Source organism: Pleurodeles waltl, chromosome 5 (assembly GCF_031143425.1).
Source record: "Pleurodeles waltl isolate 20211129_DDA chromosome 5, aPleWal1.hap1.20221129, whole genome shotgun sequence".
Lineage (NCBI taxonomy): Eukaryota > Metazoa > Chordata > Amphibia > Caudata > Salamandridae > Pleurodeles > Pleurodeles waltl.
This window is the reverse complement of record NC_090444.1, coordinates 1,567,775,973-1,567,848,061: the sequence shown is the minus strand read 5'-3', so window position 1 is coordinate 1,567,848,061 and position 72,089 is coordinate 1,567,775,973.

Sequence of the window (72,089 nt, the reverse complement as noted above, 5' to 3'; positions counted from 1 at the left end):
TGAGAATTCCACATCTAAACTACTCCTGTGTTAGCAGAGCTCTTGTTTGACCATCTGTGTGTTGTGCCCTGTATTTGATTTTGGGCTATGTCATTTATTAGCATAAACTATATGTGAGGTATTATAATTGGAAAACGTGGTCAACGTGTGTTCTGGTATTAGTTGTGAGATTACAAACTTAATATTTGACAAGGTGGTAATGCACTAACATGGGAGAAAGACTCCAATGATAGAGTCATTTGTTTTAAATTCTCTACAAGTTCTCACTACAAAATTCCACACAGCAGCTGATTCATGTGCAGTCAGAAATAGTAGAACTTCAATACAATTAAAAAAGTGCCCTCTTTGTGCTACTGGACCTTTCTACCAATTTCAACACCCTCAACCACAGTCACTTAATACACAGACTGTAGAATGCAGAGAAATTGATGAAGACAACAGAGAAATTGATTTGCTCCTTATTGAGGTGCACAAGAGTTTGTATCAGAATATACAATGTCTGGTCTCCATTCAAAATTGTCTGGTTTGGGGTACCCTAGACGTCTTATTTATCTCTCACCCTATTTAACCTCTATTGTCACTCTGTTCAGAAACATTTTCTTACTTCTGAAATCAAGTTTCACAACTATGTCAATTACATCCATCTAATATGCCTAAAATGACAGCAATTCTAAAAGTAATGTGGCAGACAATTTAGGAATTATTCCGGAATGGATGGATGCTAATTTACTAGAATGAAGATGAATCAGTTTCCTAGTAGAGCATTTTAACCATAGGAGGAAATGAAGGACCTGATTAGATGTCAGCAGAGGGATTCTCCATAGGATAGAATAGGAATCCTAATAATTTGGATGGGATAACCGTCATATTTGTGACAGAGTATTCCCCTCCTCCAACTTCTAAATCAGGCCTTAAATCAGGACAACTTTAATAGTTGCACAGGAGGGGAGAGTATTGTCATTCCAAGCAATAAAGGTGAATGCCTGGGTTTCTGCTAGGACAGTCACAATATTTCAGTGGTACAATTTATCAACTTTTATCTGAAATTAATGCTAGACAAATACCACAAATACACTAATGCCTAGGCAATCATCGGTGCCAAACTTGTACATTGTAATGCCGTATAAGTAGTGACATAAATTAAACATTGCAAAACTGAGGACACATACCCTGCAGTTAATGATGATGAAGGTTGCACCCAGGGGGCATGGCGGGGGGTCATTCAGGGTTTTCCACCACCCTCATGAATTTATTATCTGGTAAATAGTTTGGTACAGTCAGGTATGGTTAGGTGTCTGTCTGATTTTACCGCAAATTGTTACTCATACAGAGTCACAGACATACATACTCTCTCCCTATCTCTGTTTCAAAAGTTTTCAAAAAGATTGGTCCAGCATTTAGGGGCATGTTGACAAACCCTTTGGCACAGGGCAGCACAGAAAGTGATCTTGGTGTGCTGTCTCGCACCACAGCGAAAGGACAAAAATGTACCATATTTACAAGATAATGTGCATTTCTGTTTTTCCCACGTGCACTAGAGCACAAATTGCTGCCTAGTGCCAACACAGGCTCCCTTGCACTATGGTGCAAGAGGGTCTACTTTGTCAACAGGATTGTTTTTGTGTCGGAAAGACATCTTACTGCACGAAAACAATCCAGATAGGCAAAATCAGCACACATGGAAAGAGGAAATAACAAGTAGAAATACAAATATTTCTCCTCATTGCACAAGCCGTGGGGAGGCATATAGTTTTGACACATTCCTAGATCTACAGATTCTTGTAAATCTGGGAAAGCATTAAAACCCATGCGCGCTGTGCGGGAACACCCACTTTCTACCCATGGTATGCGTTCCTGGCGCAGTGGAAGGCAACACAGCAACTTGGGTTGGTTTGCCTTACACCATATCTAAAAAGCCATGAAAAGCCATGCAACAAGGCTTTGCGTGGCCTTGTAGATATGGGTTTGAATTATGTGCTGCTGGTAGGTCACAAAAAGGGATACACTGGTGGTGCACGGGCTTGTAAATATGCATCTCAGTACTCCTGCTAATTGGCATTCCTCTTTCTTACCACTATTCCTTAGGTCCCTCTCATGTGCCCTGCTTGAGGTGTATTTTATTTTAAGATTATATGCCAATGTGATTTTTGGAAAATCTTAAGCTGGCACCCTCCCCCAATTTTAGTGATCAAGCTACACCCTTGATTTCTTTCTGAGGCTATGTTTGATTTGCTTGCAGGGAGTTGCAATGGTTGCCAGTGCAAGATAGAAACTAGGTTAAGCCACTCACTATGGTCCATGTTGCAGTTCAGGGCCTTATAAAAGACCATTGGTGTCATCAGAGTACTTTAGCAGCTCTCTATGGGCACCTTAATTTAGCCATAGGTCTGCAGCTTGTCCCCTATAGCCTAGTTGCGACTCATTTTATTCATTTTTATTTTTTGAGCAGAAGCTCTCTTCTGTGGTGATGTCTTCCTCTGCCTACATGAGAGAGGACTCTCACTAGACGAATGGCCCTCCTTGTACTCCTGAACCAAGGTAGGTGGGATGGTGTCTTCCCAGGGATTCTGAAGGGCAGATTAGGGCTAAAACAGCTGTGCTCTAATATAGTACATTAGTGGCATAGGTAGGAATTCCATCACCTAGCATTCTGACACTATGGTGGAACTTTTATTATTTTCACTCTCTTTGTCACTGCATCATTAAAATTATGCTTTATCATACTAATCATTGTAGTACATGCCATTTTATCTAGAACATAATTGATTAAAAAAATATACTGAACCAACCTTGGCTTCTGTTTGTCTTTGTATGTGTGAAACAAATGTAACTGGGAGAAAAGGATGCAATCTGTTCCACCACAATTTCCCCTGGGAAGTCAGAATTCCATGCGCACAGCTGACACAAATCACTGCCATTTCTAGATGCTCTGAAGGAACTGCTAGGCAGCCGAAAGGGTTAAGCCGGATTTACTTGTGTATTTCTGTATCACTACGTCTTAAAGGCACCCCAAAACTACATATTGAGACTTCCATGGTATTGAAGATTTTCTCCTCAGCTAGATAGGTAGTACCAATTATAGACTGAAAGTTGTTCAAGCTTGAACCTTAAAAGGATTAATCCCCAATCGGTGTTCTTATCTCTGAACAGGTATATTTACCATGGCGAAGCACCATCAGGTGGTAATAGCAATAAACATGAGACCGCCCCTAACTAATCATTTATTAGCTAAAGCCTTATGGCCCAGGGGGTGCTGTTACATTTGTGGTTGAGGCTCATCTAGCATATAGAACAGTAATTTTCTACTCTTGGGTCAATTTTCCAACAGTTGATGGGAATACTAATACATTTCATCACTATGCACATGTTAATACACCTCCAAAATACAGAGCATATGCATATATAGAGATACCTCTATCTTTTCAAGACCACCAGAACTGGCTTCATGACACCGTACCTAACAACACTTCATGTTAGGCTGTGTCCTCTGAGTAATGATGGCCCTACCTGTCCTTTATGGCCCACTTACAGACCGCATCCTGATGCAGACACCTTGGTGGTAGCTGAGGTTTGCCGCTTATACATTGAACTTGAGCAATATATAGACTATTAGTACAATTTGTAATGCAAACATCAAATACTATACCAGCACATGCTGCTCCAACACAACTGCATGCAGTCACACCAGGCATCAGCCCTGCAACTATGCATCCGATCATGGGTTCAGACACCCACAAAACATGAAGAAATTCTGTTTAGGTTAGCTCAAAAGCTAAACCTGCTGGAAGCTGTCTTTCTCCATAGGGACCTCAAGATAAACACAGAACACTCACTATGTGCTTACCATTTGGGATGGTACCCACAGTGGATAACTACAACACGTGGGGCATGGTATTTGCCATGCTCTACACTACCGTGCACAGTACACCAACATATGCAAATCTTCCAGAAGTGTACAAATTCAAGATGAATATGGGGCTCCCCTGGATTTGGGGATGCAATTAATGGGCAACTTTGCCACAGTATCCTGAATAATATTAAGTAACCTTAAAGGGGAAACAGTAGCACTAGTAGTGCATATGCGGCTCCAGGATGTTCCTGTACAGGATCAAGAACGCGAGCTGCCAAAATAATTGTGGAAACCTATTCAAGTATAGGTCGAGCACCTGAGTGTTCTGAAAAACAGGGGAACAAACAAAAAGCAATTATTTAAAAAGGAAGAGGAGACTCTCCGCATTCGGAGACCCCTGAGGAACGCTTTAACTTGCAAAATAGGGATAAAATAAAGCACCTGTAAGTAGGGATCTAACAGCATTTAGCGCTTTAGGCACACAAAGAAAATGTCAAGGCTTCCACAGGGGTATAGAAATAGTCCTGGGCTGTTTTAAGCATGTGTAGCATCCATTTTACACACCATTGACCCTTAAGCGTTGTCTTATGATGATGACATCTACTTAATGGATGATGATCTCATTCACCACCTGAAATGGGTGGCCTGCAGTGTAGTGGGATTTGCCGAGTGCAACGACATATTTCATTTTAAGAAAACAAAAATTGCCTTTCTCAGTGTCCTATTTTTGGGATATAATTTATCGGATGAAGGCAAGAGCCTAGCGCCCCACTTTCTAGAAAAGCGTGCAAAATTGCAACCACCAAGCACCATAAAAAATCTCCAGTCTTTATTGGGCTTTTTAAACTTTGGCAGAATTTACATTCCAGATTATGCATTAAACCAATATAAGATTTAATATGCCCGACCTTTCAAGTGAATATCAGAGAGTTCAACTCACACACATTCTCAGAGCATTACAACAAGGCATGCTTACAGCAAAATATTTACACACAGGGACAACAAAACAGATTTAGTCATTAGAGTAATTGCTGATGCCATCAGTATCACCTATATAACATTTAATGAGAGTGATAACGTTCCTTTCGCCTACAAATCACACCTCTACAGCTGAACAATGCTTTGCTCCCACAGAACAAATTCTGACTGCTGTTCAGATGGCAGTCATTAAAGAGAGACCACTGGCTCAGGCAAAACACATTATTGTCGCCTCTCTGATCCCAGCCCTTGGGATTGTCACAAAGGCTAGTGTTCCTAATGCAAAAGCATTACATTCACGTTAGATCTAATGGACAAAGGGCCTCATTACAACCTTGGCAGGCGGCGGTTTAACCGGCCCCATTTTGACTTCCCCGCTGGGCCGACGGGCAGAAACAGAGCCTAGCGGGGATGTCAGCCGCAACATGGGAGCCAGCTCCTAATGGAGCCGGTGGTGTTGCAGCCGTGCGACAGGTGCAGCTGTACCCTTCGCGTGTGGGGCTGTGCCTGGGGGCCCCTGCACTGCCCATGCCAAATGCATGGGCAGTGCAGGGGCCCCCAGGGGCCCTGGGACTCCCCTTCCTGCCAGCCTTTCCATGGCAGTCTCTACCGCCATGGACAGGCTGGCGGGAAAAGGACTCATAATCCCCTGGGCAGCTCTGCAAGCAGCGCTGCCCTTGCGGATTAAAACCCGCTGCGGTCGTAATCTGCAAGATTGTACCGCCAGCCTGTTGGTGGTACAATCTCCAAAACAGCCCTGGCGGTCTTTGACCGCCATGGTTGTATTGAGGGACAAACTCTCTTATGGCCACTGATGTTGTCTACATTTTTTACTCAAATTTACATACTCAAGAATTCATTCAATATGGAATGGAATATCGAATTCCGGCAAAAACATTTCCAATTGATCAATATCAAACAATTATTTACATGATGGTTCAGCCCAACCAGCCATAGGCACAAAACTCCAATACTTCGCCGCTTGTCCGCCTGTGAGAGGCTCCATGAAAGATGGTGAAATCCATCCATAAAATACTTATACGCAGACCTTTGGGGACTGCAGAACTAGCAGAGCTCAAGGGTCTGCTGATGGCGCTGGAACACACCGATCCAGAACAACTAACGTTGATAGTCTGTGATTCACACTACTGTGTACAGTCCTTCAATAAATATTTGCATTATTGGCATCCAAATGGTTTCAGATATTCAAAAGGCAACACCACTAAACACACTTTACTGTTGGGGAATGTAGCAATCTGAAGTAAACACCACCCAATGCCCATGTAGTACATACAGTGGGACATCATCGTTTAGGAGTACAGGTTCTAAGCAGTACCTTCGGCTGATGAGTGGCTAAATCAGCAGTAGCTACAGCTTCTGTTGCGGCAATAACTTGTTCATGAAGGAGGTTGGATGATGAAACACTTGCTGCTGTGAAAGCTCCGGCTGACGGCAAGCCATTACCATAGGCATATCCTGCCAAACACTCCTATGGCATAAGTAGCCTAAACACTGCCTTAGTAACAATACCAGGGGTGGGTGATCATGTGATTACCAACAAAAGTGAAAGCTCTGAGTTCATAAAAGTAGCACATGAAGGAGTTGCTTCTGCCCATGCTGGTGTGGCGGCTGCTATTTCTCTACTCCAAAATTGCTATTGGTGGCCAGGTCTATACAAACAGACAAAATGATGTCCTTTTCTGTGACATCTGCCAGCAAATAAAAGGGTCCACCAATAAATGCCCAGCACAAACACCCCTTCTAATTTCAAACAAACCATTACAAGGTGCGTACCTGGACCATTGTGGTCCTGACAACTGATGGTGCATACAAATACATGTTAGTCACTGTTGACTCATGCTCCACATTTCTATGGGTATGGCCAAAATGATTAACTGATGCTCAAACAGTTAGTAAAAATGTGCATGTCTTTATTGGTACGTATGCAGTTGCAGTTTTCTACTCGGACCAGGGCCCTGCTTTTGCCTCAAGGGCATTCGGGTACACCATGGCTTCATTAGGGGGCCCAACTACATTTCTCTTCTCCCTACCATACTGGAAAAGGAGTTTGGTCCATCATATTGTGCACCAGTTCCAGACCTGGGAAGACAAGGTTCCAGTACAGTTATTCTACCACAGCTGCCTGGATCAAAAGTAAATTGCTCTGTCTCTATTGATAATGTCAAGCTACATCATATGGCTGATCCCCCACAACAGACCTGGTGGACTTCTGGGTAGTTCCTGAATCTGTCTTACTACAAACCAGGAAGTTCCTGTACAGGTTTTGAGCAGCAATGCTGAAACCTCCCCGTGCTTTTGGAGGGTGGAAAATGATCTTTCATTAGTACCACCATCTTCATTTACAACAACAAACAAGAGAAATATTAAAGACTACTACACAAACGCAACTCAAATGGCTGGAATTGTCTACTATGAACCACCAAACGAGACTTCTGTCAGTTCTCCAATGCCTAACACGGCTCCAAGTTTTGCACTAACTGCTTCTGGATATTTTGCTGATCAAGATGATTGCTTTTTTGGCTCATTCACTTCTGCAACACCACCATCAAGAGAACCTAAGCTGATGACTTCACTTAAAAGATAATTATTTCATTTATCCATGGGACTCTGTGTGACTTTTAACAACTGTACTTACGTTTCTTCTTTAGATTCGTTTTGCCTCATTTACCTTCCCGAATGCTCTGCAGTTGAACTGGTGAATGAGGTCTTAAAACCACATTTTTCTTCACACAAGGTCGTTTGAGACTTATCCCTAGAGAACATTTCAGCTAAACCAGTTCCTGATGGCATTGTTTGGGATAAAGTTTCCTTTGATATATTCGGTCTGATGGAAGTGCTTCAAATTCCATATGTTTTCAAATGTTTAAAATATATCATAATACCTGGGGTTGTTTCTGAAGATGGGGATGTAAACATAGTTGATTCTATGCTATCTGAATTAGAATACTGCATTTGAAATTGAATATATTTACCAAACAAAAGTAAGAAAATTATGGTGGCATGTTCTGTTATAATTGTTATCGACATCATTTCATTCATTGAGCAAGTACCTAAAATACAATTTTCAGCTTTACAGAATGGGAGCATTGTCCCACCCCACCAATGGGGAGTTCTAAAACATATATGGATAAGTTTACATATTTTTCTGGGCACAATGTTAAATATGCTTCATCATAATATTATAAATTGCCCATCATGGAAATTCACCATATATTGGCAACTGATACAAAGCTGATTTATTCTGATTCCTTTGTTTCCTGGTTGGCTATAGAAGGCTATGAATATTGGATTAAGTCGATTGACTTGAATAGTATTTGGGGAACTAAACATTGGCAAATACAGTGAATGGAAGCTTTGTTTAGAGCATGCCAGATACCTTTACAAATTATAATATAATTGACACAGTGCAGCTGACAAGTTGTTTAGGTGAAAATTAAAGAATTGATTGCGCCCAGTATTTCCGCTCCTGCAAAATTTTACAAATGACAAAAATATATTAATACAAATAAAGAACAACTCAATGGTCGAGTCAACAATGGAACATTCAACACATTACTTTCTAGTCCTGGTGGGTGGTTATTGTTGCCAGCGGACACATATGGTTGTCATGCATGTTTTGTAAACGTCACCGGGGGTTTAGAGTGAACAGACCGGATCCTCGCTATGTGTCACTAGAACATTAGGGTATTGTGACAACATACATCTTAGGAAAACTATGCCAGTAATGGTTAAAAAGTTCCTCACAAGATGCTGTAAAAGGACACCTAAGCATCCTGTCTAATAACACAGACTTACAAGATGTTCTGTTAGGCCCCAGAAGACAACGCAAAAAGTGCTTCTTACATGCAATTTACAACAAGATTTGAAAACGTTCACAAGAAGCCTCAGCCTGGTTAAGGTGAAAAGGTCAGCAAAAATTACAGAAAGCATTAGTCGTTGTATATAATGGTATTAAGACCTCGTCCAACCGCATTTACAGACTTTGACAAATGGTTGTGTTCCATGACATTACGTCAGGGCCAAGAACCTGTTTGCCACATTTAATTTGATGCAACCACAACAAATAATAGCTTAGAAATAAGTGACATATATCATACGGAACATCAAAAAATTAAAAAAGTTGCCTTCTGCTGTGACAGAAATACCATCTGCAGAATACTTAAGCCATTGGGTTGTTAATCTGCTTCTTTCAACACTCCAATTCACATCCTGCTTGAAACACATTCCTGTGAGCAGATATGATAGACTGAAAGATAGTTACATCCATGTGGCGTGGGAGCTACCCTTTTTGTACAAATGTTTCAATGGCATGAAGAAGGTCTTTCTTAGTGGCAGTGAATGCAAGACGTCTGTGAGCCATTCAATGGTTTGGAAACATTCTTTCCTCACATGAAGCATGTAACACTTCAGCAGCAAATTTAGCATTTTATCTGAAGGGAGTTCCTATCCCCTTGATTCAACCAGTATTCCAGGTGCTCTACAATGGAAGTTATGTAGTTTTAAATAGCAAGAGCTGCTTTGGAATGTGAGCAGGAATTGCCTATGTAGTTTCAGTCTCCCAAATTGTAACTTGCTGCAGTGACGTCCTTTTCCCTCCATGCAACAGACAAAAGTAGCAGACATCTGGCCTCATTTTGCTCCTTCCAATCTACATTTTGACAAGCTCAGCAGATTAAAAGCTCTTCTGTTTCAGAAAAATGTAGTGCTGACATCTGCATGTGCTTCAAGTAGCAAGGTAATCTGCGGAAATACAGCCCCTTTTTTAACAAAAACTTTCCGAGACACTTTGGTGAGCTCTTGGGATAAATATTTAATGCGTCCAATACAGCTGGGATTGTAGACTTCTTTAAGGCTGTTTGTTCTGGGTTTGTCAGCACCTTCCCATCTATATTTGGCATAATACCTTCAGCCATACACTCAATACTTTTAGGTATATTTGGGGGATTCCCAGTTACTTTCACTTTAATCAGTGACATTCTGCTTTTGCTATTTTTCATTTGCAATTGCTGCCCCATCTCAACAAGAAAGACTGATGGCACATCCACCAGCGCAACTGTGTTGTGAAACATGATGCAGTATTTCAAAGCACCACTCCTTGAGGAACTGGAGTGCAACTGGTATTTGTCATTCAGGTCAGTACTGAACTGTGTGCAGCCTGTGTTTCATTGCCTTTGGTGCCTTTTCGATTGTGCACTACAACTGTGTCTTTCCATGCAGCGCTTGCTTTCACTTGATGCTCATCTGTTGATGTTCTTGATGACAGCTCATTAACAGACATGCACGTTGAGGGTACATTTGCTGCGGGAAGCCTCCTATGAGCTTATCATCTGGCACTACACAAAATACTGCTGTGTCAGCTGTAGCTGCGGACTTGGAACACGAGTGCTCTTTGGTTTTCCTCAGAACTGATTTGGTTGCTTTAACACCGACTTTTAAATTTTACGTACAGCTTTTATCTCCAAAATAGTTCTGTTTCAATTGACAGTTTTTAATTTGACCTGCTTCAAGTATGCTTGCTTGTCTCCTTGTACATTTCCACATATACATTAATTCATTTTAATGTATTTTGATTGGGTTTCTCTCTACACTTTGAACTGACAAGGGGAGGGTGTTGTGAGGGTACATTAGCAGCTTTCTATGGGCATGTTATTTTAGACATAAGCCTGCAGATTTTACCCTTTAGCCTAGTTTCAACTCATTTTACTCATTGTCATTTTCTTTTCTTTTCTCTTCAAAAGACACTTTTTTTTGTGGTGATGTTTTATTTTCCTTTATCTTGTATGCTTTTAGCACCAAAACTGTTTTCATTCTTTGAACTCTGACATTCTCCTTCTGTGCTCCACTCAAGGCTGTCTCCAATATGTTGTCCGTACAAAGTGGAAAACTCCAATCTCTGCCATTCACTTTTTCCATTAGGACAGTTTTTTCCTAGAACATTAGCAGTTTTATTATAAAACATCTCTGCACCCTATGCGTTAGAGGAAGAATTTTAGCCAGAAGGTTGCCACCGCATGCTGGCGCTTCATTGGAGCAGTCTGTTGTGACTTGACGTCTTCCTCTGCCTACATGAGAGTGGACTCTCAGTAGACTAACAGCCCTCCCTGCTACTATACAATCCAGGATGGGGGGATTGTGTCCTCTCAGAGATTGTGAAGAGCAGATTACTGCTGTGCTCTAATATAGTATTTTAGTGGCATAGGTAGGAATTCCAACACCTAGAATGCTAACACTATGTTGGGACGTTTCTTATGTTTCACTCTCTTTGTCACTGCATCATTATTATTATTATCCTTTATCATCCTAATCATTGCAGTACGTGCCATTTTATCTAAAATACAATTGATTCAATAAAGTATATTAAACCAACCTTTGCTTCTGTTTGTCTTTGCATGTGTGGGATGAATGTAACTGGGAGAAAAGGATGACATCTGCTCCACCATGATTTCACCTGAGAAGTCGGAATGTCATGCAGATGGCTGCCACCAATCTCCACCACTTCTAAGTGCTAGTGAGGTACTGCTGGCTGGCAGAAAGGGTTAGCGGACACTTGACACACGGTGTGGAATTGGACTAAGTTCCCCACAACCTGGTGCTGCTGCCACCCAAATCCAGCATTTTGATTTGTATATTGAGAACCAACACGTCAATGATAGATATACTATCTAAAAAGAGATCTCAGATCTACTGGTAGTTACGTTTGTAAGAATACAGGAATACAATGAACTCAGGCATGGGAGCAGCAGAAGCTTCACCCAAAGAGGTACTTTTAAATGGACTGAGCTTATAAATGAACCCCTATGTTTGAATCTGCTCTCCTTTAGGACATTTTTGAAAACCTGTTTGTTTTAAGCTCAATGGGCACTACATTTTTTAGTGTTTTGGTTCTCACTGGAAAGTGGCTGCTGTTTAAATATGATCAGGAAGAGGAGGACAAGGAGGAGGAGGAAGAAGAGTATGATGCTGTTAGGCCCTAGGTTTTAGAATATTTCTGTGCCTTTCCCTCTGTAGATGCTGTAAGCTTTGGGTTATGTTGGGGCCATGGTGCTTCCCCTACTTTTGTCCTCAAATATTAGATATATTGCTGCTGTGCACATGATATATCTATGTTTGTTTGACGTGAAGCCTGGAATGGCAGCTTGTAGTTTTACCTGAAAAACATGACTAAAATTGTATGTCACCTTTTCCATCTCTGTTTGTGTTTAGAATCTGGAGTTGTCAGTAGCCTGGGTATATTCATAGAATGTTTTTGGACACTTTGTTTCATTTTACAAAATATGCCTTTAATCAGTGTGCATCCTCTTCCATCTATTTATTGAGCCCCACTTTTCTTCCTATATTTGTTCAGCCAGGCACCCACTTTGAGTATCATTTTTGTGTATCATGGGAGAGTGCTTCTTATTGTCTCCTTGAATTGTTTACTATTATTCCAGCATGTGTGCTAGGCTCTAGGGTATGGGGAGTGACCTGAAACAGACACTAGGGTCCAGTTTCTCAAAGATTTAGTATCAGGTTAGGGTTACGTTTGTAATGGTAACCTGATGCTGCACTTTTTTTAGATTCACAAATAAACATATTGGTATTTGCGTCTGTTTGTGTGGCAAAGTAACACAACCCAATGTGAAATGCAACTTTGCGTTACTTTCCATTACTTTGCATCACAGAGGTGTTACGTGGGTGGCACATGGCTTACCTGTGCTACCACCCATGCTTTGTGCTGCTAAACCCTATTCTGAAACATCAGAAGTAAGGGTTTAGCACCAAACATTAGTGCCACTGAAAAGCAGGCATTAAACTGAGACATATTTTTATTTCTCCCTGTTTTTCCGACCTTGCATGTGTGCTGCACTGTACAGCACACGTACAAAGTAGGAAAATCATTTCCACTTGTCAAGGCATAGTATTTTGTACAGGTAGGGTACCCTTTCAGTACAAAACCTATGTTGACCTCAGGCACACTCTCTAAAACTATGGCGCTAAGGCGTGTGTGCAGTGCAGGGCAGATGAAATCAGGGCCAGCGCTAGGGAGAATGGAGGGGAGTGCCCCTGAATATGGCACTCTCCTACTCTCTCCTAGTTACACAGTGCAGCACAGCATTTTTGGCTGCTGCACTGCTCTGCATGACACCTTTCAGAATCTGGGCCCAAGAGGTTTCTTATTTTTCTGCATTTTCCATAGAATTTGCTAGAGCCCAGACACAATAAGAACCCTGATGTACACATTTGCAATTATATTTTTCTTTTCTGAGATAGGATGCCTCATTATGTAACATGGACCCCTGAGCACAGGCACCAATAAAGACATTGCAACAAAATGTTTCAGAAAAACCTGATAGCTATTGGTGTTGGCAATGCAAATATATATTTGATCATTGGTACAAGCTAGAAAAAGAGAGTGAAAGGCAGACATCATCACGTGACATCCCTATCAGCTCTATTCTTCTCAACCACAGAAAAAGCAGAAATCACAGCAGCTATGTTGTATACCTTTGTTGTGCCTTGTTACAACTGAAACACTCAGGTTTGTCAGCACCAGAAAGAACTCATGCTTGGTTTCTTATTTGTATTACTTTCAGGTTAAACATGTTGACTTCCAGGAAATGGGCATCTCTTGTAAGGCAAACAAGGATGCCCATTAGAAAGCACACTAAAATAAGCTGCAAGTTAATGTGGTTGATGGTCTAGTGTTTCTACCAGTCAACATGCTCCAAGTAGATGATGATGGGAGGCATATACTTCATGTTCATGTTCATATGTGAGGAGGACATCAAGCCCTGCCACTCCTGACATGGACGGATGTGCACAGATACAGGGATGGGATTCCCTAGTCTTTGATAATCACATTCCTTACCTTCATGAAATCACCCATTATTGGGGTACCCTATATTCCACAGAGCAAGAGTAATACATGTAATCATCAATAGGTACCATGAATTACTTAAACGTAATAATATGAGAATGGGAGTCAAATCAAAAAGCGATCAGTCAATGATTAAAAATCTAAATGCTCAGTTTTCAGGTTTAATAGTAGTCAAGTGTATTTTCTTTATATCCAAGAAAATAGTGAGGCTGATTCTGCACCTAAGGTGTTCCAAGGTGATGGTGCAGTGAAAGGTGCATGCCTAACAGTTAATGAATGTGTGTTGCCTCAATCCTATGTCAGTGCAGTGTGTTGGATCCATAGGATTGAGGCAACACATGTTCATTGACTGTTGGACATTAATAACACTAAAGGTTTTTTTTTTTTTTGGTTAGTAACTCAAACCAGTGGCTGCCTCTCTGTACTGTGAATATTGTGTATATTTTTGGAGATTTGTGTGGGCACATCAGTTTTGCACCTTTCACTGTGCTATGGGACATTTTGGAGGGTACTCTTCCTTTACTTCAAACACTTATGTCACAGTACACTTAACATCATGCTATGTGTTTTATCAAGGAATTGTTAACTCGTCCCTCTCTGATAATTTATTTCACATTAGGACTCATTTTAGGCCAATGAATCTTTTGACCCATTTGAGAGACACCATAGGACAAGATAGCTAATCAATATGTCAATCAATACGTCAATAATGTCATCAATATTTATTACCACAATGCATTTTACTTTAGTCAAAGACATTAATCAACTCAAGACACCACCATGACCTTTCAGTTATGAATAACCACACCAGTTTAGTAGAAGTTTATGAGTTTTATTCCCTATTGATTACAATTCTAAAAGCAGGTGTGTCAATTTAAAAAGCAAAGCACTTAATATCATTGTCATAATTTGGCAACTCGAATAAGACTCAACCAAAGCAAGTAATGCAATTATTAGAGCATAACACAGCATCAACATTGATCAACTTTAGCAGAGTGTCATTACCGCGATAGTTCAACAAAGCATAGATTCAGTTGTTTGTCTATTTGCGTCGGTAAAGTGAACCCCTGTCCTAACCACGGATTAGCATTGGCATGTTGGGCTTCATGCAAAACAAATTTAGAACACCAATTTGGAAAACATCTAGCTATGGTCTCTGTCAAAAGTAAGCAGTTGGTACTTAGAAAGGAAAAGCAAACAGACAAATCACAATTTCATTGTCATAGTTACCCTCCAAGGTTTAGGTCAGCACTCAGGTTTAGTCTTCGTCTTCAGGACATCAGTTGAATTGCCTTCAGTCAGAGACTCAGCTCACGGGGAAAACGGGGCACTTCCCTCATAAGGAGGTAAAGCGTAAATGGGCAGACTAAGGACAAGGATGGTTCTAAGTAAAATCAGCAAAGCCACTAGGCAAAGTGACAAAGTCTCTGGATCATCTCAAATCGCATCAGCATCTCCCTAACTAACTCTCCTGGTCTCCTGCTCCCTAATTCTCTAATTTACTTCCTGGTGACAGGGGTTTTTATCCCCTTTCCATTGTACATTCCCCTAAAACTTGATTGCACACATGTTGCACCCCATTATCTTTAGCCAATTAAAAAACAGATTATTCATACATTTTTCACCCCACACTAGTTCTCAGACATTTTATTGGTCCATATGATTGACGTCTTCAGAGGTAGCATGTCCGGTATGATTTCATCCTTCTGTAGTTTCTTTGCACATCTTCGGTCAGTAGCTCCATTGTCTGTACCGGTTTGAACGACCTTGTACATTACACTAATCTACACTGTTGCATTTTAACTATTACATTTCTACAAGCAATATGAATTTCATGAGAACGGATCTACTATAGTTACATTCAACTTCTAGTTTGAAGGAAAAAACAAGAGTTCATGTCCTTTTGCGAGTCAGCACACTGCACGTTTAGAAAACACATTTAATATGAGAGCCAGGCAGCTAGGCCGCAACTCATACTAACTAAGGCCTACAAGATTTATTTTGCATAACTTTAATAACATAATCATTAATAATTAGTACAAAACTATTCTTTAACAAAACATTAGTCATTTTCATTAGTCCCCGTATACAAGGGCGGCCACTTCCCGTGGTCACATTTCAAGTGCACGTTTAACAAAATATATTAATACAATTTCTATGCAGCATTATCACGCATTAGTTCATAAACATTTCATGTTAATATAGATTTTATAAGCTACGCTCTCTCAGTCCCTCCTCTGATGATGTTCGTCATCACACCAACCTTTCCCTTTCAACCTTTAATTTTTAATTTTTCACTTTGCGCATAATGCGCATTTCAACATCTTTCCCTTTGTGTGAACTTTCCCAAATTTCATAAAAACATTTCTCCCTTTCGTTTTCTTCATTTCTTTTATTTCTTTTGGTCCAATTTCTTCTAATTCACTCATTAATTTTTCATGCTCCCCATATGCCTAATAAACAGATCAGGACAATTAATAGACCACCTCATTTTTTTGCAAGCACCCCATTCCAAATATTGCTAAACCAGCTCCCTACTCTAGCAATTCCTTTTCCAACTTTCTCCCAAACTCCAGGTTCCTTCAAATCTTTCAAATCTGCACTATCTCTTGTTAGGTTAGTAAGCATACCTCTAATCTTTTTACTGTTATCAGGAATGAACGAGCAGCAATGGCGCTCGTTAAGCATCTTACAGACTCTGCCGCTCTTTGCTAAAAGAATGTCTAAAGCAAGCCGTTTTTGAAGATTCATAGCTCTTTCCGCAGCAAGTTCAGTATCCATCAGGAGTATAGCCCCTGTAAAAGTTTTCAGCATGTTATCCACAATAGTAGACAACATTCTAATCTTTATGGAGTTTAAAATAACCCCTACTGAAGGAATTATGGCTCCAAATATGTCACCAACGACAGCAGCCGCTGTCTCTCGTTTTTGTCTAGCATGTTGTAATTCAGACATTTTAGGTATTTGCTTTAAGTCATCAATCTGGTAAATCTTTGGAAAAACTATCCCCAAATAACATGTCCCAAACCATCCCTTAGGGAGACGATAATAAGCATTGAGTCCGCAAATATAATAGATCCCAGGGATCGCTGGATCCTGTCCATTTAACATGAATGTCCATTTACTCTGAAACAAAAACACATGCCTGCATTCACTCGTTCCCACAAATAAAGTGTCTTGATCAGATTTCGGCCTATATATACAAAGCCTGTCTATATGCAATGCATCTATGGCTAATTTGCCCTGCGTCTTTATTGCAGTGTAAGCATAATCATTTGCGTATGTATGTTTCTCCAGCCCTTGTTCTAATCTTTCTTTCAGTGCTTTGCGTCTATCATCAGTGTGATCTAAAAAACTTTTCTCTACAGGTGTTAATAAGCAGGTCAGATTGTTGCGGTGCGCATAAGCTGTGCCAAATGTCAATGTCGGCTCAAAGAAACCTCGAAATAATTTTATACTATGCTTTTTAGCTAACTTGTTCAGAAACTCAATCACAGGCACAAAAGAAAACACTACGTCTAGATTTAAATACAAATACTGCACATGTTCCCGGTCATAGAATCTTGTTAGCAGCAAACTACAGCTTATCCTGTATGACAGCGGCAGGCTATGATAAGTGACCCCTTCTTGTACTGATGAAGGAATCTTTGTGCACACATAACAGTTCCCCGCATCCATAGTATCAACATACTCATTCAGCAAGCGATAGAAGACATTAGTAGAGAGATCCCCCTTTGAATTAGTTCCCTCTTGCAAATATTTAGTATCCTGTTCGAACTTCTCCTTTGGTGTTAGTGTAGCTGTCTCAGGTTTTGAAGCATTGTTAGTCACTTTCTTCTCCAACCACGGCATTCCCACAATCACACCCACAATTATTATTGCACACAGAATCAAATCAAATAGCAGAAAATATAAGACAATCAACTTGAGGACAATTAAAAAGCTCTCTTTTTTTTCTTAATGCAAAGTGTCTCTTTTTCTCTCTGTGTTATTTACAGCATTTCACTCACCCCAGGACCCTTTTGTCAAATCAGGTTAGCAGCTTGTCATAATTGGTTTTCAAAGTCAATTCAGGTTTTCAATGTCACATCCAGTAATTGTCAGTCTCTTTTTTTCAGCTTTCAGTTTTTTTAATTTCAATATATTTTTTTTTTTTACCACAGTCTCTTTCTCTATTTGAATTCAGGTACCGAGGAATTGGCCTGGTACTTCTCGATCAAAGCAGAATGCTAAGAATTCTTATTGCTATTCAGATGTTGTTGCATACCCCCATTCGGGACCTGCGTACCTTCTGTTTGTGACTCTTTTTCTTTTCAGTCTGCGTTCGCTTTGCAACTCTCCTTTACTAAGATCCTCCCTTCTGGTCGTATAAACTTCCTCCTCTATTGTCTCACAAGGGACGACCTTTTCTCTTACAGCTTGTTTCTTTGGCCAGTTATCACCTTTATGTGTTTTCTTCCTGCTTGGCCTTTCAGGACGCTGAACAGCACCCTCCTCTTGTGCTATGGTGTTTTCTCTTGACGGACCTGCAATTGGCTCAGGAAGTGTTTGTGTGTTCTGATCTCCTTCTGCTCTCCCCCCCTCATCTTCTGGGTCCGTATCAGGTTCAAGCTCTAACCCGTATCCGTCTACTTCTGGGAAAACCTCTCCTTGTTGCGGTTCTCCTGCTGCCTCTACTGAGATAGGCTCACTGTCACCTCTCTCGAACTCGTTTACTGTTTGAGGGACGAGGCCATCCTCAGTGGGCTCTCCTGCAGTCTCAGTTCCCCTTTGAATACTCTCCGGCCCTGAGACTTCCTTTTCTGGAGTTGCTGTTTCGGGCACTTCAAGTTCCTCATCAGTTGGACATGTCACTTTCTTTGTGTGACTGGCATGTATCCAGTTTGGTACGCCTGCACATTTCACAGCAGTGGTTGTTGTCAGAATTACTTGATATGGCCCCTTCTAGCGCGGCTCCAAACACAACTTCCTCACGTGCTTCTTAACAACCAACCAGTCACCGGCTTGTAGAGTGTGACCTGGATCACTGATTGGTGGCAATGTATTGGCCTCCACCTGGTGGGAAAAAGAGCGGACCACGTCGGCCAAACCCTTGCAGTAGTCCAACACCATGTCATCCGCGATATTCACAAGAGCATTTGCAGGTACTGCGGGCAACCTCATAGCTCTCCCCATCAAGATCTCATAGGGTGATAGTCCTGTCTTCTCATCAAGTGTGTTTCTCACTGATATCAGCACTAAAGGCAATGCATCTGGCCATTTCATATTGGTAGCTGCACACATTTTTGCCATTCTTGACTTCAAAGTGCCATTCATCTGTTCCACTAGTCCTGATGCTTCGGGCGATAGCTACAATGCAGCTTCTGCTCAATGTCTAATGCAGCACACAAGAGCTTTATCACCTCATTGTCGAAGTGTCTGCCCCTAACTGATTCTAAAGAGACCGGGGATCCGAACCTTGGTATTAGCTCTCTAAGCAATAGCTTTGCTACTGTGAGGCTGTCATTCCTACGTGTAGGGTAAGCTTCAATCCAGTGATTGAAATCACACACAATCACCAACACATACCTCAAGCCTCCACACACGGGCATTTCAATGAAATCCATCTGCATCTTGCTAAACGGACCTCCAGCTCTCCATATGTGGCTCAAAGTCACCACAGTCCCTTTTCCTTCATTCATCTGTTAACAGATGATGCACCTGTGACAGGTAACCTCTGCGGCTTGTCTGAATTTTGGGTTCAACCAATCAATTTTTAACAATCTAATTTTTGCGTCTCTCCCAAGATGTGCCTGCCCATGATAAAGCCTTGCAAATTGTGACAAAAGACTGTTTGGCAAAACCAGCTTCCCTTCCTCTGAGACCCATAAGTCCTCAGCTCTCTGCACACATTGCATTCTCTGCCAGGGGCGTTTTTCCTCCCTGTTAGCAAAGCCCTCCAGGGATTTTAGCTCATCTAATGTGTCGACCACTCTTAACGCAAAGTTCAAACATGTTTCATTTTCAGTTTGCGGTAACAATTCCAACTGATCCTTGAACGATTTACAGTTCAATGCGCAAAACCTTGCGACTTGATCTGCACAGCCGTTTCCCATTGACACAAAGGTGGTCATTACAACCCTGGCGGTCGGTGTTAAAGCGGCGGTAAGACCGCCAACAGGCCGGCGGTAAAAAATGTGCAATTACGACCGTTGCGGAAACCGCCATCAAAGTCAGCCACTTTAACACTCCAACCGCCATGGCGGTACAAACAAACAGCGCGGCGGTCACCGCCAACAGACAGGCGGGAGACAATGTACCGCCCACACTATTATGACAGGTCAATCCACCAACTTTTCCTTGGCGGATTCACCGTGGATAAAAAAACGGCGGAAACAGGATCCCGAAGGGAAAACGCTCACCTCTACACACCCCACGAGGCACGAGGACGCCATGGACCCGGAACTCCAAATTCTCCCTGCAATAGTCTTCCTGCTCCTCTACCAGGAGCATGAATGCCGGCGGCAAAGACCACGGTGAGTACTGCACCTACGACACAGGGGAGGGGGGAGGCAAAAAACAGGGACACACACACGCAACACCCCCACCCCCACCCTCACCCACTATAACACACACACTAATGCATATCAATGCATCACAGTTACACCCCTCAAACCCCCCGGAAGAATGCAAAGTCAATAGAAAATGAGTGCAACCATTGTAATATATTAAAAGCAAGTAGGCAGAAATATATGTATACACCATGTACATAATATATACCAAGCATAGTAGTCCAGGTAGTGCACTAAGAAAGTCCGTGGAACACTTGGACCACACGGTATGGGCAAGGCCCACACAAGATCCCCGACCATGATTGAGAGAACACTGCAGGGGCATCAGAGAGCAACTAAACAGGCACCTCAGGGGGAGGGAAAGGGGGGGCACCTGAGCCGATTGAGTGCACGATGCCAAATCCACGAGGGGGCCACATGCCCACTGTTCAATCCTGGGGAGTGCAAAGCCACAGTCTCTCAAGTCTCTACAGTGGGTGGTTTGCCCACTGCCACATCCTGGGGAGTGCAAAGCCACAGTCTCTCAAGTCTCTACAGTGGGTGGTTTGCCCACTGCCATATCCTGGGGAGTGCAAAGCCACAGTCTCTCAAGTCTCTACAGTGGGTGGGTTGCCCACTGCCATATCCTGGGGAGTGCAAAGCCACAGTCTCACAAGTGGATGACAGTCTCCACTGGTTCTGGAGGGGGCTTGGTTCCCAGAGTGCTTCATCCTGCCAAGGATTGGGGTAGTGGATGCTTTTCTCCACTGGTTCTGGAGGGGGCTTGGTGCCCAGAGTGCTTCATCCTGCGAAGGATTGGGGTAGTGGATGCTTTTCTCCACTGGTTCTGGAGGGGGCTTGGTGCCCAGAGTGCATCATTCACCCCATGACGGACTCAATTGCGTCAGTGCCTTTGCCGCTCATGGGCCAGCGGTGCTTGAGACGGCAGTGCCCTGTTCAGCGGTGCTTGAGATGGCGGTGCTCTGTTCAGCGGTGCTTGAGATGGCGGTGCCCTGTGCAGCGGTGCTTGAAACGGCGTGCCCTGTTCAGCGGTGCTTGAGATGGCGGGGCCCTGTGTAGCGGTGCTTGAGATGGTGGTCTCCATTGCAGGGTCTCAGCTGCTGGCGGTCCTTCATGGCTCACTGGTGGTCCTTCATGGACCAGCGGGGCTTTTGCTGGTGATACTTCAAGGCCCAGCGGGGCTAGTGCTGGCGGCGGACTCCTGGGCAGGTGGGCTGGCGATGGCCTCCTGGGCAGCTGGGCTGGTGCTGGCAGTGGCCTCCTGGGCAACTGTGCTGGCGGTGGCCTCCTGGGCAGCTGTGCTGGTGCTGGCGGTGGCCTCCTGGGCAGCTGGGCTGGTGCTGGCAGGGGGCCTCCTGGGCAGCTGGGCTGGTGCTGGCGGGGGCCTCCTGGGCAGCTGTGCTGGTGCTGGCGGTGGCATCCTGGGCAGCTGGGCTGGTGCTGGCGGGGTGCTCCTGGGCAGCTGGGCTGGTGCTGGCGGTGGCCTCCTGGGCAGCTAGGATTGTGCTGACGGTCCTGTCCTGGGCAGCTGGGATTGTGTTAGAGGTGGGCTCCTGGGCATCGGGGATGATGGCGGTGTTCTCCGCCGTGCTGCTCTTCCCAGACTTGCCAGGTTTCTTGTGGCCCTTCCCCCCTTTGAAGGTGTCTCAGCTGACTCCACACTCCCACCGGGACCCCCGGGAGCGGCTTTGGTGGCTGGTTTTCCCCCTCTCCCACCGGGCACTGGCCAACCTCTGATGCTTCACACGTGGGGGACTGCCTGTGCTGTGGCTCCGTGCCACACTGGCTGCCCTGGTGGCTGGTGCACTCCAGATTCCGGTGCCTACAGGCACCACTGTTCTTGGAGATGTTGTGGCTGAGGTGCTAGTTCGGGACCTATGAGACGGACGGGGTGGGGGAGGTGTGGGAAAGAGGTCAAGGTTGGACAGGAAAAGTTTTTTGGACACACTGGGACGAGTAGCTGGAGGGGGTTTGGGAGTGGAGGAAGAGGTGGTGGTTGTAGGAGGTGTAACTTTTGTGGATTTGGGTGCAGGTGCATGGGCTGGAGGCTGTCGTGAGGTGGATGGCTGTTGGGTGGGTGTGTGCCTGCGTTTGTGTATCTTCGGAGGTGGCGTCACAGACACACTGGGAGAGGACACAGGGGACGTGGAAATGGTAGTGGACGTGGTGAGTGCACGTGAGCGGGGTGTGGTGGTGGGTGTGCTGGTGAGGGACGTAGTGGCTGTAGTGGTAGTGCATGCAGGTGTGAGTGTAGACAAGACTGGGAGGGAGGAGGGAGACGACGAGGAGGGGGACACAATGGAGGCAGTGGATGTTGGTGTGTCTGTATGTGTGTGATGCTTGCGTGAGTGCCTGTGGGATGTGTGGTGCTTATGTTTGCCTGAACTTCCCTTGTGTGGTGAGGTGTGTGCATGTTGGTCTGTAGGTGTGCTTGGGATAGGCTGAGGTACAGGGGATTGGGTCTGGGTGGAGGAAGTTGGAGGGGGGAGGCTAGAGACAGGGACAATGGCTGCCATCAGTGCTGAGGCCAGAGTCTGAAAAGCTCGCTGAAGGGCTGCCTGACCAGAATGAATGCCCTCCAGGAATGCATTGGTTTGTGGCAATTGCCTTTCTACACTCTGGATGGCATTCAAAATGGTAGACTGCCTCAACAGTGAGGGACCTGAGGAGGTCAATGGCCTCCTCACTGAGGGCAGCAGGGGTGACTGGGGCAGGGCCTGAGGTGCCTGGGGCGAAGGTGATGCCCACCCCCTTGTGGCTTCTGTGATGCCCTCAAGCGCCCATCAAACTTCGGGTAGGCCACCGCCAGGATCCTGAACATCAGGGGGGTCATGGTGCGACAGGCACCTCTCCCACGTTGGGAGGCCATCCCCAGCTGAGCCTCCGCCGTCTTCTTGCCCCAGCGGCGAATGTTCTCCTGTAGTGAATCCTAGTTTGTTTGAATGGGATAACAGGAGTTAGCTTAGCCGTAGGCTTGTAAACTCGTGCCCCCGTCGCCCAGTGACTTTTAACCTACTTAGCTTGCTCTGTCTTAGTCCATTTAATTATTTATTTCCGTTAAGATGGCGGCCTTGTTTATAGTTAGGCCACTTGTTATGGGTTCTATTATCAGTGTCACTGCGCCAAGGCGTCAAGATCAAGCACGAAAGACAAACATACAGTAGGCATTCACACTTAGGGAATGACCGCCTTAGTCACCTACAAACGAAAGTACTGTCATCCTGAGACCAGCAGTCCTGCTCAGAGCAAGAATCCAAACTACGACACTCCCATCTTTTCCGGCAGTGGGTGCTCCGTCTGTGGTAGACCCCCAGGGTCCGGACGTCCTTGGCGATGGCACGCCAACTATCTTTTTTCTGGTCGGCACTGACCTACATGAAATGTACAGGGGAAAAAGAGAAGTTATTACCAGCTGCACCGTCAAAGTGATTGGCCCCCATCCCTACCCTTGCCATGTGGCACACGCATTCACCGTCTTTCATGCACGCAGCACTCTCCCCCCTTCCTTCTTACATCCAGCCCTCTCCACACAGGCATCGCTTCCTGTGTACTTACCTGTTTGTCTGGAGGACCGTAGAGTAGTGTGTACTGGGGAGGACCCCATCCACGAGCTTCTCCAACTCCTCCGATGTGAAGGCTGGGGCCCTTTCCCCAGACACTCGAGCCATTGTCTCTTCCAGACCGAGGTCACAGCAGCCCTTGCAGTGTAGGTCCTCTCCTGTCGAAGATTAGGTATTGAGTGATTGAACAGATAGAAAATGGCAGTCACGTCTGCGGCGGTGCGTACCGTCACCGCAGGCGTACATCGTCATTGGCTCCTGGGACCCATAGGGTCCAATGTTAACCAATGCAGCATTGCGCCGCGGTCTTCGACCGCCTACCGCGACGGTGTAGAACGCCAGCGCAGTTACCTCACATCCCCATGTCCCATTTTAGAGGTCAGGCAGCCGCCGTTTCAGGGGCCCACATGGCTTCATTTCCAACTGCGTCACTCATACCTAGGCCTAGAATCAACACACATACAGGCCACCTTTTGTGTATGATTGGTGTTCTGGGTAAACTGTGGGTACGTACCTATGAGTTGTTTCACTCTGTGCTCGCTGTTGTCCTTCATAGGCACTGTCCGCTGGGACATGTGAGGAGATGGCGGCATCCTCCGGTGTACCGATCGTTGGTGGACCTGTCGACAATGGTGGAGCGACATGTGATTATCACATACAGGCTTGACCGTGCCACAATCCAGGAACTGTGTACCCAGTTGGAGCCAGACCTGTTGTCAGCAATCCGCCATCCCACAGGAATCCCCCCTCAAGTGCAGGTGCTGTCAGTGCTCCATTTCCTTGCAAGTGGGTCATTTCAAACAATAGTGGCCATAGCATCAGGGATGTCCCAGCCTATGTTTTCCAACGTATTGTCCAGAATGTTGTCTGCCCTTCTGAAACACGTGCGGAGCTACATTGTTTTCCCTCAGGTGGAGGATTTGCCTACAGTGAAAGGTGATTTCTATGCCCTGGGACACATCCCCAACATCATAGGTGCCATTGATGGGACCCATGTGGCTTTGGTCCCCCCCACAGGAGTGAACAGGTGTACAGAAACCGGAAGAGTTATCATTCTATGAATGTACAGATGGTATGTTTGGCAGACCAGTACATCTCCCATGTGAGTGCCAAATTCCCTGGCTCAGTTCATGACGCCTACATCCTGCGGAATAGCAGCATCCCTTATGTGATGGGGAAACTCCAGAGGCACCGTGTGTGGCTATTAGGTGAGCACCTGGAGGCAAGTCAGTGGGAGGTTGACTGGGTCTGGGGATATCCCTCCAGGTTAGTGCGTGTCTAACAGTTGTCCCTCACCATTTGCAGGTGACTCTGGTTACCCCAACCTGTCATGGCTACTGACCCCAGTGAGGAATCCCAGGACAAGGGCAGAGGAACGCTACAAATGAGGCCCATGAGTGAACTAGGAGGGTGATCGAGCGGACCTTCGGCCTCCTGAAGGCCAGGTTCAGGTGCCGCCATATGACAGGTGCATCCCTATTCTACTCACCAAAGAAGGTGTGTCAGATCATCGTGGCCTGCTGTATGCTTCACAACTTGGCTTTGCGACGACAGGTGCCTTTTCTGCAGGAAGATGATCCAGATGGCAGTGTTGTTGCAGCTGTGGAGCCTGTGGACAGTGAAGACGAGGAAGCAGAGGAAGAAGACATGAACAACAGGAACTCAGTGATCCAGCAATATTTCCAGTGAGGCACAGGTAAGAGTACAGACCTGCCTACTACATGTACTTTAACACTACTACCTCTCTACTGTCTGTCGTTTTCACCCAGTGTAAGGTCACTGAGTTGTCACTTTCCCTTACGATTTCACAGATGTGGGTCATCAAAGTCATCATGGCCAGAGATATACACATTTGGATTTCCTTTAATATCTCAAAGACTGCTGAACTGATTTACACCAAATAAGTGAAAGCATAATCAGTGTACCGGAAGCTAGCTTTCAGCCAAATTTGGTGTAATTCTGCCCTGTGGTTCGATCTGTAGCATCGCTCAAAGGGTCTATGAGAATTAACATAGGAAACACAACTTTTTTTACCCCCACTTTCTCTTGGCCTCCGCTTGACGTATCCTCCAAGACTTTCCGTGTGCAACAAGTATCACTTGGGCCCTTTTTTGGAAAAAACATTGTTAAGATTTGTCAAATGATGCGAAAGACATAGGTACGCCAAAAAAACGCTTTTTCTATGGAAACATGGTCCTAACTATAACTTCTTACTGGTGACGGCCACTAGGTAATATTTATGTATATATATGTATTCACTGAAAACAAAAAGGTTACAGGGATGTTATAGTTAGGTTCTGAATTTACTCAAGGACACTTAAACATCCATAGAAACTAAAATCCATACAGTCTTCCAGGATGTGAACTTCCTTCCTGCTGATCGTCGTAAACTGACTGACTGAGTGGAAGAAACTGAGTCATCCCTAGATGCCTTGAGACCTACCATCCATAAACTTCAAGCCCAGATAAAGCTCCTGAGGTGGTAACGCTGCACTGAAGAGCGGAAGATGCAGAGGGCCGATCCAGATCCAACAGACAAAACAGTACTCACTTCCTGAGCTTCCCTGAGCATGTGCACAGCCCAAGCATGGAACTCTTCATTGAGGAATGGCTGATGGACACTGTTTTGGTGTGCAAGGTGCTGAAATTCTTTTCAAATAAACAGGCACACATGATACTGGACAGGCTACCTCCACCGGGTACTCCACTGAGACTAATTATCACCGCCTATTAAATTACCTGAATTGTGACCTAATCCTTTCAAGCACAGGGGCCCTGGAAATCAGAAAATGCCTCCATCACTGCAGACCCCAATTTCACAGGAGAGGTGCAATGACAGTAGAACTCTTATACCAAAGTTAAACAACACCTGTGCATATGCACTTTTGTTCCCTGCGCAGCTCAGGGTCATCAATGATCGGAAGACCCACATATTTGCCTCCCCGTGGGATGTCTGGAAGTGACAGCCTGCCAAAGGTTTGGCTCATCCTCTACTGGAGGAGAGGGCGGATGACAACTGGCGCACTCCTCACCCCGTTGATGACAGAGTGCATTGTCCAGGGACAAATCCACCAAAACCCAGATGGTAGAGGGGCATCCGGGGCAATATGGAAGGGCACCCAATACACTATAAACTCCTTCACAATACTCAGGGAGAAGCATCTCTTGGATTCTGCCTTGATGCAAGTAGCTCCCACTCCTCATCCGAAGATACCAACAAAGGACCGGCGATCACCCCGTGCACAGCTGACGACCTATGAAGGGGACACACAACCTACTTTACCTTAACTCCCTGGATCGTAACTGGATCCATGCTCTCAGAAAGGTACTTTTCAGCCAGGCTGTTTGAGCGAGACTGGCTCATGCCTTGCCGGTGCACTGACAGCAAGATTCTGTTTAAAGACTCTGAGGACCCCGCAACCACATTCCATTGCACCACACAAAGGCATCCGGTGCTGTAGCTGGGTGCATGAGCAGCTGGACATTGGGAGACACTCACTCGCAGTGCGATTATGCTTTCCAACAAAAGGTCTGGATGTGGTGCTATTTATACCGGGCCAACACTGCGAAGTAATATGCATCCTCATATCCCACACCTCACAAAAAGACTTCCACTACTGTGTTAACGGGTCTGGTGAGTGGTAGGTAGCACCCCCTGGGTTCCCTACACAGAGGAGCGATACAATGCTGATATGGGGCAGGTATGTGGTGTTAGAGGGTCAACCGGACAGCGCACCCTTGTCATTGGTGGGAATATATGCCCTTAACTACAATCCCAATGAAATTCTAGACATACTCACAGTAGCCATATTTCACGACCCAAGGGCCCCATGTGCATGTGGGAAGACTTCAAATGCATTGTGGATGTTGGCCTTGACCGATCTTGTTCGCCACTGCCTGGGGCATCAAGTATGAGGATGTCCATGGCTTTGGCACATGGTTCATGAACAGGGTGCTTCACGATATGTGGTGCATCGGTCACCCATTGGAGCCTGAATACTTATTTTACTCCCTGTTCCATGACCTCCACACTAGGAAAGACATGATCTTAAGTACAGTATTTGTGGGGCTGATGGTGGGGTGGGCGGAGTATCTGGCCCGCATTCTATTCAATCATTGTCCCCTCCAAGCAGAATTACAATGGGGTAGTCCGCACAGTGCATCCCCACGGGGCGATTACAGACTGAAGCACTATCTGATCCTCCATTTTCAGAGGACCTCTTGAGATGTATTGGGCAATACTTTGAACACAATAAAGGCACCACCTCCCTCCGTGCCATGGAATGGGATGCCCATAAGGTAGTGGTGAGGGCCCATTGCTTGTCCGCAACCTGAGGACTGCATCACCTTCTTCACAAGGAACTGGTGACACTGGAGTCAGAACTAGGTCCTCTGGAGCAAGAGTCAGCAGTTGGAACCGCTAAGCCCACCTGTCTCCAAGAACTTCAGAGCAAACACAGGAAGGTGGAGAAGCTCCTAAGCAGGCATGACAACTAGCACTATATGTCCATATTACATGCTGAGAGTGACAGCTTGGGCCGACTTCTGGCCTGGCTCATCCACAATGAGCATCATAATACCCCAATCAAAGCCATAACACTAAGCGATGGTGGGTTGGCTACCAAACAAGTAGTCAATAATGAGGCCTTCCGCTCTTATTGTAGTGAGCTATACGCTGCAATCCAAACCCCCGCTGTAGGGCAAACAGAGGCCTTCTTGGAGGGTCTTCCTTTCACTTGATTATCTACGGTCCAGCGAGCTGAACTTGAGGAGCCCCTCAGGCTCGAGGAGATCAGAGCTGCGATAGCCCAAATAGTCAAGAATAAGACACCGTGAACGGATGGCCTGCCCGTCGAGTACTACAACACCTTTTCTGAGCATCTGACCCGGCCCCTACTAGAGGTATTTAATGAAGCTCAGGCCAGAGGAAAACTTCTAGATTTCCAGTTAGAAGCACTGATAGTGGTCTTTCCCAAACCGGGGCACAACCGACTAGACATGCTCTCCTATGGCCCACTATCTCCTTAACTTTGACTGCAAAGTACTGGGCAAGGTACTCATTGATAAGCTTCTTACCTTGATAGGCACATTAGTCCACGAAGATCAATCAGGATTTATTCTGGGGTGCACTACCTTTCGCAACATCAAACGCTTCTGGATCCTCCATTATACACCAGGAATCGAAAATAATAGAGTAGCAGTCTCCTTAGACATTGAGAAAGCTTTCAATAATCAGTTTGGAGTTTTTGCCTGCAACCCTAAACCACATGGGTTTCAGCCCGGGATTCATTCAGTGGATGCCAGCCTTGCATTCAACTCCATTGGTCAGATTCAAGACAGGCTGAGTGATAGCCAATGCTTCCCCAATAGGCAAGGGCACTAGACAGGGGTGTCAGCATTCACCAGTGATGTTTGTGGTAGCTACAGAACCCGTTGCTTGTCAACTCTTTATGCTGATGATGCACTGATATTTCTGTGCAAAGGAGGGGCCATTCTACCAGAAGTGAAGTGGTGCTAGATCTGGGCTTTGGGTGAACTTGGAGAAGTTCTGCTTGTTCCACCTCGTACAGATCCCATTTCCTCTCAGAAATGTGCTCCCGAACCATCACTTACAATGGTGCCATAGCTTCTTTAAGTACTTAGGGATACATGTATATCATTCTAATGCTGACCTTGAAGAGGATAACTTGGGCCATGCTCTGCACTCCATACAGGGCTTGAACCCTTTCTGGACCTCCCTACCTTTCTCACTCCTGGGGAGAGGGGCGATAGCCAAGATGACATTCCTTCCTCAGTAGCTGTACTATTTTGTAACCCTAGCCATTGTGTTGCCTAGGCTCCTCTTTCATGAATGGAATGGGCTGCTCCTAGAAATATTGTGGGAGAAAGACTGATGCCACGTAGCCCTGCCCATGGCACAACAACCACTTACTGAAGGGGGATTGATGATACCTGACTTCGAGCTTTACTACGCTGCTGCTCAACTGCAGCAGCCCCTACGCTGGCGTGGAATATTCCCCAACATGGAAAAAACATCCATGTGCTCGAGACTGGGCTGAAAAGATGTGTACAAGTGGCTGACAGACTGCACACGACCCCCACTTAAAGGGTCTAATCTGATGCTTATGACCCAAGTGTGTTGGTGCCATTTTGTACATGGCAGATTCATCTTCATCCTGTATTCCCCCTTAATACTGGGGGCCCAAATGCCAATAGGTGTTACCCTAACCACGCATCATGACATGACTCCGTGGACTGCACCTGAGCTGGTGAAGGTGGGGGACATTTTTAAAGATGGGGCTTTGTGACTTATGAAAACATCACGGACAGTTAGGTGATGGGACCAGGACACTTTTTGATGTATTGCAACATCTGTCAGATGGTGCATGATACTTGGGGAGCTGATGACACAGAACCACTGACTTCTGCCATCCTGCATGCTCTACTGCTTGTAGTTAGTCAGAGACTTGCTATTTCCCTTCTCTATGAAGTCTTACATGCACTCTCCTCCATGGGCATGGAGAAGGAACTTGACCGCTGGAATGTGGTACTGCCACAACCACTGTTTACAAAGAAATGGGCAAATGCACTTCAACAAGTGAAGGATGAATCTCATAATCCTAGATTTCAATTTACCAAATGCAACTATCTCCACCAGCCTATTTATCCCCCAGCGCATCATGAGCATGTTCCCCACAACAACACTAGAATGTCCAAGACGTGAACTACTGGAAGCAGGGTTCTATCATAGGGATGTGGGAGTGCCCCCCAAAGCACATCTGGCATGAGGTAACAGCCGAAATGTCAGATTTGGCCAGTCTTCCACTATCCCTCACTCATGAATCCTGCCTTTTTGGACTTTGCTCTGAAGACAAAAGTGATAAACATTTATATAGGTTTATTGAACTTTTTCTTTGTATCGTTCAAGTGACAAATAGCCATGCTTTGGAAGGCACCTACAATGCCCAACACCTAAATAGCTCTAAACTTTGTTGCAATTGGTGCAGGCAATGGCAAGTGTGCTGCATTCTATAAAGGACACAAGTGTAGCCCGTACTGGCTGCAAACAATGGGATGTGTTTTTATTACATGTTGAAGCCAAAAATGACAACTATTCATCCTGAAGAATCAAAACATGCTTCCAACCATAGCTGGCAAGCAGGGTACATTAGAAGTCCTACAACAGTAGAGCCACAAATCTGGCTATGCAATGGGCTCACACAGGAGGCATTGCTTTGACATCACTGACACCATTTGCATTCTCCCTGGCAAGAGAGAGTTGATCCCAACATCTAATCTTCACACCATATACATATTTAGGGTTCACCTCATCAAAACCTCACCATCCTAACATGTGAATATACCACATACATACACTATTGCAATGTATAGCTTCTATGTATTAAATTATGTATACTGTACCTGCAAATCTCTCTATGTATGTATTCTATTTCTTGGTCCTCACATGATGTGGGGATCTCTGCATCCCTTCCCTGGCTCAACACTTCTTTATCTAAATTGCTATTGTTTTTGCTGTTTATGTAAACAATAAAACAGATTTTTTTTAAATGCATAACATAAAAAACATAGTGCAGAATACGAAGCATTACTGTTTTATTATAGGATGTTCCTTTGTAAAAGTAACAACCCCCATTTTCCCAGGAGTTCATGTAAATGATTATTACACATTTCAAAACACATTTCCATCACCAATCTGACTTTGTGAATACTTCTCTCTATTCCCAAAGCCCTTCAAATTCAAAAGAAAATAAATTAATCTTTCCCAAAGAAATGTGAGATCTGGGTGGCACTGTCCTGGCTACAGCAATATTGTACCGCAATGGCCAAGCAAACACACCATAGGCTACGGAGAAGAGTTTTTTTAACATGGCCCTCTCTGCGGGGTCATCCCCAAATGTTTGACCTACACTCCTTCTGCTTTCCAAATGTTTCTTTGTTGGTGCTAGGACCCTGTGCAGTTTACTACTGCTAACAAGTGCTATTAGCTTATGTCTGATTGGCACATTTAATTTATTTATAAGGACCTAGTATATGGCACAACATGTACCCCAGGCCTGGAAACTAAATGCTACTATGGGGCCTGCAGCACTCCTTGTGCCACCCACTAAAGTAGTATTTTAAATCATGTCCCAGTTCTGCTAATGCAGCCTGTAGTGCAGTTTCAAACTGCCATTTTGGCCTGGCAAAATCAACCTTTTGTCAGGCCTCAACCTTCCTTTTAATACATATAGTCACCTCTAAGGTAGGTCTTAAACAGCACACAGGGCAGGGTTCATTGTATTTAAAAAGTAGGAAATGTGTTTTTAAATTGTGCATGTCTTGATAGTAAAAAACTCATACATTTGTTTTTCATTACTTTAGAGCCTATCTCGGCAAATGGATGACGTTGGGTTACCTTATTACAATAAATAAGTGCCACTTTTGATTGAGAGTAGTTACAAATGCCATGTTTGGACTCAAATAATATATATTTTTAAAATCCTCTTTAATGGTGAAGTTGGATTTTCACAATGCCGCATTTAGAAAGTTGGCATTCTCCTGCCCAAAAGTTTTAAAGACCTTTCAGGAGTTTAAAGCTGCTTGGGCCTGTTAAGGGCTCTCCCGTTAAGAATAGGGTTTGGTCCCAGACAGTGAACAATAGGGACCTAGAATTGGGCAGTATGGGCAATCCTGAAAGAATGATTGGGGGCAGAACTGTTCCTGCCCCACTCACATTTCAGAGGACTTGCATTAAACTCACCCAAACAAGCCTAACACTAGTCTTTTGTGACCCTAGACTTCTTTGAGCCTTGGCAGTGGAAGGGAAGAATGTTCCATAACTAGATATGAGGGTAGCCTAGAAAATTCCCCCATTTCAAAGGATGGCAACAGGTATACATATTGGACCTCCTGGGCCACGCTGCAGTACACTCCTGGACATGAATACCTTACAGAAAAAATCACTGCCTTGTACCCGAGGCGACTGCCCTGCTCCTTGAAATTTGCTTTGTTCCCCAGAATACTACCCTGCTGCTTGAGGCCTGGACTATCCCCCAGATGGCTTTCCTGCCTGAACCCTTCCCTGCTCTCTACAAAGGAAGACTTGACCTGCCCTTTCATCCCAGGTTACCTGAGTGATTTCAAGGGAACTTTTGTTGGCTTCCTGTTCTAAGTTTCAGGGACACATGTTCAAGAGGCCTCAGTACAACTGCTCAGCTGACCTGCTGCAACTGGATTTGCCTGGACTTGCAACTGGACCTACTTGAGCCCTACAGGCATCCATTACAGTGAGTACCTGACCACCAAGAGGTGCCTCCCCAGTCTTGTCTGGTATCAGAGTGAACTCCTCTATAATTGAAGGCAAAATCTTGACATTCTGGATTCTTCATGCCGGACTTTGGGAAGGAAACTTTTGCTGAAGGACTAACCTGGTCTCTGTATTGGGCCTACATCCCACCATGGTGAGCCTGAACTTGTGACTTTCACCAGTTTAGCTGGATCAAAAGACCGCAAGTGCCTCTTAGTTCTTTTAGGTGCTATACTTTCCTAAAATTATTAAAGTGTGTATATCCAGTTCTTCTTATTGGATTTGAGTCATTTCGGTCTTGTTTTATTTATTACACCGTTCTCCATTTTTCTGAATTGGTATTGGATTTTTCTTGTGCTGTACTTTCCCTTTATTGCTGTTTGTGTGCTGCACAAATACTTTACACATTGCTTCTAAGTTCAGCCTGGTTGCTTTGTGCTAAGCTACCAGAAGGTTAAGCACAGGTAAATTTTATACATTTTGTGGTTTGCCCTGACAACGATTGTTGTTGATGCTTGACAGGGGTTTTCACCCCCCCCCCCAATAAATAACCCAATTTCGTCCACAGTTATGCACACATATCCAAGATGCACACATTCCCTGACTATTTTCTCACAATTCTTGGATACACAATGTTTATGTATGTCTTAAGAATGTTTCATTTAATCTGTTCATGCCTCCAAAAACAATACAAGTAAAAAGTTTGCTTAAACATATTTGCTGCAAGCTAAAGGTCAACAACATAAAACAATAAGTACCTTTATAAGGAGGGGACTTGCAATTCATAGATAGTTTAATAAAGCATATCCACAAGACACTTAGGCCCTCATTACAACACTGGCGGTCGGTGTTAAAGCGGCAGTAAAACCACCAACAGGTCGGCGGTAAAAGAAACTGGTATTATGACCAGGGCGGAAACCGCCAACATAGACAGCCACTTTAACACGCCGAACGTCACGGCGGTACAAACAAACAGCATAGCGGTCACTGCCAACAGACACGTGGAAGACAATGTACCACCCACACTATTATGACAGGCCAATCCACCACCTTTTCCGGGGCGGATTCAACTTAAACAAAAACATGGCGGAACAGAACTTGTAAGGGAAAACACTCACCTCTACACAACCCACGGGGAACCAGGACGCCATGGAGCCTGAAGTCCAAATCCTCCCTGCGATTGTCTTCCTGCTCTTCTACCAGGAGCACGAACGGCGGCGGCGGCGGCGGCGACCACGGTGAGTACTGCACCTACAACACAAGGGAGGGTGGAGGGAAAAGAGAGTGACACACATGCAACACGCAACACCCCCACCCACAACAACATACACACCAATACATGTTGCAACATCACATTTACACCCCCAGCCCCCCTGGAAGAATGCAATGACAAAACGAAATTATTGTAACCATTGTAATCAAGAATAATCCATTAGTCAAAAATGTATATACACTATAAACAATTATGTACACCAAGAATTCAAGTCCATGTACTGCACCTATATAGTCTGTGGACCACTGGGCCCAAAATGCATGGGCGAGGCCCAGACTCGATACCCGATCGAAATGGTGAGAACACTGCAGGGGCATCAGATCAAAATAAAACAGGCACCTCAGGGGGAAGGGAAGGGGGGCACCTCAGCCGGATGAGTGCACAATGCCAGCTCCACAAGGGGGCTCCATGCCCATTGATGTGTCCTGGGGGGTGCAAAGCCACAGTCTCTCAAGTCTCTCCACTGGTTCTGGAGGGGCCTTTGTGCCCAGAGTGCTTCATCCTGCCAAGGACAGAGGTAGTGGATGTCTTTCTCCACACAGTCTCTAAACTCTCTCCAGTGGGTGGTTTGCCCACTGCTCTATCCTGGGGAGTGCAAAGCCACAGTCTCTCAAGACTCTCCACTGGGTGGTTTACCCACTACTTTATCCTGGGGAGTGCAAAGCCACAGTCTCTCAAGTCTCTCAAGTCTCTCCAGTGGGTGGGTTGCCAACTGCTTTATCCTGGGGAGTGCAAAGCCACAGTCTCTCAAGTCGATAACAGTCACTGGTTCTGGAGGGGGCTTTGTGTCCAGAGTGCTTCATCCTGCCAAGGACAGAAGTAGTGAATGTCTTTCTCCACTGGTTCTGGAGAGGGCTGTGTGCCCAGAGTGCTTCATCCTGCCAAGGACAGAGGTAGTGGATGTCTTTCTCCACTGGTTCTGGAGGGGGCTTTGTGCCCAGAGTGCTTCATCCTGCCAAGGACAGAGGTAGCAGATGTCTTTCTCCACTGGTTCTTGAGGGGGCTTTGTGCCCAGAGTGCTTCATCCTGCCAAGGACTGAGGTAGTGGATGTGACACTCCACTGATGGTGGAGCAACATGCAAGCTGCCCAGGCCCCTGGAACTGACCACTAGCATCGTACGAATGACCACTGGGGATGGCAGCCATGTCTGCGGTGGTGCCACTGGCTCAGGATGTCGCGGGCCGCTGGCAGTGCTCGCAGCGGGGTCAGTAGCAGCGGTGCTTGCGGCGGTCATTGTGGCAGCAGTGCTGGTGGAGGATATTGTGGCGGCGGTGCTAGTGGTACCCGCACTGACTGCCATGATGGTGGCAGGCTCACTGACTGCCGTGCTGGTGGCTGGCTCAGTGACTGACGTGCTGGCGTGGGTCTGGGTGGAGGAAGTTGGAGGGGGGAGGCTGGACACAGGGACTATGGCTGCCATCAGTGCTGAGGCCAGAGCCTGAAATGCTCGCTGTTGGGCTGCCTGACCAGAATGAATGCCGTCCAGGTATGCATTTGTCTGTTGCAACTGCCTCTCTACACCCTGGATGGCATTCAGAATGGTAGACTGCCCAACAGTGAGGGATCTCAGGAGGTCAATGGCCTCCTCACTGAGGGCAGCAGGGCTGACTGGGGCAGGGCCTGAGGTACCTGGGGCGAAGGAGATGCCCACCCTCCTGGGTGAGCGGCCAAGGGACACACACTGAGGGGCTTCCCGGAGGGCGGTGCTGGTAGGGGGTTTTGCGGCTGTACCTGTAGATGCGGTGGGCACAAAGGGCCCCGCCACCGCAAGGGAGCTCCCATCAGAGGAGGAGTCGGTGTCGCTGGGCTCTGCTCCTGTCCCCGCCGTGGAGCTCCCCTCGCCCCCTGTACCATTGGTGACTTCAGACTCCGTTATCTTGCCCTCAAGGGCCATGTGGGATGCAGCTCCCTCCTGCTCTGGTGGCACTGCTCCTCCGCCTGATGATGCTAATGCACACAAGAACAGGGAGACCACAAAAAGGGGAGGGGGAGAAAGAAGAAAGAAACGTTCAGTGCATGCAATACCGCTACCGTTGGCGGACACTACAGACACAGCAGCCCTCTGCACTACGCCATGCACTTAGAGTTCCCTAATGCATCACAGGGACATGGGGTACATGGCCTATGTCCGATTGCTGCACACATGGAAGTCACAGGAGCTTGACTAGGTGGAGATAGCTCTTACCACTGGTGGGGTTGGGGTGCCACTTAGCCTGCCTCACAAAGGGTCCTTGCCCACAAAGCTCGCCCTAGCCTAGGGGAACCCACTGCCCACCTCGCACACCCAGACACCTCCAAATCACGCAGAGTCAAATGGATGTGACGGTACTCACCCCCTTGTGGCTGCTGTGATACCCTCAAGCACCCATCCAACTCCGGATACACCACCGCCAGGATCCGGAACATCAGGGGGGTCATGGTGCGACAGGAACCCCTCCCACATTGGGAGGCCATCCCCAGCTGGGTCTCCACCGTCTTCTTGCTCCAGCGGCGAATGTCCTCCCATCTTTTACGGCAGTGGGTGCTCTGTCTGTGGTGGACCCCCAGGGTCCAGACGTCCTTGCCGATGGCACACCGAATATCCTTCTTCTGGTGGGCGCTGACCTACAGGAATAGTACAGGGGAAAAGGAAAAACTTTAACCGTCAAGACCGTCACAATCATTGTCCCAAGTTCCCACCCTTGCCCTGACGCACATACACTCACTGTCCGATCATGCAGGCCTCATCTCCCCCTTATCTTCCATCCACACCACTCCAAACAGGCATTGCCCATACAGCATGCTCACAATGTACTCACCTGTTTGTCTGGAGGACCGTAGAGTAGCGTGTACTGGGGGAGGACCCCATCCACTAGTTTGTCCAACTCCTCCGATGTGAAGGCAGGGGCCCTTTCCCCAGACACATGAGCCATTGTCGCTTCCAGTCTGAGGTCACAGCAGCACTTGCAGTATAGGTCCTCTCCTTTCGAAGATCAGGTATCAAGTGAGTGAACAGACAGAAAATGGCGGTCACGTCTGCGGCGGTGCATACCATCACCGCCGGCAAACATCGGCATTGGCTCCTGGGATCCATAGGGTCCAACGTTAACCAATGCAGGATTGCGCCGTGGTCTTCGACCGCCTACCGCGACGGTGTACAACGGCAGCGCAGTTACCTCATATCTCCTTGTACCACATTACAGGTCAGGCAGCCGCCATTTCAGGGGGCCACATGGCATTAATTTTAAATGCGTCACACATATCTAGGCCGTGCATACACACAACGACAGGCACATGGCGAATTGACAAATGTGTGCAATAAAATAGTTTTTTTACTACCTCAGAGTTGGCTGACTCTGTGCTCGTTGTTCTCATCCATAGGGCACGTCCGCTGGGGCAGGTGAGGAGATGGCAGCATCCTCCGGTATACAGACTGCTGGTGGACCTGTCGACAATGGAAGAGAGACATGTAGTAGTCACCTACAGACTTGATCGTGCCACAATCCAGGAACTGTGTGCCCAGTTGGAGCCAGACCTGATGTCAGCTATCCGCCATCCCACAAGAATCCTCCCTCTAGTGCAGGTCCTGTACTCCATTTCCTGGCAAGTGGGTCTTTTCAAACAACAGTGGCCATAGATCAGGGATGTCGCAGCCTATGTTCTCAAACGTGTTGTCCAGAGTGTTGTCTGCCCTGCTGAAACACATGCGCAGCTACATCGTGTTCCCTCAGGTGGAGGATTTGCCTACAGTGAAAGGTGACTTCTATGCCCTGGTACATATCCCCAACATCAAAGGTGCCATTGATGGGACACATGTGGCTTTGGTCCCCCCCGCAGGAGTGAACCGGTGTACAGAAACCGGAAGAGCTATCATTCTATGAATGTGCAGATAGTGTATTTGGCCGACCATTACATCTCCCTTGTGAACGCCAAGTTTCCTGGCTCAGTGCATGACGCTTACATTCTGAGGAATAGCAGCATCTCTTATGTGATGGGGCAACTCAAGAGGCACCGTGTGTGGCTAAGAGGTGAGGACAAGGACCCTATACCCTGTGAATAGTTGTGTGGTTCTGGGGTTGTCCCTAAGGGTTAGTGTGTGTCCAACAGTTGTCCCTCGACATTTGCAGGTGACTCTGTTTACCCAAACCTGTCATGGCTACTGACCCCAGTGAGAAATCCCAGGGCAAGGGCAGAGGAACGCTACAACGAGGCACATGGGTGAGCTAGGAGAGTGATAATAAGGACCTTCGGCCTCCTGAAGGCCAGGTTCCGGTGCCTCCATATGACAGGTGGTTCTCTCTACTACTCACCAAAGAAGGTGTGCCAGATCATCGTGGCCTGCTGTATGCTGCACAACTTGGCTTTGCGAAGACAGGTGCCTTTTCTGCAGGAGGATGGTCCAGAAGGAGGTCTTGTGGCAGCTGTGGAGCTTGTGGACAGTGAAGAAGAGGAGGCAGAAGAAGAGGATATCGACAACAGAAATAACGTGATCCAGCAATACTTCCAATGAGACACAGGTAAGAAGACATCACTGCCTCCTACATCTGATACATTTGTGAGACTTTCACCCAGTGTATGGACCCTGACCTGTCACTTTGCCTTTCCATTTCACAGATGTGGGTCACACTGGGTGACCTCTGCTATGTTACCTCATGTACTAGAGCTGTGTGACATAGGTATGTTGACAATACAATGGACATTGCTATTTTCCTCAGTTATTGCAAATACACATTTGTGAAAGCACAAACTGACTCCAGATTGTTTTGTGATTCAAAGGTGTTTATTTAAGTGCAAAATAGTGGAGGGGGTTGTAAAATGGTCAGGGGTGATGGTGGAGGAATGTCCATGGCAGAGTCCAGTTATTAGTCTCACAGGTGCATTGTCCAAAGGGGCATAGGAAGTGGAGCTAGGGCAGTTTAAGGATGGACAGGGTGACAAGGTGGGACAGAAGGATGACATTCAGGGTGGTCTCATTTCTTGGTGGGGGTCTTGGCATTGCTCTCTGTCTTTGTCCTGGATCTCAGGGACCGTTTGCGGGGTGGTTCTCCATCTGCAGGAGGTGAGGTGTTGGTGTTGTGGTCCTGTGGCGGTGCCTTCTGTCCACTAGTGCCAGTGGAGGTGGTGGGCAGTTCATCATCCAGGCTAGTGTCAGGGGCCCCTTGTTGTGCCACAGTGTCCCTCCTGGTGCTCACAAGATCCTTCAGCACCCCTACAATGGTGACCAGGGTGGTGTTGATGGACTTGAGTTCCTCCCTGAACCCCAAATACTGTTCCTCCTGCAGCCGCTGGGTCTCCTGAAAGTTAGCCAGTACCGTTGCCATCGTCTCCTGGGAATGATGGTACTCTCCCATGATGTTGGAGAGGGCCTCGTGGAGAGTGGGTTCCTTGGGCCTGTCCTCCCCCTGTCACACAGCAGACCTCCCAGTCCCCCGGTTTTCCTGTGCATCTGTCCCCTGAACCGTGTGCCCACTGCCACTGCCCTCAGATCCCTGCTGTTCATGGGTTGGTGGGTTTGCCTGGGTTCCCTGTAGGAGTGGACACATTGCTGCTTGACGTGCCCTGGGGACAGAGGGATAGGCCCGCTGGGTGTGTGCTGTGCTGGTGTTTCCTGAGGGGGGAGGCTCTGTGGTGGCTTGTGACTGTGTCAGGGGAACCGACTGTCCCGAGGTCCCAGATGGGCCGGGCTGCTCATCTAGATCCAGTTGGACAGAGCTGCTGTCATCACTGTGGGCCTCTTCTGTGTGGTGGTGTGGACATGTCTGTAACCTCCTGTCCAGTGATGTTGGGTAGGGGTCCTACAGGGGAGTAAAGGCATGATTATTGCATCTGTGTATGCCATTGTGTGCAATGGGTGGGTGACCGTGTACCCCAGTCTTACATTCTTGTGTAGGACCTTGTGTGATGATTGTTTTGGGGTCTGTGTGGGTATCTGTAGTGGATATGCTTTGGTGATGGGTGTCCATGCTTTGTTGTTGCATGCAGGGCTTGGTGTTGGAATGGGTGGTTTGTGATAGTGGGACATATGTGAGGTGCTGGAGTGATAAGGATGAGGGTGTAGGTGGGGGAATGTGATAGCATTCAGGTAGGGTGGGGGATATGGTATTTAAGAATTGACTTACCAGAGTCCATTCCTCCAGCTACTCTTGAGAGGCCCTCAGGATGCAGTATAGCCAAGACCTGCTCCTCCCAGGTTGTTAGTTGTGGGGGAGGAGGTGGGGGTCCGCCGCCAGCCCTCTGAACTGCAATCTGGTGTCTTGAGACCACGCAACGCAGCTTTCCCCGTAGGTCGTTCCACCTCTTCCTGATGTCATCCCGTGTTCTTGGATGCTTTCCCACTGCGTTGACCCCGTCCACGATTCTGCGCCATAGCTCCGTCTTCCTAGCTACGGAGGTGTTCTGCACCTGTGATCCGAATAGCTGTGGCTCTACCCAGATGATTTCCTCCACTAAGACCCTGAGCTCCTCCTCAGAAAACCTGGGGTGTCTTTGCAGTGCTAGGGGGTGGTATGGGTGATGTGTGAGGTGGTTTGTGTTGTGATGTGTGAGGGGATGTGTTTGTGTGTGTTGTGTGAGGTGCGTGGATGTTGTGTGAGTGATGGTGTTGAGTGCCTGTGGATGCTAGTTTCTTGATGGTGGTGACTCTCTCTGGCCTTTTGTCGCAATTCTGGTCGTAAAGGTTTGTGGGTGTGTGTTTTATATTGTATTGGGTGTGTGGGAGTGGTGTGTGTATATGTATCAGGTGTGTGTATTTCAAATTGTCCAATGTGGTTGTGTTTTGGAAATGTGTGTGTATTTTGAGGACGGTGGTGTGTACCACCAATGGAATACCGCGGTTGAAAGACCGCTGCATGGATTAGTGGGTTGTGATAGTGTGGGCGTATTCCTGTTGGCGTGACGGTGGAGGTTTTGTTATCACCAGTTTATCACTGACCTTTGGTGTGGCGGACTTGTGAGGGTGTCTAGATTTTTGCGGATTCTGAGCTGTGGGTCGCAATAGCTGTAGCGGAATTCCACCGCCTCAACGGTGTGTTGGCGGTCTTCTGCACGGAGGTAAGTGGGATTTACTGCCAATGCTGTAATGAGGGCCTTAAGGAACTAAAGAGTGTCACTCCCAGTTACCCACACAGCAGCATCAAGCATGAAGGCAAAGAAAGCTAATATTCACTGATGGCTTTTTGCATTTGACTTACAATTTATAGAATTGAGCGCAACAATTAGCTATGACCCAATTAGCTCTAGTCCTAGCAAAGTATACAATTAGCTATAACCCAAATATCTATATAATTCACAAAGCTAATAATAGGGTGAGGTAACAGATATTAATACTACCATAATATATTATAGGTCCCTACTAGATTTGTCAGCATTTGAATTATATTTTTATCTAGAAAATTCAGTAAGGTTGCATTGGGACTTGAGTCATTTTGTAACGGTAGGGCAGTCAATATTTTAATTATCTGTAATCTTTGTAATGTTTTTATTTAATTAAGTGTTTTTTTCTTGCTTATGTTGTGATGATATTACTTTATCTATTGTAAAGAACACTGAATTGAATTGAATTGCATTGAGTAGAACTGAATTGAACTGAATGAACTAAACTAAAGTGAATGGAACTGAACTGAATTTAAACTGATTGTTGCTGCAGCAAGGGTTTATGGAGGAAGGCTGAAGAGTTACTTGTAGTGTTTAACCACAGTGAAAAGTCTATTCTTTTTCTTAAGTACTGCCTTCCTCTTTTAAGAGTGAGTCATTCACAGTGTGCAGCAAAAATGGAAGAGTGTGATTCTTTCCCAAAACATCTATTTAAGGGTGTATGTGTGAACTTGAGTGTGGTTGTTGTCAGATGTGTCTGTTATATGATTTCCTTTTTCATAATCTTACCCTACATACGTTTTTGTTGCAATATTGCATATCTGTCACACAGTTCTATAGACACATCTATTCACAAATATTTTGTCCCTCACTTTTATGAATTTGATTAATCCAGTTTACACACTTTCAAGTTCAGACAACTAAGCATGTTGAATATTGCAGCTGCCATTTTTTGTTCATAAAGTAGGCTAGTGCATTGTAGAATATAGCTTACCATCTGTTCTCTGTTCTTGCAGATGTCTTCATAAAACCTTTGGCCGTATAACCAGGACAATACCAACAACATTAATAGAAACACAGTGGTATTGCTACCACTGTCTACCATAGTCTGTAATTGAGGCCCATGCCCTCATACTATGTTTTGGATAGGCAAACTTGTTGGGAAGGGCCCTTTCGTCTCCAAACTTTTTGCCTTTCTCCTCCCCTTTTTGCTAACTGTGGCTTTAATACTTTGCACACTTTGCTAACTAACTCTAACGTGCCTGTGCTCCCTCATTAAAACACAAAAAAATTGGATTATGTTAACTTGTCATACTTTATTTGCTTATAGGTCCCTAGTACAGTGACTACATATACCCAGAGTATGTAAAATAAATATTAGTGGGTCTGCAGCACTGATTGCGCCACCCAATTAAGTAGCCCTTTAACCATGTCCCAAGCTTGCCATTGTAGTGCCTGTGTGTGCGGTTTTAACGTACGATGGTAACTTGGCAAAATAAATACGCATAACTTTTCCTACTGTAAGCCCTAGAAAGCCCCAAGGGCAGGGAACATTGTATTTAAAAGGTTTTCCATGTACTTTTAGGTTTTGCATTATTAATAGTGAAAAAAATCTTAAATTTGTTTTTCACTTCTGCAAGGCCTAGCTCTCCCAAAGTGTAACACTGAAGTTTCCCTATTACATTTCATAAGTGTAATTTCCAAATGGGAAGAGATAACCCCTTCATGTTTGGCGTTTCTGGAATCTTAATTTAAAATCCCAACTTCGAACAGATTGCCAGGCTTTGCTTTATGCTTTTTAGTTGCTATACTGAAGTTTATTCTTTAAAAAATCATAACTCCTGTTCTACTGATTTGATCTTTGTCATTTTGGTCTTGTTTTATTTATTATAATTTGCTCTATGTTTTCTAACCTGGTGTGGGATTATTGTGTGGTGTTTTCACTATTTTACATTTTGAAGTGTTGCATAAATACTTTACACAGTTCCTCTAAGTTATGCTTGACTGCTACTAGGGAGCTGAACACAGGTTAATTTTGAGTTGCCTGTGTCTTACTTTGACTAGGACTGTGGTTGCTGCTTGACCAGGGCTCACACCCTAGTCAACCAGTAACCAAAATGTCTAACAGTTTTGTTTAGGCCACGTACCTTAATGGTGAATGTGAGAACAAATACAAAACGCATGGAGAGTGGAGGCTCCTAAGATTTCTAATTCACCCTAGAAATTATGTACATTTTGCTCCTTAAATTGGTTTTAACTGATTTGTGTATGTATTTTTAGACTAACTCTGTTCATAGTAATACTTACACACTGCACATTTGAAAAAATATGTTTTTGTCTCTTTACATCTTCATCAGGTATGACATTTTTTCAGTATTTACTTTAATTTCGCAGACTTCTTTTAAAAAAATCAGCGTTCGTGTCATTGTAATCTTTATGTATTTTCATCCAAGGTTACTAACTGACGTGTCTATGCTTTATAGTTTTAGATGGATGAGAGCTACAGTAATTAGTTCCCTGTGCTTATGTTCCCTTGTGCTGTTGCTTCCATTCCACTTGGTTCGTTTCCTCTCTATGCTTTGCATGTTTACACATCTCCTTAATCTGAAACATAAAGCCTTTAACTGTAGCTGACATCCCCTTTCTCAATGTCAATTTAATGTTAAACTTTACATGAACATTTTTCAGAGGGAATATTTTATAATTGCTATATCAATCGACAGAAAATATATGCAAATGCATTTCAGTAATCAGGTCATAGACGTTGCACCCATATATTTACATCAGATTACCAGACATTTTTGTTTTTGATGGTGATCGGTTTAACCGAATTTATAGAAATTTACTGTAAATACGGTTTAGGGTAATTTTAATTGATTCATGTTGAATATTTAGTATAATTAAGACTACCACAAAGGCATCAATCATTCGCAATGTACTGTTAGCAACCTTATTATTTTGTGAATAGTCCTGTGTCGCGGATGCATTTGGAACCTTGTTTCAAAAGAATGAATATGTTTGCGGTTTTGATACAGTATGCAATATTCAGCAATTTACATTTATTTATTTTTTCTTTTAACTCTTTTACTTAACTCTGCCTTAATAATCAGTTCGGCAATCCTATTGAATGATCGGCCGTAATCCAGGTCGAATTAATGAACACTTGATTTACTGTAAATAGTGGAACTTGGAAAATGTATTTGGAAAGCTTCCTCTGACAGCCAGACACATTCGAGGCACTAGAAAATACGCATTACAGACCAGACTATTTGGGTGGACAGTGTAATGCACTTTTTTGCTAAATTGTCACCATTAGGTAGACCTGGCAGTGAGGGACAAAAAAAAACATTAAAGACCAGAAATTCCTGGGACAAAACTCTCAGAGCGAGAAATCATTGAGAGTTTGTTCCTGAAAAGCAAAAAAACAAAGTTTGAAAATTTGGATGAGGAACAGGGTCAAGACTGATTTACATATGGCTGGGTCCACTCTGGGGTGGCATGGTAAGCAAAAGAACAATGGATTAAACCCAGATCTGTAACTGGGGGTGAGTGTGTGCATTGTTCAGCACTCCGTCCATCATTTTTTTCTTTTGCTAAAGTTGCCCTAAGTTGGAAGGGTATGCCGAGACCTGGGTCTGTGCTCACTCTGTCACTGGATTCAAGCTAGCCTGGCTGATGAAGGGTGATATCCTGAAACTGGTCCCAGGATGCTTGTTTCTGGTCCAAGGAGGACCTGGCTTGGCAGTTCGGGCTGGACTGTTCCCATGAGGAACAGGGTCAAGACTGATTTGCATACAGCTAGGTCCAAACTGGGGTGCCATGGTGAGTAAAAAAACAATGAATTAAACCCAGATCTGTGACTGGGGTTGAGTGTTGGCATTGTTCAGTACTCTGTCCCCCTTTTTGTTGTCTGAACCAATGGCAGCTGTCCACCAATTTTTTTGTTCTTTGCTTTTAACTTTTGTCATAGTAGTTCCTTTCACAGTACAGAAATGACGACTGGGTGAGTGGCACCACAGAGGACACTACCTTGTCCGTCAAACCTAAAATCAGAGCCTAAGGCTGCGGGTGATGTACAGATAAACTGACATTATTTAATCCACTCTATAAAGACCATAAAGTGTAATGAGTTTTCCCTGATGGCCGTTACTCTATTGTGCTGTCAAACTAAACTTTCTTTAAAGAGAGCTAATGGGGGTTCTATCAACAGAAAGCTTAGGGGGTGTCCGCTCCTAAATGAGGAGAGCAGACCTGGAGATTAGTGTAAAGGGTATTCTGTCACACCTGAGACAGAGTACACTGTCCATCAAACTCTGAATCACACTTTAAGACCAGAAAATGGAAATGGTCCAAGTAAAGGTGAGAGCAGAGTGAAAGGGAATGCCAGGTGTCTGAGGAAAGGGAAGAAAGGAACACATATAGATCTTTGGTCAGTAGGCAAAACGATTTCATTTGTAACTAATATTGTGAAAGACAGAGACAGAATCTTTGAGAAGGATGGCAGAAATGCAGGTGTAACAATGATTCCGCAAAGACTGCTAATGTGAAGGAATACCTGAAAAGATGACAGGATCCAAAGGCATAGTGGTGACTATAGGGTAGTTGTCAAAATAGCAAAGCTGAGATTTAAGAAGGCAGAGGAGTTCTCTAATAAATATTAATTCAACACCATCAATGCTAATGTCACAAGGAGGTGTTTTATCAAATATGAAACACTTAATAATAAGACTTTCTCAGAATGAATAGGAGGAGTGAAAGAACAGAAAATACAGGAATATCAATATTACATCTGTACCACAAAAGATTCAAAGGGAGCAGGACAACAACAAGAGTGGCAAACAACCATTATGACCTCAGTTTGACTTTTGTTTTATGGTTCCTATGAGGAGAGGATGTGTGCAGGGGGTGGGGATGAAGCATGAGTAAGTGACATAGATAGCTTGCATCTTGTTCAAAATGGAGCTTTACACAGATATGTGGCCTAAGTAAAACACATTAATTATGCAGTTTCTCTACACCACAAGAAATTAGTTTCAATTCCAATTATGTTAGTTCTGTCTATACTTCAGAGCTATAGACTTCTAGGCACCAGAGATCCATTAGGTTACACTGTTTCTACAATGTGATTATTTTTTCATCAAATACATCAGTGAGTAACTGGCCCAGGATCACTCCAAAAATCAACAATGTTTTGGAAAAATCTCACCTGAAACCCAGCTTTTATCCCACCCTTCATTCTTTGGAAGATACTGAATATGGGTTTTTCCATATTCAGATTTTACTTGAGTTTACATTAATAACTAGTAGCAAAACTACTTTATACAAGCATTCAGCCATTATGCATAATCTCACTCGCTTCCATTGTATCTGTTTTCCCTATACCCTATCTGTCTTCTAAAACAGTATGACTTACTTTACGTGCTCTGGATTAGATCTGGCAGCCTTAGGGTGGTCACCCCTAACTTTTTGCCTGCCTCCCTCCACTTTTTAGATACTGTATTTGCTGGTTTTAAGAGTGTGCCCACTCTACCACTGCTAACCAGTGCTAAATTGCATATGCTCTCTCCCTTTAAACATGGTAACATTGGATCATACCCAATTGGATTATTTAATTTACTTATAAATCCCCAGTAAAGTGCACTATGCATGTCCAGGGCCTGTAGATTAAATGCTACTGGTGGGCCTGCAGCACTGATTGTGCCATCCACTTCAGTAGCCCTTTAACATTGTCTCAGGCCTGCCATTGCAAGGCCTGTGTGTGCAGTTTCACTGCCAATCCGACTTGGCATTTCAATCAATCAATCAATAATTTGTTAAGCGCGCTACTCACCCGGTAGGGTCTCAAGGCGCTGGAGCGGGGGATGCTCTTGCTCGAAGAGCCATGTTTTGAGGTACTTTCTGAAGGCTAGGATGGTCCTGGGTCTTGTGTAGGTAGGTGGGGAGGGAGTTCCAGGTTGTGATGGCAAGGTGGGAGAAGGATCTGCCTCCGGATGTGATGCGCTGGATGCGAGGGACTGTTGTGAGGGTGAGGTGGGCGGAGCAGAGCTGGTGGGTCGGGATGTGGAAGTTAAGTCGTTCGTTGAGATAGGCCGGTCTGGTGTCGTGGAGGGCTTTGTGAGCGTGAATTAGGATTTTGAAGGCAATCCTTTTGTTGATGGGTAGCCAGTGTAGGGTTCTGAGGTGGGTGGAGATGTGCTTGTGGTGAGGGAGGTTGAGGATGAGACGTGTTGAGGCGTTCTGGATGCGCTGGAGTTTTCTCTGGAGCATGGCTTTGGTCCCTGCGTAGAGGGTGTTGCCGTAGTCCAGTCTGTTGCTGACGAGGGTGTGGGTGACCGTTCTTCTGGTTTCTATTGGAATCGACTTAAAGCTCTTGAGAAGCATACAGAGGGTGTTGAAGCAAGAGGACGATATGGCGTTGACTTGCTGAGTCATGGAGAGAGACAAGTCTAGTACTAAGCCGAGATTGCGTGTGTGGGTGGTGGGTGTTGGGGGTGGTCCTAGTGTGGCCGGCCACCATGAGTTGTTCCATGCTGACTTGTTGGGTCCGAAGATGATGATCTCGCTTTTTCCTGAGTTCAGCTTGAGGTGGCTTGCTGTCATCCAATTAGCGATTGCGAGAAGTCCAATGTGGAGGTTGTTCTTGGCGGTAGGGGGGTTCCTCGTGAGGGAGAGGATGAGCTGGGTGTCGTCGGCATCGGAAATGATGTTGAGGCCGTGGGGTCGGACGATGCTGGAGAGCGGAGACATGTAGATATTGAAGAGGGTGGGGCTGAGCGAGGATCCTTGGAGGACTCCACATATGGGCTTGGTGGCTTTAGACTGGAATGTGGGGAGGCAAACTCTTTGGGTTCTTTCGGAGAGGAAGGAGGTGAGCCAGTCCAGGGCTTTGTGGTGAATTCTGGCATCGAAGAGGCGTGTGTGAAGGTTTTTTTGGCATGCAGCGTTGAAGGCTTCGGAGAGGTCGAGAAGGATGAGGGCAACGGTTTCACCTTTGTCAAGTCTGGTCCTGATGTCGTTGGTGCAGGCAATGAGGGCGGTCTCAGTACTGTGGGGTTTTTGCGGAATCCAGACTGGGAGACGTTGAGTATGTTGTTGTCCTCTAGGAAGCCCGACATTTGTTTGTTGACTATCTTCTCCATGACCTTCGCGGGGAAGGGCAGTAGAGAGATAGGTCGGTAGTTTGTGAGGTCTTCGGGGTCTGCTTTGGGTTTTTTGAGCAAGACGTTGACGCCGGCGTGTTTCCAAATATCTGGAAAGGTGGTGGTCTCGAAGGAGTGTTGATGACGTATCGGATTTGGGAGCGAGGATTTGGCTGGACTTGTTGAAGACGTGGTGGGGGCAGGGGTCTGTTGGAGAGCCTGAGTGGATAGTGGTCATGGGTCTGGTGGTTTAAAAGTACTTGCCAAACCTAAAGCTCCCCTTTTTGAACATATAAGTCAACCCTAAGGTATGCCCTAGGTAACCCATAGGGCAGGGTGCCGTGTAGGCAAAAGGGAGGACATGTACCTGTGTAGTTTACATGTCCTGGTAGTGTAAAACTCCTAAATTCGTTTTTACACTGCTGTGAGGCCTGCTCCCTTCATAGGCTACCATTGGGGCTGCCCTCATGTATTGTTTGAGTGGTATCTGTGGATCTGAAAGGAGTAGGAAGGTCATATTTAGTATGGCCAGAATGGTGATACAAACTCCTGCTGATTGGTGAAGTTGGATTTAATATTACTATTTCAGAAATGCCACTTTTAGAAAGTGAGCATTTCTCAGCACTTAAATCCCTAGGCTGAGTTTAGTTGACAGCTCCCTTGTGCATTCACTCAGACACACCCCAAACACAGGATACTCAGCCTCACTTGCATACATCTGCATTTTGAATGGGTCTTCCTGGTCTGGGAGGGTGGAGGGCCTGACACTTGCTTGTCAAAGGACAGTAGCCTACCCTCGCACAAAGGACTGCCACACCCCCTACTGGGACCCTGGCAGACAGGATTGAACTGAAAAGGACCCTGTGCACTTCTAAGCCACTCTTTGAAGTCTCCTCCACTTCAAAGGCACATTTGGGTATTTAAACAGGGCCTCTGCCCCTACCAACTCAGACACTTCCTGGTGAAGAGAACCTGAACCAGAACTTGCACCCTGCCCAGAAGAACTGCCTAGCTGCCCACATGACTCACCTGTCTGCTTTCAGTGAAGGACTGCTACCTTGCTTTTGCCCTGCTGCCTTGCTGCTCTCTGGCTATGGTGAGAAGTGCTCTCCAAGGGCTTGGGTAGAGCTTGCCTCCTGTTCCCTGAAGTCTCAGGACCAAAAAGACTTCATCTCAACAAGAAGGACTCGTTGTGCAGCGAAATTCGATGCACAGCCTGCCAGAAATGATGCACAGCCTGCACCACAGTGAAAAATTCACTGCAAGCCGAACCAGAATGACACAGCCTGACTTCGCACTGAGAAGATCGATGCAGCACCAGTGTAGCAACCGGAAATTTGACGCACGGCCCACTTGATCAACACGCAACCGAGCCTGAACACTGCAGCCCGACATCCAGAGAGGAATCGACGCAGCGCCTGCTGTGTGGTAGAAATGTTTTTGCGAAGCCCAGCGAATCAACGCAGCTCCTAATATTTTGTCCTGTTAGTGGAGGAAATCCACGCACAGCCGTCCCTGTGTGAAAACAAAACGATGCATCGCCGTTGGCAGCCCAAGAAATCAACGCACACCCCTTTGCTTCCACACATCTCCTTCTCTGCGGTTCTTTGTGGAGATTTTGCACGCGAACCAGGTACTTTCTGCTCGAAAGAGACATTTATTGCTTTTAAAAGACTTAAGACACTTTGGGGGTGATTCTAACCTTGGCGGGCGGCTACCGTCGCCCGCCAGACGGGAACCGCCAAGCGGCCGCCATGCGGCCGCAATAACGCGGCCCCCATTCCAACATTCCCGCTGGGCCGGCGGGCGCTAACCATGTTAGCACCCGCCGGCCCAGCGGGAATGAGGCCGCAACACAGGAGCCGGCTCCTAATGGATCCGGCGGTGTTGCGGCCGTGCGACGGGTGCAGTTGCACCCGTCGCGCTTTTCACTGTCTGCCATGCAGACAGTGAAAAGCAGGCCGGGGCCCTGTTAGGGGGCCCCTGCACTGCCCATGCCAGAGGCATGGGCAGTGCAGGGGCCCCCAGGGGCCCCAAGACACCCCTTACCGCCAGCCTCTTCCTGGCGGTGTAAACCGCCAGAAACAGGCTGGCGGTAAGGGGGTCATAATCCCCAGGGCAGCGCTGCTTGCAGCACTGCCCTGGCGGATTATCACTGCCAGGGGAAAATCGGCGGGAAACCGCCGGCCCCGGCGGTGCGACCGCGGCTTTACCGCCGCGGTCAGAATAGGGAATGAAGCACCACCAGCCTGTTGGCGGTGCTTCTGTCATTCTTGCCCTGGCGGTCCAAGACCGCCAGGGTCAGAATGACCCCCTTTATATCACTTTTAAGGTGATATCTCAACGTATACTTTTTGCATTTTTATCATTTTGACCTGAATCTTATCAGATAAATATTATATATTTTTCTAAACCGTGTGTTGTGTATTTTTGTGGTGCTATACTGTGTTATTGCAAGATTTATTGCACAAATACTTTACACATTGCCTTCTAAGTTAATCCTGACTGCTCAGTGCCAAGCTACCATAGGGTAGGCACTGGATAATTTGGATTGTGTGTGACTTAACCTGACTAGAGTAAAGGTCCTTGCTTGGAGAGGGGGTAACCTGACTGCCAACCAAAGACCCCATTTCTAACACTCTGTTTATAATGTGTGTTTCTTATAACATATATACTGGCCTAGAAGAAGCTTTAATATCTGGTGGACTCTGTTATACCCATTAGCAAGCGTAATACCTTAGGCCCAACACAAGAGAAAGTTTTGGACTATGCTTGCACTGAAGTAGAATGTCTGCATTTCATGATGTGATATTTGCATTTGAGAAAAGCAAAATCAAAAGCATGGAAATATACTTGCTGCACACTTGACATGACAGTATCCAATGATGGGGGACTCATGAGGAAGCACATAGATAGAAGTTCATGAACAATATTCCTGTGTCATTCGTGTGCCACAGCCTGCTTGCATTGGACATACTAGTGTGTGCCCATTGTACACATCATGCTTGTGTGTGAACTATGTGTGGACATCACCACACGTACTTTAAAATGCACAGCAAACCATTCCCTTTAATCTCAGATATTGAAATGAGATAAATAATATCAATTTTTAATCAATTAAGGTGGGAGACCCTGATGATATCAACACTGTCCTGAAATTGACTAATATCCTTGCGTCTCCAGGTGCAGCTCTAAATGCTCAGAGTGGGTTAGCCTTTCAGAGTGCCTTTTCCTCTGTGAGCTCACCAGTTTGCTTGAGTGACACCTTTACATTCTTTTGTGTACGGCCATAAATAACTTTACAAAAACAAATGTGTTAGGGTGTCTGGCCCTGAAGACATCATCCACTCACGCCATTATGTTTCACCCACTCCGTGAAAGGAAGAAAATAATGCTTAGTTCAGGATTCAAAGATTTGCATTTCAAAACAATGTATGATACCACCCTTACATATACTGGGTTGTTGCATAATGCGTCAAGAATGTTTAAGTGAATTTGCAGAATGTTGTCTCAAAATAAATGCAGATTATTGGTATCAGAGAATATCATGATAAAGAATACATTCTCTCTGGGAATATTCGGCACAGGACTTATCAGACAGGACACAAGATTCTGGTGATTTCACTTGAGAACACAGCCCACTGTGCATGGCCTGACAAGCAAAATGAGTACAGTTAGAGATCTTGGTATGGAATAGGACATGGTTGACTGGGAAATGAGGGTCTTATTTAAGGGTCCTTTCTACCTGAAGTAAGTCCTATTCCTAAGCTTGTATATTTATCAGGAAGGATTATCAGCTTGCCACGCTACCCCTTCCATCACAAAACAGAACAAGATAACCACAGGACATATCAGATTAAGAGTGGGGTTCTAAAGTTAGACATATGTTTAAGAAGCTTTTAGACCTGTCAGCATTAGGGTGGCCTTCCCCAGAACCTTTTCCTTTTTTTCCTCCATTTTTTAAAAATTATTTTTTGTTGGCCTTAGGATTCTGTGCTAATCAGTGCTAAAGTGCTTGTGCTCACTCCCTTGAACATGGTAAAATTGACTGAAACCTAATTGGCATGTTTAATTTATGTATAACTCCTTTAAGAGTCAGAATACTATATACCCAGGTACTGTAAATTACATGTAAATTACATGCCACTAGTGGACCTGCAGCACTAATTATGCAACCCTCTTAAGTAGACCCTTAAACATGTGCCAGGCCTGCAACTGCAGTTTGACTGCAGTTTTAAACTGCCAATTCAAATTACACTTTAACCCCCTTGCCAAGCCTTAAACTCCCCTTTTATTGCATATAAGTCATCACTAATGTAGGCCCTAGGTATTTCATCAGAAAGAGTGCCATATAATTAAAGGTTAGGCATTTACTTTTAAGGTTAACATGTCCTGGTAGTGAAACACTCCTACATTTGTCGTTCATTGTTGTGAGGTCTACCTGTCATAAAGGTTAACACTGGGTTCATTTATTACATTTAATAAGTGCTTACCTTTGATGAGGACAGGCAAGCATTTTGGGTTTGGTATCTATGAATTGTAATTCAAAATCCTCCTTAATGGTAGAGTCGGATTTCAAGGAGAGGACTCGGGTGGGGGATTCCCTGGCACTGATAGTGCTTACTGCCATGGATTTCTTGGCGGTTCCCAACCCCATGAAATCCATGGCAGTCAGCCGGGTCATGATACCGCCGGCAGTCTTGTGATGGCCACGAGGCTGGAGACCCAAGTCTCTAGCGCAGCAGTCGTCTCCGCCCTGGCGGTCGTTTCGGAGAATTGGCGGATGACCATGGTGGTAACCGCCATGGTCATAATTCCAATTTTGTTACCGCCAGCCTGTTGGCGGTAAGACCGCCACTTCTCCGCCAACTGCCAGGGTTGTAATGACCCCCTATGTGTGCCTAAATTGGCCACTGGTGGCAGAATGGGGGAAGGAGCTGGGAACAACTCCACTTACAATTGAATAGCCTGTGCTTTTCCTTCACACAAAGAACTTGTCACCACTGCATTGTCCCTGCAGCAAGCCTGGAGTCAGGACAGGGGAGTGAGGAAATTCCAAGCACTTCAATGGAAAACCTCTAGAAACATTGGGCCTGATTACAACTTTGGAGGAGGGTGTTAATCCGTCCCAAATGTGACGGATATACCAACCACCGTATTACGAGTTCATTATATCCTATGGAACTCGTAATACAGTGGGCAGGATAGCCTGCACATTTGGGACAGATTAACAACCTCCTCCAAAGTTGTAATCAGGCCCATAATCTTCTTCAAAGAAGACACTACATATAAATACAAGACCATCAGACCCACACTTCAGACCTGGGGAATGATTCTCAGAAGACTGACTGCTGCTGTGGCCTGCTCTGTACTCCACAAGACTGCTTTGCTGCCTGGAGCCAGCCTTAAGCCCTCAGTGACCTGCCCTGCTGCTTGAGCCCTACTTCATACTTGGGGGGTCATTACAACCCTGGCGGACGGTGTAAAAGGTGGGGTAATACTGCAAACAGGCCGGCGGAAAAAAAAGGGAATTACGACCCTAGTGGAAACCGCCAACAAAGACAGCCACTTTAACACTTCGCCCGCCACAGCGGTACAGACAAACAGCATGGCGGTCACCGCCAACAGACAGGCGGGAGACAAAGTACCGCCCACACTATGACAACACACCAATCCGCCACCTTTTCCGGGGCGGATTCACCATGGATAAAAACACGGCGGAAACAGCCTTTGCTATGGGAAAATGCTCACCTCAACACACTCCACGAGGAACGACAACTCCATGGAGCCGGAACTCCAAATACTCCCTGCCCTTGTCTTTCTGCTCCTGTACGAACAACAGCGACGTAGGCGCAGAACATACCAGTGAGTACTGCATCTACGACACGGGGAGGGGGAGGCAAAAGTTAGGGGGACACCCACCAAACACTCCCACCCTCGCATAGTACAAAATACACACCAATGCAGTCAAAAATATCACATTAACAACCCACTATCCCCCCGGAAGAATGCAAAGACAAAGCGAGATCCGTTCAAATATTGTAATGTGCCAATATACATGTCATATAAAAATATACTGAATCATATCTCGAAATCTGTCATATTTATATATACAATGCAAGAAGTAGTGCAGATATGTACACAACAATGTCCGTGCACCAACAGTCCAAAAATGCATGGGCGAGGCCCACAATAGATACCTGACCAGAGAGAACACTGCCGGGGCATCAGATTGAAACACTACAGGCACCTCAGGGGGAAGGGAAGGGGGGGCACCTCAGCCACATGACTGCAAAGCCAGATACACGACGGGGCTCCATGCCCATTGATGTATCCTGGGGAGTGCAAAGCCACAGTCTCTCAATTCTTTACAGTGGGTGGGTTGCCCACTGGACCATCCTGGGGAGTGCAAAGCCACAGTCTCTCAAGTCACAACAGTGGGTGGGTTGCCCACTGGACCATCCTGGGGAGTGCAAAGCCACAGTCTCTCAAGTCTCTACAGGGGTGGCTTGCCCACTGGACCATCCTGGTGAGTGCAAAGCCACAGTCGCTCAAGTCACAACAGTGGGTGGGTTGCCCACTGGACCATCCTGGGGAGTGCAAAGCCACAGTCTCTCAAGTCTTTACAGTGGGTAGGTTGCCCACTGGACCATCCTGGGGAGTGCAAAGCCACATTGACGCAAGTAGATGCAGTTCTCAACTGGTACTGGGTGGGACTGATGGCCAGACTGGATGAGTCTCCCCGTGAAAGTTCCTGTCCTGTCACTGTCCCAGCTGCACATGGGAGAAGGATGCCTGATGTGGCGGCCTATTCATACCCACACGGTGTTTGCCCTGATCAGCGGTCTTCACCATGGCGGTCTTGGCCTTGTTCAGCGGTGCTTTGCCATGGCGGTCTTGGCCTTGTTCAGCGGTGCTTTACCATGGCTGGCTATGGACTGTTCAGCGGTGCTTTGCCATGGCTGGCTATGGACTGTTCAGCGGTCTTCACCATGGCGGTCTTGGCCTTGTTCAGCGGTTTTCACCATGGCGGTCTTGGCCTTGTTCAGCGGTCTTCACCATGGCGGTCTTGGCCTTGTTCAGTGGTGCTTTGCCATGGCGGTCTTGGCCTTGTTCAGCGGTGCTTTGCCATGGCTGGCTATGGACTGTTCAGCGGCGCTTTGGCATGGGTGGCTATGGACTGTTCAGCGGTCTTCACCATGGCGGTCTTGGCCTTGTTCAGCGGTCTTCACCATGGCGGTCTTGGCCTTGTTCAGCGGTGCTTTGCCATGGTGGTCTTGGCCTTGTTCAGCGGTGCTTTGCCATGGCTGGCTATGGACTGTTCAGCGGTAGCCTGAGATGGCGGTTCAGATACTGACATTGGTGTGTGGCATGACGAACTCCACACTGGACATTGGTGTGTGGCATGACGAACTCCACACTGGACATTGGTGTGTGGCATGACGAACTCCACACTGGACATTGGGGTGTGGCATGACGAACTCCACACTGGACATTGGGGTGTGGCATGACGAACTCCACACTGGACATTGGTGTGTGGCATGACGAACTCCACACTGGACATTGGGGTGTGGCATGACGAACTCCACACTGGTCATTGGGGTGTGGCATGACGTTCCATCATCGTCCAGCGGGACTGTGGGATCCTGGTCCCTCCTGGGCACTGACTCCGGCGGTGGTGTCCTGACCAGTAACGATACTTGGGCCCTCCTGGGCAATGACTCCGGCGGTGGTCTCCTGACCAGTAATGATACTTGGGCCCTCCGGGGCAATGACTCCGGCGGTGGTCTCCAGACCAGTAACGATACTTGGGCCCTCCGGGGCAATGACTCCGGCGGTGGTCTCCTGACCAGTAACGATACTTGGGCCCTCCGGGGCAATGACTCCGGCGGTGGTCTCCTGACCAGTAACGATACTTGGGCCCTCCTGGACACTGACTCCGGCGGTGGTCTCCTGACCAGTAACGATACTTGGGCCCTCCTGGGCACTGACTCCGGCGGTGGTCTCCTGACCAGTAACGATACTTGGGCCCTCCGGGGCAATGACTCCGGCGGTGGTCTCCTGACCAGTAACAATACTTGGGCCCTGCTGGGCAATGACTCTGGCAGTGGTCTCTGGACCAGTAACGATACTTGGGCCCTCCTGGGCAATGACTCTGGCGGTGGTCTCTGGACCAGTAACGACGGTGCTGGCGGTTGTGTCTGGACCGCCGGAAATGATGGCGCACTTCTCCGCCGTGACATTCACAACAGGCTGGGCAGACTTCCTCCGAACCTTCCCCACCTTCTTTGGAGTTACAGCTGACTCACCAATCACCTTCGATCCCATTTCACTTGTTGTCCCACCAGGAGTCTTGACACAGTCCCGTCGTCCACTGTCCAATTTCGGTGCCTTTTCAGGGGGTGGGCTGACAGTGCCTTTGCTCCGGGTCCTACTGCCTGCCCTGGTGGACGGTGCACTCCAAAAACCTGGTACACGCACCACTGGTACTGGAGGCTTTTTGCCTGAGGCGCTACGACGGGACTGATGAACTGGAGGGAGGGGTGGGGGCAAACAGGTCAATTTGACAGAGGGACAGTTTCTGACGGACACTGGGATGGGTAGTTGGAGGGGGTCTGGGAGTGGAGGTAGAAGAGGTGGTTGTAGGAGGTGTCACTTTAGGTGTTTTGGGTGCAGGTGCAGGTACTGGAGGCTGTCGTGAGGTGGATGGATGTTGGGTGAGTGATTGCCGGCGTTTGTATACTTTGGGAGGGGGCGTCACAGACACACTGGGAGAGGACACAGGGGACGTGTAAATGGCAGTGGAGGTGGTGAGTGCAGGTGAGCGGCTTGTGGTGCTGGGTGTTCTGGTGCGAGTCCTAGTGCCTGTAGATGTGGTGCATGCAGGTGTGTGTGTAGACGAGACTGGGAGGGAGGAGGGAGAAGAGGAGGAGGGGGTCACAGTGGAGACAGTGGATGTTGCTGTGTCTGTATGGGTGTGATGCTTGTGTGAGTGCCTGTGGTGTGTGTGGTGCCTATGTTTGCTTGAGCTACTTTTGGGTGTTGACTTGTGTGCAGGCTGGTCTGTAGGTGTGCTTGGGATGGGCTGGGGTACAGGGGATTGGGTCTGGGTGGAGGAGGTTGGAGGGGGGAAGACTGGACACAGGGACAAATGGCTGCCATCAGTGCTGAAGCCAGAGATTGCAGGGTTCGCTGAAGGACAGCCTGACCAGAATGAATGCCTTCCAGGAATGCATTACCGTGTTTCAACTCTCGTTCTACACCCTGGATGGCATTCACAATGGTGGACTGCCCAACAGTGAGTGACCTGAGGAGGTCAATGGCCTCCTCACTGAGGGCAGCAGGGGTGACTGGGGCAGGGCCTGAGGTGCCTGGGGCGAAGGTGATGCCCACCCTCCTGGGTGAGCGGGCACAGGACATACGCTGAGGGGCTGCTGGGAGGGTGGTGCTGGTAGGAGAGGTAGCGGCTGTACCTGTAGAAGTGGGGCGCACAGATGGTGCCGCCACCACAGGGGAGCTCCCATCACCGGACGAGTCCGTGTCGCTGGTTGGTGATCTGGTGGCCGACGTGAAGCTCCTCTCACCCTCCGTCCCACTGGTGAATTCAGAGTCTGTGGTGTGGCCCTCCATGGCCATGTAGGATGCAGCTCCCTCGTGCTCCGGTGCCACTGTACCTCCGCCTGTTGATGCTGATGTACAAAAGAACAGGTAGAGCAGGAAAAGGGGGGAGACAGAAGAAAGAGAGTTTTAGTGCATGGCATACCGCTACCGTTGGCGGACAAGACAGACGCAGCAGCCCCATGCATTACGCCGTGCTCCTGACCTCTGCACATGCTATTTCTGGGATATGGCCTACATGGCAATGGTAGTAATCTGCCCACATGGATGGCAAAGGGGCAACTATACATCAACTTCCCTCTGTTTTGAGCTGGGGTAGAGTGCCACATGGCCTACATAATGGAGGGGCCTTGCCTACCTAACTCGCCCTGGCCTAGGGACAACCACAACCCACCACCCCCACCCAGACACCTCCACTGCATGCAAAGTCCATATGATGAGGTAGTACTCACCCCCTTGTGTCTGCTGTGATGTCCTTAAGCGCCCATCCAACTCCGGGTAGGCCACCGCCAGGATCCGGAACATCTGGGGGGTCATGGTGCGACGGGCACCCCTCCCACGTTGGGAGGCCATCCCCAGCTGAGCCTCCGCCGTCTTCTTGCTGCAGCGGCGAATGTCCTCCCATCTCTTACGGCAGTGGGTGCCCCGTCTCTGGTGGGCCCCCAGGGTCCGGACTTCCTTGGCGATGGCACGCCAAATGTCCCTCTTCTGGTGGGCGCTGACCTACATGACATGCACAAGGAAAGAGCACAGTCATTATCTACTGCACCGTCGTTGTGATTGGCCCCCTCCCAGCTCTATCCCTGTGGCCCATTCATCCCCATGCATAACTGGTCTATGTACTCTGCCCCCTTCCCTCATCCACCCAGCCCTCTCCACCTAGGCCTAGCCCACACAACATGCTCCCTCTGTACTAACCTGTTGGTCTGGAGGACCGTAGAGTAGCGTGTACTGGGAGAGGACCCCATCCACAAGTTTCTCCAACTTCTGTGCAGTGAAGGCAGGGGCCCTTTCCCCAGACGCAGCAGCCATCGTCGCTTCCAGACCGAGGTCACAGCAGCATTAGCAGTGTAGGTCCTCTCCTGTCGAAGGTCAGGTATCTAGTGATTGAAGAGATAGAAAATGGTGGTGACGTCCGCGGCGGTGACGTCCGTGGCGCGGCGCATCATCACCGCCAGTGCACCTGTTCATTGGCTCCTGGGACCCATAGGGTCCAATGTTAACCAATGCAGCATTGCGCCGCGCTCTACGACCGCCTACCGTGACGGTGTCCAACGCCAGCGCAGTTACCCCACAATCCCATTGTCCCAGTTTAGAGGTCAGGCAGCCGCCATTTCAGGGGCCCACATGGCTTCAATTACTACTGCGTCACACATACCGAGGCCTACACTCAAAAACTTTCCCGGATGGGTTAATTGTCTGTTGTAGTCTTGTGTGTGACTGTGGGTACATACCTGGAGGAATGACAGTTTCGTCGCTGTTGTCCTTCTTAGGCACCGTCAGTTGGGACATATTGGAAGATGGCGGAATCCGCCGGTGTACCGACCGCTGGTGGACCTGTTGACAATGGAAGAGCAACATGTCATCGTGACCTACCGGTTTGACCGTGCCACAATCCAGGAACTATGTACCCAGTTGGAGCCAGACCTGATGTCACCAATCCGCCATCCGACTGGAATCCCCCCTGACGTGCAGGTGCTGTCAGTGCTTCATTTCCTTGCAAGTGGGTCTTTTCAGACAACAGTGGCCATGACATCAGGGATGTCCCAGCTTATGTTTTCCAACGTCTTGTCCAGAGTGTTGTCTGCCCTGCTGAAACACGTAAGGAGATACATCATTTTCCCTGAGGTGGAGGATTTGCCTACAGTGAAAGGTGATTTCTATGCCCTTAGACATATCCCCAACATCATAGGTGCCATTGATGGGACCCATGTAGCTATGGTCCCCCCCACAGGAATGAACAGGTGTACAGGAACAGGAAGAGTTATCATTCGATGAATGTCCAGATGGTCTGTTTGGCAGACCAGTACATCTCGCAGGTAAATGCTATGTTCCCTGGCTCTGTGCATGACGCCTACATCCTGCGGAATAGCAGCATCCCTGATATGATGGGTGAACTCCAGAGGCACCGTGTATGGCTATTGGGGGACTCTGGTTACCCCAACCTGTCATGACTATTGACCCCAGTGAGGAATCCCAGGACCAGGGCAGAGGAACGGTACAATGAGGCCCATGGACGGACTAGGAGGGTGATCGAGCGGACCTTAGGCCTCCTGAAGGCCAGGTTCAGATGCCTCCATATGACAGGTGGATCCCTATTCTACTCACTGAAGAAGGTGTGTGACATCATCATCGCCTGCTCCATGCTCCATAACTTGGCATTGTGACGGCAGGTGCCTTTTCTGCAGGAGGATGATCCAGATGATGGTGTAGTTGCAGCGGGGGAGCCTGGGGAGCCTGTGGACAGTGTTGAGGAGGAAGCTGATGAAGATGAAAACGACAACAGGGAGTCAGTCATACAGCAATATTTTCAGTGAAACACAGGTGAGTACATTTTCATGTTTCACATATTATTAACTTTCACACGTCTACCTCTATCCTGTAACTACATTTCACTCCCTATTTGTTAACTGAGTTGTCCCCTTCCATTTCAGTTTCACTATTGTGGTAACCTACGTGTCAACAGCTTGCACCCTTGAAAGGCTTGTGATGTGTGACATTGTGTAGGAAGTTAGCTCTGTATGTGCTATTTCAAAGTAAGGAATAGTATGCACAGAGTCCAAGGGTTCCCCTTAGAGGTAAGATAGTGGCAAAAAGAGATAATACTAATGCTCTATTTTGTGGTAGTGTGGTCGAGCAGTAGGCTTATCCAAGGAGTAGTGTTAAGCATTTGTTGTACATACACACAGGCAATAAATGAGGAACACACACTCAGAGACAAATCCAGCCAATAGGTTTTGTTATAGAAAAATATATTTTCTTAGTTTATTTTAAGAACCACAGGTTCAAATTCTACATGTAATATCTCATTTGAAAGGTATTGCAGGTAAGTACTTTAGGAACTTTGAATCATTACATTAGCATGTATACTTTTTACATAAAACACAATAAGCTGTTTTAAAAGTGGACACAGTGCAATTTTCACAGTTCCTGGGGGAGGTAAAGTAATGTTAGTTTTAACAGGTAAGTAAGTCACTTACAGGTTTCAGTTTTGGGTCCAAGGTAGCCCACCGTTGGGGGTTCAGAGCAACCCCAAAGTTATCACACCAGCAGCTCAGGGCCGGTCAGGTGCAAAGGTCAAAGAGGTGCCCAAACCACATAGGCTTCAATGGAGAGAAGGGGGTGCCCCGGTTCCGGTCTGCCAGCAGGTAAGTACCCGCGTCTTCGGAGGGCAGACCAGGGGGGTTTTGTAGGGCACCGGGGGGGACACAAGTCAGCACAAAAAGTACACCCTCAGCAGCGCAGGGGCGGCCGGGTGCAGTGTGCAAACATGCGTCGGGTTTCCAATGGTTTTCAGCGTTGCAGGCAGGCAAGGGGGGGGCTCCTCGGGGTAGCCACCACCTGGACAAGGGAGAGGGCCTCCTGGGGGTCACTCCTGCGCAGGAGTTCCGTTCCTTTAGGTGCTGGGGGCTGCGGGTGCAGGGTCTTTTCCAGCCGTCGGGAAATGGAGTTCAGGCAGTCGCGGTCAGGGGGAGCCTCGGGATTCCCTCTGCAGGCGTCGCTGTGGGGGCTCAGGGGGGACAACTTTGGTTACTCACGGACTCGGAGTCGCCGGACGGTCCTCCCTGAGGTGTTGGTTCTCCACCAGTCAAGTCGGGGTCGCCGGGTGCAGTGTTGCAAGTCTCACGCTTCTTGCGGGGAGTTGCAGGGGTCTTTAAATCTGCTCCTTTGAAACAAAGTTGCAGTTCTTTTGGAGCAGTGCCGCTGTCCTCGGGAGTTTCTTGTCTTTCGTGAAGCAGGGCACCTTAGGGGCTGTCCTGACTGGCCAGTGACTCCTCCTTGTTATTCTCATTATTTTCTCCGGCCTTGCCGCCAAAAGTGGGGGCCGTGGCCGGAGGGGGCGGGCAACTCCACTAGCTGGAGTGTCCTGCTGTGCTGGCACAAAGGGGTGAGCCTTTGAGGCTCACCGCCAGGTGTGACAGCTCCTGTCTGGGGGAGGTGTTAGCATCTCCACCCAGTGCAGGCTTTGTTACTGGCCTCAGAGTGACAAAGGCACTCTCCCCATGGGGCCAGCAACATGTCTCGGATGTGGCAGGCTGCTGGAACCAGTCAGCCTACACAGATAGTCGGTTAAGGTTTCAGGGGGCACCTCTAAGGTGCCCTCTGTGCTGTATTTTACAATAAAATGTACACTGGCATCAGTGTGCATTTATTGTGCTGAGAAGTTTGATACCAAACTTCCCAGTTTTCAGTGTAGACATTATGGTGCTGTGGAGTTCGTATAAAACAGACTCCCAGACCATATACTCTTATGGCTACCCTGCACTTACAATGTCTAAGGTATTGCTTAGACACTGTAGGGGCACAGTGCTCATGCACTGGTGCCCTCACCTATGGTATAGTGCACCCTGCCTTAGGGCTGTAAGGCCTACTAGAGGGGTGACTTATCTATACCTGCATAGGCAGTGAGAGGCCGGCATGGCACCCTGAGGGGAGTGCCATGTCGACTTACTCGTTTTGTTCTCACCAGCACACACAAGCTGGCAAGCAGTGTGTCTGTGCTGAGTGAGGGGTCTCCAGGGTGGCATAAGACATGCTGCAGCCCTTAGAGACCTTCCTTGGCATCAGGGCCCTTGGTACCAGGGGTACCACTTACAAGGGACTTATCTGGATGCCAGGGTGTGCCAATTGTGGAATCAAAAGTACAGGTTAGGGAAAGAACACTGGTGCTGGGGCCTGGTTAGCATGCCTCAGCACACTTTCAATTCAAAACATAGCATCAGCAAAGACAAAAAGTCAGGGGGTAACCATGCCAAGGAGGCATTTCCTTACACAACCCCCCCCCCCAAACGAAAGAGGATGAGACTAACCTTTCCCAAGAGAGTCTTCATTTTCTAAGTGGAAGAACCTGGAAAGGCCATCTGCACTGGCATGGGCAGTCCCAGGTCTGTGTTCCACTATAAAGTCCATTCCCTGTAGGGAGATGGACCACCTCAACAGTTTTGGATTTTCACCTTTCATTTGCATCAGCCATCTGAGAGGTCTGTGGTCAGTTTGAACTAGGAAGTGAGTACCAAAAAGGTATGGTCTCAACTTCTTCAGGGATCAAACCACAGCAAAGGCCTCCCTCTCAATGGCACTTCAACGCTGCTCCCTGGGGAGTAACCTCCTGCTAATGAAAGCAACAGGCTGGTCAAGGCCATCATCATTTGTTTGGGACAAAACTGCCCCTATCCCATGTTCAGAGGCATCTGTTTGCACAATGAATTGCTTGGAGTAATCAGTAGCTTTTAGAACTGGTGCTGTGCACATAGCTTGTTTCAGGGCGTCAAAGGCCTGTTGGCATTCTACAGTCCAGTTTACTTTCTTGGGCATTTTCTTGGAGGTGAGTTCTGTGAGGGCTGTCACAATGGATCCATATCCCTTCACAAACCTCCTATAGTACCCAGTCAAGCTAAGGAATGCCCTGACTTGAGTCTGGGTTTTTGGAGCTGCCCAGTCCAGAATAGTCGGGATCTTAGGCTGGAGTGGCTGAACTTGGCCTCCACCTACAAGGTGTCCCAAGTAAACCACAGTTCCCTGCCCTATCTGGCATTTGGATGCCTTGATAGAGAGGCCTGCTGATTGCAGAGCCTTCAAAACCTTCTTCAGGTGGACCAGGTGATCCTGCCAGGTGGAGCTGAAGACAACAATATCATCGAGATAAGCTGCACTAAAGGATTCCAACCCAGCAAGGACTTGATTCACCAACCTTTGGAAGGTGGCAGGGGCATTCTTTAAACCAAAGGGCATAACAGTGAATTGATAATGCCCATCAGGTGTGGAGAATGCTGTTTTCTCTTTTGCTCTAGGTGCCATTTTGATTTGCCAGTACCCTGCTGTTAAGTCATAGGTACTTAAGAATTTGGCAGCACCTAATTTGTCAATCAGCTCGTCAGCTCTAGGAATGGGATGGGCATCTGTCTTGGTGACAGAATTAAGACCTCTGTAGTCCACACAAAACCTCATCTCTCTCTTTCCTTCTTTGGTGTGAGGTTTGGGGACTAAGACCACTGGGCTAGCCCAGGGGCTGTCAGAGTACTCAATTACTCCCAATTCCTGCATCTTGTGGACTTCCACCTTGATGCTTTCCTTAACTTGGTCAGACTGTCTGAAGATTTTGTTTTTGACAGGCATGCTGTCTCCTGTGTCCACATCATGGGTACACAGGTGTGTCTGACCAGGGGTTAGGGAAAAGAGCACAGCAAACTGTTGTAGGACCTTCCTACAGTCAGCTTGCTGTTGGCCAGAGAGGGTGTCTGAATAGATCACTCCATCCACTGAGCCATCATTTGGGTCTGATGAGAGGAGATCAGGGAGAGGCTCACTCTCAGCTTCCTGCTCCTCATCTGTCACCATCAACAGATTCACATCAGCCCTATCATGGAAGAGTTTTAGGCGGTTTACATGGATCACCCTCTTGGGGCTCCTGCTTGTGCCTAGGTCCATCAGGTAGGTGACCTGACTCTTCTTTTCCAGGATTGGGTAAGGGCCACTCCATCTGTCCTGAAGTGCCCTGGGAGCCACAGGCTCCAAAACCCATACTTTCTGCCCTGGTTGAAATTCAACCATTGCAGCCTTTTGGTCATACCAAAACTTCTGGAGCTGTTGGCTGGCCTCAAGGTTTTTACTTGCCTTTTCCATGTACTCTGCCATTCTTGAGCGAAGGCCAAGTACATAGTCCAATATGTCTTGTTTAGGCTCATGAAGAGGTCTCTCCCAGCCTTCTTTAACAAGAGCAAGTGGTCCCCTTACAGGGTGGCCAAACAGAAGTTCAAAGGGTGAGAACCCTACTCCCTTCTGAGGCACCTCTCTGTAAGCGAAAAGCAGACATGGCAGGAGGACATCCCATCTCCTTTTGAGTTTTTCTGGGAGCCCCATGATCATGCCCTTTAATGTCTTGTTGAATCTCTCAACAAGGCCATTAGTTTGTGGATGATATGGTGTAGTGAACTTATAAGTCACTCCACACTCATTCCACATGTGTTTTAGGTATGCTGACATGAAGTTGGTACCTCTGTCAGACACCACCTCCTTAGGGAAACCCACTCTGGTAAAGATACCAATGAGGGCCTTGGCTACTGCAGGGGCAGTAGTCGACCTAAGGGGAATAGCTTCAGGATACCTAGTAGCATGATCCACTACTACTAGGATGTACATATTTCCTGAGGCTGTTGGAGGTTCAAGTGGACACACTATGTCCACACCCACTCTTTCAAAGGGGACCCCCACCACTGGAAGTGGAATGAGGGGGGCCTTTGGATGCCCACCTGTCTTACCACTGGCTTGACAGGTGGGGCAAGAGAGGCAAAACTCCTTAACCTTCTTGGACATATTGGGCCAGTAGAAGTGGTTGACTAACCTCTCCCACGTCTTGGTTTGTCCCAAATGCCCAGCAAGGGGAATATCATGGGCTAAGGTCAGAATAAACTCTCTGAAACTCTGAGGCACTACCACTCTCCTAGTGGCACCAGGTTTGGGATCTCTTGCCTCAGTGTACAGGAGTCCATCTTCCCAATAGACCCTATGTGTTCCATTTTTCTTGCCTTTGGACTCTTCAGCAGCTTGCTGCCTAAGGCCTTCAAGAGAGGGACAGGTTTCTTGTCCCTTACACACCTCTTCCCTTGAGGGTTCCCCAGGGCCTAAGAGCTCAACCTGATAAGGTTCCAGTTCCATAGGCTCAGTTCCCTCAGAGGGCAGAACTTCTTCCTGAGAAGAGAGGTTCTCTTTTTCTTGTTGTGTTGCAGCTGGTTTCCCAGCTGACTTTCCTTTTCTCTTGGTAGGCTGGGCCTTTCTTCCAGACTCCAGCTCTACTTTTTCACCCTGTGCCTTGCACTGTGCCCTTGTCTTGACCCACACCAGTTCAGGGATACCCAGCATGGCTGCATGGGTTTTCAGTTCTACCTCAGCCCATGCTGAGGACTCCAGGTCATTTCCAAGCAAACAGTCTACTGGGATATTTGAGGAGACCACCACCTGTTTCAGGCCCTTGACCCCTCCCCACTCTAAAGTTACCATAGCCATGGGATGTACTTTAGTCTGATTGTCAGCGTTGGTGACTGGATAAGTTTGTCCAGCTAGGTATTGGCCAGGGGAAACCAGTTTCTCTGTCACCATAGTGACACTGGCACCTGTATCCCTCAGGCCCTCTACACTTGTCCCATTAATTAAGAGCTGCTGCCTGTATTTTTGCATGTTAGGGGGGCAGGCAGCCAGTGTGGCTAAATCCACCCTACCCTCAGAGACTAATGTAGCTTCAGTGTGACACCTGATTTGCTCTGGGCACACTGTTGATCCCACTTGGAGACTAGCCATTCCAGTGTTAGCTGGAGTGGAGTTAGAAGTGGTATTTTTCTTGGGACAGGCCTTGTCCCCAGTTTGGTGTCCAGACTGACTACAGCTACGACACCAGGCCTTTTTGGGATCAAAGTTTTTACCCTTGTACCCAGAATTGTTTTGTGAAGAGGCTCTGGGCCCACCCTCCTGTGCAGGTTTTTGGGGCCCTGTAGAAGACTCTTTACTATTTTTGTTTTTGGCTGTCTCACCACCTTTCCCCTGGGGAGGTTTTGTGACCCCTTTCTTTTGGTCACCCCCTGTGGAAGTTTTGGACACCCTAGTCTTGACCCAATGGTCCGCTTTCTTTCCCAATTCTTGGGGAGAAATTGGTCCTAGGTCTACCAGATGCTGATGCAGTTTATCATTGAAACAATTACTTAATAGGTGTTCTTTCACAAATAAATTGTACAGCCCATCATAATTACTTACACTACTGCCTTGAATCCAACCATCTAGTGTTTTTACTGAGTAGTCTACAAAGTCAACCCAGGTCTGGCTCGAGGATTTTTGAGCCCCCCTGAATCTAATCCTATACTCCTCAGTGGAGAATCCAAAGCCCTCAATCAGGGTACCCTTCATGAGGTCATAGGATTCTGCATCTTTTCCAGAGAGTGTGAGGAGTCTATCCCTACACTTTCCTGTGAACATTTCCCAAAGGAGAGCACCCCAGTGAGATTTGTTCACTTTTCTGGGTACACAAGCCCTCTCAAAAGCTGTGAACCATTTGGTGATGTCATCACCATCTTCATATTTAGTTACAATCCCTTTAGGGATTTTCAACATGTCAGGAGAATCTCTGATCCTATTTATGTTGCTGCCACCATTGATGGGTCCTATGCCCATCTCTTGTCTTTCCCTTTCTATGGCTAGGATCTGTTTTTCCAAAGCCAATCTTTTGGCCATCCTGGCTAACTGGATGTCCTCTTCACTGGAGTTATCCTCAGTGATTTCAGAGGTGTTGGTCCCTCCTGTGAGGGAACCAGCATCTCTGACTATTATTTTTGGAGTCAGGGCTTGAGAGGCCCTGTCCTCCCTAGATAGGACTGGTAGGGGGGAATCACCCTCCAAGTCACTGTACTCATCCTCTGAGTTGCCATCCTCAGAGGGGTTGGCTCTTTCAAACTCTGCCAACAGCTCCTGGAGCTGTAGTTTGGAAGGTCTGGAGCCCATTGCTATTTTCTTAAGTTTACAGAGTGACCTTAGCTCTCTCATCTGTAGATGGAGGTAAGGTGTGGTGTCGAGTTCCACCACATTCACATCTGTATTAGACATTATGCTTCTAAAAGTTGGAATACTTTTTAAGAAACTAAAACTAGTTCTAGGATCTAATTCTAACTTTTACCAAACTTTTAAACTCTAAAAGGAAATGCTAACAGGGACTAACACAAGGCCCTAGCAGGACTTTTAAGAATTTAGAAAAATATTTCAAATTGCAAAAATCAATTTCTAATGACAATTTTTGGAATTTGTCGTGTGATCAGGTATTGGCTGAGTAGTCCAGCAAATGCAAAGTCTTGTACCCCACCGCTGATCCACCAATGTAGGAAGTTGGCTCTGTATGTGCTATTTCAAAGTAAGGAATAGTATGCACAGAGTCCAAGGGTTCCCCTTAGAGGTAAGATAGTGGCAAAAAGAGATAATACTAATGCTCTATTTTTTGGTAGTGTGGTCGAGCAGTAGGCTTATCCAAGAAGTAGTGTTAAGCATTTGTTGTACATACACACAGGCAATAAATGAGGAACACACACTCAGAGACAAATCCAGCCAATAGGTTTTGTTATAGAAAAATATATTTTCTTAGTTTATTTTAAGAACCACAGGTTCAAATTCTATATGTAATATCTCATTTGAAAGGTATTGCAGGTAAGTACTTTAGGAACTTTGAATCATTACATTAGCATGTATACTTTTTACATAAAACACAATAAGCTGTTTTAAAAGTGGACACAGTGCAATTTTCACAGTTCCTGGGGGAGGTAAAGTAATGTTAGTTTTAACAGGTAAGTAAGTCACTTACAGGTTTCAGTTTTGGGTCCAAGGTAGCCCACCGTTGGGGGTTCAGAGCAACCCCAAAGTTATCACACCAGCAGCTCAGGGCCGGTCAGGTGCAAAGGTCAAAGAGGTGCCCAAACCACATAGGCTTCGATGGAGAGAAGGGGGTGCCCCGGTTCCGGTCTGCCAGCAGGTAAGTACCCACGTCTTCGGAGGGCAGACTAGGGGGGTTTTGTAGGGCACCGGGGGGGGACACAAGTCAGCGCAAAAAGTACACCCTCAGCAGCGCGGGGGCGGCCGGGTGCAGTGTGCAAACACGCGTCGGGTTTCCAATGGTTTTCAATGAGAGATCAAGGGATCTCTTCAGCGTTGCAGGCAGGCAAGGGGGGGGCTCCTCGGGGTAGCCACCACCTGGACAAGGGAGAGGGCCTCCTGGGGGTCACTCCTGCACAGGAGTTCCGTTCCTTTAGGTGCTGGGGGCTGCGGGTGCAGGGTCTTTTCCAGCCGTCGGGAAATGGAGTTCAGGCAGTCGCGGTCAGGGGCAGCCTCGGGATTCCCTCTGCAGGCGTCGCTGTAGGGGCTCAGGGGGGACAACTTTGGTTACTCACGGACTCGGAGTCGCCGGAGGGTCCTCCCTGAGGTGTTGGTTCTCCACCAGTCGAGTCGGGGTCGCCGGGTGCAGTGTTGCAAGTCTCACGCTTCTTGCGGGGAGTTGCAGGGGTCTTTAAATCTGCTCCTTTGAAACAAAGTTGCAGTTCTTTTGGAGCAGTGCCGCTGTCCTCGGGAGTTTCTTGTCTTTCGTGAAGCAGGGCAGTTCTCAGAGGATTCAGAGGTCGCTGGTCCCTTGGAAAGCGTCGCTGGAGCAGGTTTCTTTGGAAGGCAGGAGACAGGCCGGTGAGTCTGGGGCCAAAGCAGTTGGTGTCTTCTGTTCTTCCTCTGCAGGGGTTTTTCAGCTCAGCAGTCCTCTTCTTCTTGTAGTTTCAGGAATCTAAATTCTTAGGTACAGGGGAGCCCTTAAATACTAAATTTAAGGGCGTGTTAAGGTCTGGGGGTTAGTAGCCAATGGCTACTAGCCCTGAGGGTGAGTACACCCTCTTTGTGCCTCCTCCCAAGGGGAGGGGGTCACATCCCTAATCCTATTGGGGGAATCCTCCATCTGCAAGATGGAGGATTTCTAAAAGTTAGAGTCACTTCAGCTCAGGACACCTTAGGGGCTGTCCTGACTGGCCAGTGACTCCTCCTTGTTATTCTCATTATTTTCTCCGGCCTTGCCGCCAAAAGTGGGGGCCGTGGCCGGAGGGGGCAGGCAACTCCACTAGCTGGAGTGTCCTGCTGTGCTGGCACAAAGGGGTGAGCCTTTGAGGCTCACCGCCAGGTGTGACAGCTCCTGCCTGGGGGAGGTGTTAGCATCTCCACCCAGTGCAGGCTTTGTTACTGGCCTCAGAGTGACAAAGTCACTCTCCCCATGGGGCCAGCAACATGTCTCGGATGTGGCAGGCTGCTGGAACCAGTCAGCCTATACAGATAGTCGGTTAAGGTTTCAGGGGGCACCTCTAAGGGGCCCTCTGTGGTGTATTTTACAATAAAATGTACACTGGCATCAGTGTGCATTTATTGTGCTGAGAAGTTTGATACCAAACTTCCCAGTTTTCAGTGTAGCCATTATGGTGCTGTGGAGTTTGTGTAAAACAGACTCCCAGACCATATACTCTTATGGCTACCCTGCACTTACAATGTCTAAGGTATTGCTTAGACACTGTAGGGGCACAGTGCTCATGCACTGGTGCCCTCACCTATGGTATAGTGCACCCTGCCTTAGGGCTGTAAGGCCTACTAGAGGGGTGACTTATCTATACCTGCATAGGCAGTGAGAGGCCGGCATGGCACCCTGAGGGGAGTGCCATGTCGACTTACTCGTTTTGTTCTCACCAGCACACACAAGCTGGCAAGCAGTGTGTCTGTGCTGAGTGAGGGGTCTCCAGGGTGGCATAAGACATGCTGCAGCCTTTAGAGACCTTCCTTGGCATCAGGGCCCTTGGTACCAGGGGTACCACTTACAAGGGACTTATCTGGATGCCAGGGTGTGCCAATTGTGGAATCAAAAGTACAGGTTAGGGAAAGAACACTGGTGCTGGGGCCTGGTTAGCAGGCCTCAGCACACTTTCAATTCAAAACATAGCATCAGCAAAGGCAAAAAGTCAGGGGGTAACCATGCCAAGGAGGCATTTCCTTACACATTGGTATGTTGGCCTTCCAATGGGTAACCTTTTTTAACACTGTAATTGACATTACAAAGTTCACAATCATTGACTGACTCCAGTTTTATTAGTGTTTGAAGGGTGTTTATTTAAGTGCATAACAATGGAGGGGGGTTGTGAAATGGGGATGGGTGATGGTGGAGGAATGTCCATGGCAGAGTCCAGTCTATTAGTCTCACAGGTACATTGCACATCTGGCCATTGGAGCTGGGGCATTTCCTATTTGGACAGGGTAACAAAGCAGGACAGTGGGAGGACGATCAGGGTGGTCTTATTTCCTGGCGGGGATCTTGCCATCTTGCTCTGTCCTGTTCCTGGATCTCAGGGCCCGCTTGCGTGGTGGTGGTCCGTCTGCAGGGGATGGGGTGCTGGTGTGTTGGTCCTGTGGCGGTGCCTCCTGTCCACTAGCCCCGGCAGAGGTGGTGGGCATTTCATCGTCCTGGCTAGTGTCAGGGGCCTCTTGGAGTGCCACGGTATCCCTCAAGGTCTTTTGAATGTCCGTCAGCACCCCTACAATGGTGCCCAGGGCGGAGCCGATGGTCCTGAGCTCCTCCCTGAACCCCAAATACTGTTCCTCCTGCAGACGCAGGGTTTCCTGCAACTTGTCCAGTACCGTTTACCATCGTCTCCTGGGAGTGGTGGTATGCTCCCATGATGGAGGAGAGGGCCTCGTTGAGAGTAGGTTCCCTTGGCCTGTCCTCCCTCTGTCGCACAGCAGCCCTCCCAGTTCCCCTGTGTTCCTGTGCCTCCGTCCCCTGGACCGTGTGCCCACTACCACTGCCCCCAGGTCCCTGTTGTTGTTGGGGTGGTGGGTTCGCCTGGGTGCCCTGTAGTGGTGGACACACCGCTGATTGACCTGTCCTGGGTAGGGAGGTTTGGGCCCGCTGGGTGGGTGCTGTGCTGGTGTTCCCAGAGGGTGGCAGTTCGGTGTTGGGCTGTGGCTGGGCAAGGGGAACCGACTGTCCTGAGGCCCACGATGGTCCGGGCTGGTCATCAAGATCCAGTGGGGCAGAGCTGCTGTCGTCACTGTGGGCCTCTTCTGGGGGTGGAGTGGTGTTGTCTGGACCCTCTGGTGTG